Below are 72,089 nucleotides of genomic sequence, written 5' to 3' on the forward strand. Positions count from 1 at the left end.
GAGCAGCCTGTAGGGCCGCTCGCTATATGTTTCCTGGCCTTTGCAGCCGCAGCCAAGTTGCAGCCTAATTGGCCTCTACAGCTCCAGCCCAGCTGCTGCCAGATTAGTTGCAATCAGCCTATCGGGGCTGACTCTGCCTTATTTAAGGCCAGCCCTTAGAACATTCCTTGCTGGAGCATTACTTGGTTTCCCTAGTACTGCTGCAGTGCCCCTAACTAGGTTGTTCAAGCGCTTGCCCTTTTCCCCTGTTATTCCTCCGTGCCTTGGTCTGCCTGTCCTTGTCTATCTAGTCTTATCTTGCTTTACTCTATCTTGTTTCTTCCCATCCTAGACATTGATCTGACCCTTGCCTTGCCTGTTCTCATTTCCTATTCAACCTTGTACCTTTCCCTGACTTCACCTTGTACCAACCTTGCCTTGCCTTGCCTGTTCCTGTACTTTTCTGCCTTGAACCCTGTCTTATAGCTTCCCTAGTCTCTCTCTCTCTCTCTCTCTCTCTCTCTCTCTCTCTCTCTCCACTGCTCCAGTCTACTCTCGCTATCCAGTCCTCCCCTGCTATCTTGCTATCCAGTCTCCTTCTGCTCCAGTGTCCTTCTGTATCTTGTCCTCCCACTGTCCTGTCCCCCAAATCTCCTGCACCGTCCAGTCTCATCCTCTTGGTCTGCCCCCGATCTACATCCTCATTGTCCTGTCCAGTCTGGTCCTGACCTTCACCCGCTCCGTCCTGCTTCACTCTGCACCTGTTCCAGTTTGACTACGCCCTCGTCTCCCTGTTCCTGCCTTTCCCTTTGTGTTCTGTGGACACAGCCAGTCCCTGCCTAAAGGACTCGCAGCGCCCCCTAATCCTGGACAGACAGGAACATTAAAACTTAAGTTTTGGAAAACTGGATATGGAAACAATTAGAAAAAAGTATTTCTACTGAACAATCTTTAAACAACTGAACTGAAAAAAAATGTTTGGAAGGTGAACAACTTGGGTTGAAGTGGTGTTGATTTCAGAACTTAGTCAAATCTGTTCCACCCCCTTTGTTCTGTTCAGTCCCCATACACTTTCGTGCACACACACCAGGTGTGTCTGCTGCCCCCAACCTGCCCTTCATCTTTAGCTTCTGGTTTTTGCCTCCTGACCTTCAGCCAAAAAGAAGACAAAGAAGACTACATTGAACTCTTCAACTCCTCACCTTCAGTGTCTAAGCATTTCTCATTGCTTACCTTGGGCTCTTTAGCCAGTTGGGACTTGGAAGTCCTAGCCCAAGGCAAAGCACCTGATTCCTTGCAGTTCTATCTATATGTTAGGGCTCAACACAAAGGAAAAGATGGCTGTTATAAATAAAGGAACATGGGAGTAACGTGAAGGTAAGAAACAGTGGAGTAAATTGTGATCCTGGGTGCAGGATGTGTACCCAGTGCACTCCGTACATACAATTACCTTCGGGTCATGAATTTACCTTTATAGTGATATTTCTTCTTAGCTGTAGTCTTATGCAGTTCTAAGGACAATACCCATTAAGCTCGAAGGAATCTGTTTTGGAGTTGCCTTGGAATCAAACCCAATTCAAAACAAGTCCTTGTAGTATCTATTATTCCTCTTGTGCAATAAATAGCAGCATTATATTACAGGCATGCGGTCTGTTATCTGGAATGTTTGGGACCTGGAGATTTCCGAATAAGGGATCTTGTCATAGGATTGCTATAACTTGGATTTATGCTAGCTTAGTTAACATTAATTACAAGTTATTGTGTTACAGAGATAAAGTAAATCAGTTACAAATTAAGAATTGTTTGTTTAAATGGGACCCTATGGCGTATTCCAGTATTGTGGAAATTTCTGAAATAAAGGGTTTTGTAAGAACAAATCCTGTACGTTTGCTAATAAGTCCTGTTGTATTGCAATCTTTCGTTGTAAGGTGCTTCTCATCTCTCTTCTTCGTGGAATGCACTTTTTGTATTTTTGATTCAGTACATTTTCGTCTTTACATTACATTTGTCTAAATCTGAATATTTACATGGGTTGCTTATTTTTAGATGAAAGTGAAGTACACATGAGTTCTGTGTTCATTCTAGGGAAAGCACACATGGGCCAAGATGAAACATATGTCATGCAAGCACTATGGCAATATGGCATTCCCAAAAGTCCCTGCATACCATATTGTTCCTCTTGCTTCGTACATACTGTTCCAGCTGAAAGAAATATTGACTTGTTTCTTTGCTACTAGTGCATACTGTCACCTCTTGCTGGCCTTGTGTCCTTTCTGTGTCTAATGCCCAATGATTCTTATGTTAATGGGCAGTTGACAATTACCGTGCTTTGAAGACCAACCACCATATATAATAAAAGGCACTAAGTTTGCCGAGGAGCAGCAACCCACTGCAGCCTATGCGATGTTTGCTGTAAGGCAGATGACTAGTAAATGCTACCTGCATTTGTTGCCATAGGTTACTGCTCCAGGGCAAACCTATTGTCGTTTATTACATAACCCCCTATGGCTCCTCTGGCAGGGTTCCGGCCCCACACTATTAGCTGCATGGGTCCCCTGTAGCACTGCACTGTTGCCTTGCAATTTTTTCTTCTTCTGTTTAGTGTCAAACCATCAGGTAGAAGATAGTGTTTTGCTTAAAATAAATTGTATGGGAGATATTCTTCCTAGGATTTGGAGGTATCTGGATAATGGGTTTCCAGATAAAGTATACTATACTAGTCATGGCAAGATTACTTTATTAGCAGTGAACACATAAAGAGAAAGAAACATTAGGTCAGGTGTATACCTACCAAGTAGAATTCTGGATAGAAGTTTTATTTGCTTTTTGAATTCATATCTGATGTTGCTGAACAACCGTTGCCACCTGCCAGGATGCTTTAAGGGGTTGGTCACCTTTAAATTAACTTTTAGTGTGATGTAGAGAGTGATATTCTGAGACAATTTGCAATCGATTTTCTTTTTTTTTTTATTTGCGTTTGTTGAGTTATTTAGCTTTTTGTTCAGCAGTTGCAATTTCAACAATCTGGCTGCTAGGGTTCAAGTTACCCAAGCAACCATGCATTGATTTGAATAAGACACTGGACTATGAATAGGAGAGAGCCAGAATAGTAAGACGAGTAATAAAAAGTAGCAACAACGATAAATTTGTAGCCTTACACAGTATTCATTTTTAGATGGGTTCAGTGACCCCCATTTTAAAGATGGAAAGAGTCAGAACAAGAAGGCAAATAATTAAAAAAAAAATGATAAAAAAATTAAGGCAAATAGAAACATTGCTTAGCAGTAGCGTAACTAGAAGTCACAGGGCCCCCCTGCAAAAATACATTTGGGCCCACCCCTCAACTCATCCTATTTAATGCTCCTTCTACACAGCTTTGCTACATCACAAGTATACTGTATAATGTGTAGAAGGAGCACATCCACACAGGTTTAAATTGCAAAATGTACTTAATATATTTTAAAACGGTCTGTCTACCATGCTCACATTCTGCGCATCCTTCTTCTGTGCTGATAGGGTCTGCTAAAAAGTGGTACATTGTATTCATGCTCTGATGCCCCATGTTGTGTGACTTTCTGGCCTTGCTTTGCCAGATCAATTTCAGCTACATAACATTCTCTTCATTCACCATTCTATACATCATACTAAAAATGATTTTAATAATAAGATAAAGGATGAATACTATGAATACTTAACAAAGCAAAACAGTTCTTCCCTGATGCTGTTGCCTTGCCTATCAACCTGTAATCCTGTAGCCCTGCTATACAAATAGCTAAGATGATCTCAGCCCTAAAGCAGGACAGGACTGCTGCTTACAATGGGGATCAGATATGACCTGTGCAGTCACTGTGACAGAATGCTCTATTATACAGATAGCTAGAATCTCAGCCATAAAGCAGGACAGGACTGTTATACAAATCGCTAGAATATCAGCTGCCATAAAGCAGGACAAGACTGCTGCTTACAATGGGGATCAGATAGGATCTGTGCAGTCACTGGGACAGAATGCTCTGTTATACAGTTAGCTAGAATCTCAGTCCTAAAGTAGGGCAGGACTGCTGCTTACAATGGGGCCAGCACCAACATGTCCCCAATACCGGAATAGGGATCTATGAAACAAATATAACTCGGGGGGGCTTCTAGCTGCACCGAGCAAACAGCTTTATTTGCCAGGAGGTTAATGTGCTTGCTGACACTCCCTTTAACATAAAAGAAATCATTGCGTTTCACGTCCTACTCCTTGCTAGAATGTGTGGCAAAAGTGCATCAGTAAAGCCGGCAAGGAATGAGGGCTATGGTACGGCCAACTATTCCCTTGGTTGTCAGCAGGAAGAATAGAAAAAATAGTGGCGCTAGTTACCTACCCTCCATTGTCACACCGGGCCGTTGTGGTGACTGGCGCGGATCGCGCCGGCGATGACGTCACACGCAGCACGCTGTGGAGATCCTGTGATAATTTGCGATCTAAATGTAATATTACTCTGATCTTGGGTTGCGGGCCCCATCGGGTAGTTCCGCTACTGCTGACATGGTCCCTGCCGGTTGCGCATACTGCTTCCTCAGTAGTTACGCCACTGTTGTTTAGCCATTCTATAACAAACTAAAAGTAAAGATTTTTAAATTTAAATCTAGATTTAGGTTGGAATATTCTTGGAGGTGTAGTCCAGGAACATTTAAATGGAGCAACACTACCATAGAAGGTTTATTCCTCATAAATAGTGCAATCACTTGATGGTTATGGCCCCTGATGCAAAATTTGCACCTGCCCCCATGCCATAAACTTGCCGCTGAAGCACTGCAGGACTTGTGGGGCTTGGACAGGCTTCCTGCTACAATGGATCCCAGTAGGTGGGAGGCAACACCTATGTAGTGAAACACTGGTAGTTACACCACTGCCCAATTACAGGAAAGAATACATTATTTTAATATATACATTTGGGCTGTTCATATATGCCTAATGTGATTTTAATTTCAACATATATGTTTAAATCACATTAAGAACTGCAAGTTGAACATTCAACTATATCCCAATGGGTATGGTATTTAGTCTCTCCCCTCTTCCATATGCCCCCCTTATGTTGGTTTGTTAGTTGTTCATGTCCAACTGCCATGTACTGCTGCCCCCCCATCCCATTTGCTCTGGAATTAAATATTTATGAATGTTATGGATATATATTTATGATCACTGATATACAATTAGAAACATGTTTTGCTGCAAGGGAAATGATCTGCCCAGTTAACCCTTTTCCTCCAATTCGTGTTTGAACTGCACAGAGTTGGAAAGGATTAACTGTAACCTATGCAGGTATTTTCCCCCTAAAGCAAAGGATTTTTCTAATGACATTCTAAAATACCATACAGAAAATATATTCACACTTGAATCTTACCCCAGGCGCATGTGTCTTTATGTTTCCTATCCATTGCCTAATAAGTGTAAAAGTAAAATATACCTTTCACATTCTATTTCCATAAATACACTCAGGCTCACATTATTCTGCACCAGCTTGGATGTTTATACATTTATTAAATGGAATCTCCACTCAAAAACAGCATTTGATTATTGAAGGGAAATGGAGTTCTAAGCAATGCCCTAATATATGTTAATTTAAAACTTCCATTGCTCTAAGTCATTAGTAAGTATAATTGCAATTCAAAGCAGCATTTGTCCCTTATTGTTTTCTGCACTCACCAGGCCCGTATTCTGGGCCAAGATCCCCTCCCTCTGCCCGTGTGCACATGTGTTGGATCGCAGGGGGTTGCGGAAGTATGCATCCCCAGCGCTCTGTAGGTTTAGGCTGGGCGGCATGCCGCCCCTAAAATTTTCCCGGCCTGGGCCTTTGTGTCCTTGCCCCAAATCTGGGCCTGGCACTCACTCATGGTCCTGACTCTTGAAAAAATGTAGAAGAAGACAGTCTTTCTCTAAGCTTGGTTAATCATCTGCTTCTGTTACATTGTTTCAGGAATCCGAGCCTAATGGGCACACAGGCTGTTGTCAGTGGCTGTTGTTAGTCTGCGTAATTTTGCAGGCTGAGAGAAGCAGATTTGCTCAGTGCCCCTGCTCCATTGATTTGAATCCGGTCAGCGTGTGCGCTCACACACAGTGGAGGTCAACCGAAATACTGACTTCCGCTTCAGCTCCACTGTGTGTGATCGCACACAGGCTGACCGGATTCAAATCAATGGAGCAGGGGCACTGAGCAGATCTGCATCTCTCAGCCTGCAAAAATACGCATGCTGACATAGGCTATGTGTGCCCACAGCCTATGTACGGAGAATTTAAAAAGACAGATACTGCTGTCAGTAGCAGTTGCTGTATCTAAAGGGACGGTAGACCATGGACCGTGGGGGCTAAGAACCCCCACTGCAATCTGGTTTCTAACCACACACATACATCTAGCACTGGATTGAGGGGAGTTAACCAGTGTTAGCTTTTAGATCAAGTTTTTAGAGCATTTTGTGGTATATGTTTCTTTTTCTTGCTTTTGTTGTAGTTTTCCATTTGATGACACCTTGCACCAGGCTTAAAAACCAGGTCTTTTAGTCTTGTGTATCTTTCTCCTAGTGTCCTTTGTTTCCATTTAATATTTATCCCTACTATAGAAGTTGTGTTGTTACCTCTTAGTAAGCAGAAAAATAATTAGCCACACACCCCTTAGATTTTCTGAACCTCATTTGGATCTTGTGGGACTCTTGTTATTTATTTGTTAAATGTGGAGCTGAATATAGAAGGTTGCCTGTACTAGGAATTGTTTCAGAGATGTGATGACAAAGAATGTCAACTGTCAACCTGCATGACAATATGTATCCAGCCTGCTCACTCCCACATTGGGACTAGTATTTATCAATTCAAATGAGCACAGTCTGATCCTGACTACTCTGATGTTCAGCCCAACCCTGTCCTCCTCTGTCTTTCTCTGAAGGGACTTGTCTCTGTGGGACAAGTGATAAAAGGATTCAGATTCATAGTTGTCATTTACTGTACTATAAAGGCAGCTTGTGGTAGCTAGAAATGCTTGCTAGGTGTTATAGGTAATCATAGGCACAGAAAAGCTATTAAAATTACTTTTCATCTATACAATATTCATACACACAACATAGGACAGCAACTAGTCCAAAAGCGTTCATATTTTTGCCCAAAATGAGTTTAAATGTGCATCTTAATAGCAGGAACTGCTATTACTCACCTTGTGAGTATTTCCCAACGTACTTATGATTATGAATTTTTTTGATGTGTTATGAATGTGTAACTCTTCCCAAACTCATTAAAAGAGCCCTGGTGTACACTGACTCACAAATAAACTTGAATACATTACAGTAACATCCTTCAATCAAAACTTTGCAATTAAACCAATTAAAAAAAGATCACTAGTAGACTTAGTAACATAGTTGCACAATTACATTTCTAAGTGGTGGTTGGATTTTACATCGGAAAATATATCAGGAGAAGAAAGTATTAAGGAGAAGTAACATTATATCAAAGTCACATTCAAGACCCAAAGATTTACATGCCTGTATCCCGATTGTAAACCAATTTTTTTTTTTTTATTCTTTTTTCTTTTTCAAAAACATTTTGAGAATTAGGGTACAGAAAATAAAAAGGTTGGGGAAGGGGGGGAGAAGAATTTTTTTAAAATATGAATGTTTTTATATAATAAGGTATTTGTAACCTTGTTTTATATTCAGAAACAATTATACAATTTTACTAGTGTGTCCAATGTTTTTTCTAATATAGCCCTTTTTATTCAGATGCCTTTTTATTACTCCCACCATACTAGAGAATCCATTTTTAATGTTCTTGGCTCTATATATTCTTAGCCTAAAGATCTACCTTTTAAGAAAAGATAGCCAGGGTTCCTATATCTTCCAGTATGTTTTACTTGTATTGTAATATATGTGTTATCGCTTCCATTTTTCTAGTTTCTTCTAGCAGCTGCTGTCACTCATTATATTGCGGAGGAGATATTTCCCTCCAATGTCTCGGGCTTAGAGATTTTGCTGCATTTAACAGGTGCTTAGTAAGTGTGTCTAACACTACTTTGCTCTCTTCAGTTTTTATATTCAGCAGAATTAATGTGTTTGAAATATTTTATTTGGTTTTCACAATAAACAATAAAAACAATATGACAACAAAAGCAGAATTAATGGTGTATCACTCTATTTGATATCAAGAATGGTAAACCAATTCTTGACTATTTTTATTCATTAATATCTTGACAAGTTGTAAACTTTTGGTAATTTCTTTTTTTCCCCCATTTTCTTTTTTACTTTATCTTGTAAATGCAAAATGTTTGCTAAATATAATTGTTAGAAAAAAATCCATTTAATCTACAACTTTAATTTGGACACCAGTTCTGCACCCCTAATTTCTGCTTTATCTGTTCTTGGTACTGAAACTTTACTGGCAGACACTTCATTACCTATAAAAAAACGTTTTCATACATTGAAGTCTTTGCATTTTATATCTAAGACATGTTTCTTTATTCCCTCTTCTCATGGATGGGATGGTTGCCCAACATATTGTTCTCCGGGCTATAATAAAAAGTAGTAGAATTAAATAAAATCCATATATACTTCCTAGCAGAATTAAACAACAGTTTCTCATAAGCAAATAGTTCAGATAATTATCCCTGGGCCTCATTCCTATCATCCTCATAGTTCAGGACAACCATTCTCCCATCCTTATCCACAGAACAAATAACAATATATTTGTTCCATTAATAATGTTAAAGGAATTGTTCAGTCTAAATATAAAAACTGGGTAAATAGGTTGTACAAAATGTACAAAAAATGTTTCTAAAATAGTTAGGCAAAAATGTAATGTACAGTACAAAGGCTGGAGTGACTGGACACTACTTCCTGCTTTGCAACTCTCTTGGTTCCCAGTGATTGGTTATCAGATAGTAACCAATCAGTAACATGAGGGGGGGTATGGGTTATAACTTTTTGCTTTGGAATCTGACCTACATGCTAAGGATCAATTGCAAGCTCACTAAACAGTTATTCCGCATGTGGCCCCCTTTAAGCCACAAGTTAGAGAGCTGAAAACCAGGAAGTTGGGTTCTCTTATATGTGAGACATTTAGTCACTCGAGCCTTTACATATTACGTTTGGCTAACTAACTATATTGAAAACATTTTTTTTTATTTTGAAAAATCTATCTATTTACTCAATTTACAGTTGTACACTAAACTGTTCCTTTAAGGCCTTTCTATGTGGTTAATGTTATTTTTAGTTCTTGCATCTTTGGCCCTTGGATCGAGATCTGTTAGCTCCTTTTCTGAAAAATGTCTACCATAAAGCACCTTTTGGTGAAGTTGGTAAAAAATGGGGTTTCTAACCAGAAAACAATACAGTAATGTCGGAGGAACTGGAATATCCACAAACTTTTATATATTTTGCTCTCACTGCAAATCTTTCCTTTTCCTTAATGTGAAAACATCAGCATATACACCCACATTATTATCTATCCTGGTAATCTTTCTATCCATGAACAAAATGTTTTGATAGCAATTTATATACAAAAGAGTTATAACACAGCTTGAATTGCAAATTACATCATTCTCCGAGGGTGTTAAAGAGTTGCACTGGAAGCCTTTCCAGTAGTTTTCTGGATTTCGACACTTGTCAAGACCCACCTTAACTTCCGCTGCTCTAAGACACCTTCATTCTCTTTCCTTCCACCCTACAGAAGATATGAAAAGAAATGAGCTTTCAGGCATGATTAACTGTTTGTTAATATTTTGACACTATCAATATTTATAGCTAATTAACTGTATGTTAATAAAATACTCTGTTTAGTATCAATGTCTATTGGTATTATACATGTTTATTAAATATGAAGGTAGTACATGAGGAATTTTAAAGCCTGTCAGGCTGTAACAGCCAGCTGTACCTAATGGCAATCTCTAACCAGCAAAACGGTCAATGGTCCTTAATTATCCAGACTTGCATTGTGTACCATTGCTTTTAAAAGGGTCATCCACCAAAAAACTGTTGTTTTTTTTGTAGTATGTTTTGTTTTGCATAATGGAAGAAAATGTAACTCTTAAGGTGGCCATAGACGCAAAGATCCGCTCGTTTGGCAACATCGCCAAACGAGGGGATCTTTCCCCGATATGCCATTAACAGGCATGGCTATATCGGGGGTAAACTGATTGTTCGGCCGTACAGCCGAACAATCAGATTACGATGTGCCATGGGCTCTGGCGGGATCGGTCGGGTCAAAATCAAACCTGACCAATCGACCAAACGACCGATCTCCGCCGGACAAAAGATGTCGGCACACGATCCGAAAATCATACGAATCCTCGATTCGAACGATAGGATCTGTGTGTCTATGGCCACCTTAAGCAACCTTCCAATATACATTCATTAAACATTTTCAAAGGTTTTGAGAACTTTTTTAAAAATAATCATAGTTGAAAGCAGTGTGCAACTACAATGCAGCACCCGGCCATGGTAGGACCGAGGACAGGGGGGCTTGGACTGCGGTGTCTGCTGTACTGAAGTCCCCTTAACTAGAGAAATAAAGTTTGCTAAGGGTAATTTTTGGATCCCCTGAAATTTTTTTTGAAGGGGGGCCTGGTCAGCCTGGTCAGGAGAAGTTACACTACTGCTTGCAACATTGTTTCATGAGTCATAGCCACTATGTAATGTAAACAGCCTTAGATAATGCTTTCAATATCAATGAAATGAACAAGTTACTTTGAAGTCACCAAAAACGGTCATGAATTTAGCTACTTCCCAGCACTGTTTGCAGGATTGGGCAACATCTTTGCTCCCCAGCCAAGACAAAGTAAAAACATTAATCTCATTTGTATTTCAAAGCACCGTGACTTTTTTTTCACAGATTATGCAAATTGTTTTCGATTTTTGTTGAGATCTTAATAGTCAAATTAGGGTTTGGGTTGAGTTTAGTATTTGGTCAGATCTTTTGCTGAGGATTCAGGCTAAATCCCAAAATTATGAAATTGGTGCATCCTTAATAATCGCTATAAACAAGGATGTAAATATTTGGAAGCAATTAACACATTGAGCAGATTCACTAACCTGTGAAAAGTCGCCAGCACCCATCGCTACACTTCGCCAGGCTAAAATTCGCTCAGACAACGCAAATTCACTAAAATGCAGAGTTTTGTCGTGGGCGCCAGAGTTTTCGCTAGAGTTACTTCATTAATGCGAGCACTTCAAAGCGAAGATGCGCTAGCGTTCATTTCTGCATATCGCAAATTTGCTAGAAGTCTTGCTCTCAGGTTAATTTGCATACAGCGGGAAATTTAAAGTTGAATGTTACATGTTGCATCTAATACATTACATTTACACTGATAACTAGACATGTCCAGGGGACCTTAATAAAGTCAATAGAGTTGTTTTAATGCCTACACATGAGCCCACTGTAAAATAATGTTCCATATGTTAGAAAATGTATGGGGGAAACCGGTTACACAAAAATATTTTTTTAGGACTTTTGCAGCCTATCACCCTGAAAAAAGGAAAAGACGCCAGTGTTTTTGGAATTTTTTTCCACTCACAAAATATGATGCAAATAACTTATTATTGAGGAAGTTCTATGCACTCCATTGCACTTCGCCTGGTCTGAGCTGGCAAAGGCAAGTCTGGCGAAAGAGGTAACGTTCAGTAAAATCCGCATTTTATAGTGCATTTGTGGAGTATCGTCCATTCGCCAGGGTGAATTGTCGTCTGGCGAAAGAGTGCGAATGAGCGCTAGCGTCTATTTCTTTCGCTAGTAAATCTGCGATGTCCCTGTGGGTGGTAGCACTGGCGAATTGTCGCCAGCGTTTGCCACTTCACACTTTAGAAAATCTGCCTCATGGACATGCTATGTAGAGAAGTGAAGGGAACATTGCTAGGTACTGTGCAACAGAGGAGGAATATGATAGTATATTCTTGTACCATGGGATTTTGCATTGATTTCTTGTGAGCAAGAGTGAAGAAGAAATGGCACTGAGGGCATGGTCTTTGCACCGCAGTTCCATGTAATCTAACAGGAATATAATAATGCACAAGCTGATGTTATAATTCTGCAATGCAGAATGTTTCGGGTTTACCAGACTCCAACAGGTCATCTCCATAAAGAGAGAGTGTTCCCAAGTATTATGTGTTTTCATTCTGCCTCTGACCTGATTTGCATAATTATAGATTGCAGTGAGGGCACGGACTTGCTCTTTCTGAAACAACATTGTTACACCCTGTCTGTGAATCAAACATGTACTTTAATTAATTGTGGTATGAAAGATTGTGTCATTATAAATAACTGAGATTTAGATGCAAAGTTGCAGGTGTAGGGATGTGTCAAAGGGAAAAAAAAACCATGCCATGGATTAAACGCCTGTCATGTTTCATCATGTGAATATCATGAAAGAGTAAGGGTGTTGAACTGTATTTGAACAAGGCAATAATAAAAAAAAATTGTGTGAAACATATTTCTATTTGTGTAATTTTAATCAGAATGTGTGAAATTATTTTACTGACAAAATAATTCATCAGGAGATATAAGTGTATGTGAGAAAAGCTAATAAATCAGGGAGGAGATGATACTGTCCCCATAAAAAAACATACTGATAAATAAACATACATGTGAGATAAACCGGGGAAATGTCAATTATCATGCATCTCTCAAACTCTGTCAATGTCACCTAAACAAATGCTATTGTTACTTTTGATTACTCATCTTTCTATTCAGGTCCTCTCCTATTTATATTCCACCTCTTATTCAAATCAATTCATGGTTGCTAAGGTAATTTGGACCCCAGCAACCAGATTGCTGAAACTGCAAACTGGAGAGCTGGCGAATAGAAAGCTAAATAGCTAAATAACCACAAATATTAAAATAATGAAAAACAATAAAATGTGGTTGCACATTCCTGTCCAACCTCTTCCATTGAGTGTGAAGATTATGAAACATCCCATATCAATTGGAGGGCCATATTTGGCTTTATGGATAAAGATCCACTCCATGTACAAGAGTAGTGGATAGCAGTCTATAAATTAGGGAGTATGGTGTGGGACAAATGATAACTTTTTCCAGCCTGCTGAAAGCTATTATAGACATTATAGTCAGTATCACGAATCTCAAGTGCTGTCACCATATTGCAAATGTGCCCATTTATCTGTAGCTCTTACAACTTGTTCCTGTACACAGAATGAACAGTGCTTCTAATTGGACTGCCCAAAGGATCTCAAGGCTGAGTAGTGTTGAAAGAGTGTAGGGAGAGGCTGAAACGAGCTAGGACTTGTACATAGAGAAAATATATAGATCTTTTCTTTAATTATATAACTTATAGACTATAAAGCTGATAATGACAATAGCAATAAATAGGTAAATATCATCTGATTGTACACCAGGGGTGTTAAACCAGTATCCTCTGTGTTCATGACTTTATACAGCGCATGAGGGAACATAACAACTTCTGTCTATATGACAGCTCCTTGGGTGAAGGTCATCATATGATTCCTTTGGATAGCCCTTTACTTCCCTGCCCTTCAATTCTGTTTCAAAGCTCACTTACCATATAGATGTTTGTATCTATTGCTCCAATACCATTGCCTACCTTTCAGCTTGACCTTACCTAGGGATTTCTATATCATGGTGTGGGGGCACTGTGGAAGGAAGGTAAGAAAGTTAACCCTCTGTTGGTGTCAGTCCCATACTGACAATCTGTGGGTTCTGGCAAATGCCAGAGGGGCTGCTGTAAGATGACATAGAAGTTCACTATTTATTGGGCTGGTGGGGGCTGTTTTGTGCTTCTTTGTACTTGGAATGTCAGGGCCTATTTTGACTCCCATTCCAGACCTGGTTTGGGGAGTTTTACAGCTATACAGAGGTGGCTGTATAACTGTAAAATTCCATAACCCAAAGCAAATAATTCAAAAACAATAAAAAATAATAAAAAATAAAGGCCAATTGAACTTAGAATTGGTATGTTCTATAACATACTAAAATTTTACTTGAAGGTGAAGCACCCCTTTAAGCCAATGTCATGCCAGGAGATTTGTTTTAACTACTTTCATACATTTGTTTACAACTACTTTCATCAACAAAAGTAGGGCACTGGTAAAGTCCCTGTCTCAACAAGCAATGAATAAAGGTGAATGGAACACAGGATGGTTTCTGTTCTGATTTATCACAGCTAAGCCTGACCTATGTTAGACATGCAAAGCTGTTACTTAAAAATGTGTCTGTCCATGTTTTCATAAGTCTATTAATTTTTAAAACAATACATTTTCTGAATTCAAGAACAGGGAACAGTAACAGATTTTTACAAAACAATCATGTAAGATGACAAGGAAGCTAATATACAGACAGTTACACTTGTAGACACAATTACAAAGGTATCTGTATAAATTATTGTGTAATAGAAAAATCTGAATTGTATGTCATAATAGTCCAGCCAATAGAAAACTATAAAGGAACGTGAACCTTTATTATGAGTTATAAATATTTAATGTACTTGTCTGTTACAAAATTATTCTAAATCTGTGTGACATCATGTTCAGTTAAATGCTCTGTGATTGGCCAAAAATCACCTGCTTTTGACGAAAAATTATGATTTAGATAAAGCAGATGATTCTTAAGAAATAATGTGAAAGACTTTCCAGTATCACAACTCCATTGAATAAATGATTAACTAGCAAAGCAATACAGAAGCTAATGTAATCCTGTAAAAGCAATATGTGGTCATACAGTAAATGCCTCTCTATATACTGCATGAGCTAGAGAGAAAAAAAAATCCCTTCTTGGCAATATATATAATATTCATAAACATTCCACAAATTTATGGCGTGGTGTGTAACATCAGATTCATTGCTGGGAGGCAAAAAAAGAACTATATCGCCTAGAGTTTCATGTTAGCACCTAAACAGATGACTTACCATCTAAAAATATACAGATATTTGATCACAGTTGCTTCTGGCTGAGAAAGTCATGTTGGAATTGAAGATAAGAAAAAGAACAATTCATTCAATTTAATGGATGTCCTTGACACTTGGCCACAAAATCTTCGAAAATAAAAGCTTTCCTACACCTTGACACATGGCTCAAGGAGCAACAGTAGCCTTAGTCCATTACATTACAGGTATGCAATCCATTATCTGGGAATCCATCAAGCTCCGAATTACAAGAAGGCAATTTCCCATATTTTAAGCCAATAATTCAGATTTTTTTCTGTAATGATTTCCTTTTCTCTGTAATAATAAAACAGTACCTTGTACTTGATGCTAATTAAGCTGCATGCAGTGGTGTAACTATAAAGGAAGCAGACCCCGCAGTCGCAGGGGGGCATGGGGAAAAGGGGAGCCCGGACTGCAGGGTCTAACAAGAAACAACCCCTTACCTGCGGCAGGGAAGCAGAGCGCAAGTCGGTACAGGGTGGAGTCTGGTGGGGAGTGGGTGGAGTCGGGATGGAGCGTGGGTGGAGTCATTGTGGGGAGTGGGTGGAGTCCCGACGGAGACTGGTGGGTGGAAGTGGGAGGGAGGATGGGGATCGGAGTGCGCTGGGCCCCTTTGAAGTTTTTTTTTGCAGGGGGGCCCAGTGCACTCTAGTTACGCCACTGCTGCATGAATCCACATAGGCAGCAAAGCAATCCTATTGGGATTATTTTATGTAAATTAACTTTTTGCCTGATGTCTTAATTAGAAAATCATTTTTATTTTTTGCACACAAGGCAAAATCTAATGATGAAAGCTAAATCACATTCTACATCCTGGTCCTAGCAAGTAAGTAAAACAAATCAGCACTTCACTAAAAATTATAAAGAACTGCTCTCATTATCTCACAGGTTAATAGATAAAGGGAATCTCAGCAGGCTACTGATTTGTTTTGACTTTGATCATCAGAATGTGACATTACTTTCAATTTCAGATTTTGCCCTGTTTAGTGCAAAAAAATACATATTTCCACATTAAAGCAATGTGTTCAATATGTTCAGTACAACCCCAATTAACTTAACTAATGATAAAAAGGGGATATACTGTACTTTTAAATGGCTCCTGACTAGTCAAAAAAATAATTTTGAATATTCTTTTTCATACAGACATTATATAATAGTAGAATTTGCAGACACCTTTTATGCTGACTGCTATTACACTTGAGATTTATCAGATGGGTGAGTCCTGTTTGTTGACAATAGAAAAAGCTTGCAAGCCCATCATGGTGAGAAAAACAACTCTCCTGTGAACAAAAGAAATCATTGTTGTGTTAAAGGATGATATAGTCATTTCTTTATTGAGATACATCGAGACTGACACGTATTTTATTAGAAAAGGGATTAATGCTATAAACTGTAACCACACGTTTTTTAAAGGCTGACTCAGACTCACATGAAGAGAAGAAATTAAGCAAAGATATAAAAAGCATTAGCAACTCTCCGCAAGTGTACGCCATACATTTGATTTTGCTCCTTTAACTACAAAGGTGCCATCTCAAAACCATATTCAATTTTCCTTTTATAAAAAGGGGATCTCTTATTATTAAAAAAAACCACTATCTTTTTGTCTTTTATTTTTCTTCCTATTTAAATATCTAACAATTTATTTGTGAATTTCTCTACCTAACATTTTTGCCCAGTTAAAACCAACACACTCATGCTGTGAGTCACTGACAGATTTCCCCTCCTCTAACTGAGCATAAGAATTGCAATGCGCTTCTGAAGCACAGCATGGTTGGGTTGTATGAAAAATTAAAAAGATTAGATTGAAGAAGCACACTAATGAATTAAAATGTATTGGGGTAAGAGAATTATTAAAGGAGAATTCAACCATAAAGTTAAAAAAACCCTACCCCCCCATAGACCCCCCTAACCCTGGCTAATGCCCCTAATGTCTTACTTACCCCTCGGTGCAGATTCAGGCATCAGAGTTCACGGGCATCATCTTCTTCTCTTTGGAAATCTTCGGAATGAGACTGGCGCGTCGGCGCATGCGTAGTTGGAGCAATTTCCTGTTTTACGACAACAGCGCATGCACCGAAACTCACAAAAATTGCCAAAGCCCCGGTCTCATTCTGAAGATTACCAAAACGGCTGAAGATGGCGCCCGTGAACTCCAATGCCTGAATCTGCACCGAGGGGTAAGTAAGAAGTATGGGGCATTTGCCCGGGTAACACTTAGGCTGGGGGGAGTTTTTTTTAACTTTAGGGTTTAGTTCTCCTTTAAGCATAAAAGATAATAACAGGCAGTTCCCCTCAAATTTTGCTCATTTATGACTTGACATGTATTGCCTTTACAAAAGAAGTAATTCTAGGCATTCAAGGTATTTTACATTCTAGGATATCCAGTTTATTTACTGACATGGCGCAGTAACATAAAGCTACTATTTACATTTCCTTTGATTATTACAGCCCTAGACCCATTCATGCTAATTAGATTAGTTGCATGTTATTTTGGGTTTTATTATGATTCCCTTTACCACTTTCTGGGAATATTTTTGCTGTAAACATGGTTCTGTAACCTCTCAGATTCACATATGTGCACATGAATACAGCTGGCAGATGTACAAGCTATAACCTAATAAAATATCAGCCTCAGTTCTTTTACAGCATCTGAAACAGGTTTCCCTGGAACTGAAATACCATACTCCAGCTCAGTTTGAAGCTGCTAATGGTGAGGCTGCATCTTCCAACTGGACTGAACTCTGGCAGCCATTTGAATTTCTTGGTGGTTGCTTTAAACACCTGGACCCAAAACCATAAGTATATAAGCAAATCGTTCTCTAGAGATGTGTTGTTTAAATCCTATGCAAAAAAACAGCGCTGCCAGCTACTCTGTTTGTGATCCTTGTATGACCTATGCTTCTAAAAATTAAATTCCACCAAAGCAATATTTCTGCTTCCATTGACAGCTATGTGCATGGATCTGCTCCATGGAACACAGAACTCGTGGAATGTATCTGACTGACTGTAACAAACTTCATAGAAGTGATTGCTTATACTCATTAAACCCTCATGATTTTCTAAATAAAAGGCAAAGAGTCCCGTTATACATAATACAGTGGGATATTTGACAGACATTGTATTTTGTAGCTACTTTTCCAGATTGAATTTAAAAATGATAGCTATTGTACAGGCACGTAGGGGAGGAATAAGAGGGGACTATCATCTTATGTCTAGAACAGGGAGCTGATTTACTAACTTAGGTGCACATGTGCAGTTACTAATATCAACTGTTCAGTCTACTACTACAAGTTAGCAATTGAAAGAAAATATCTGCTTGGTTGCTATGGGTAACTGCACTGGTGAAAAGTAGCACCTATGTTATTAATTCGCCTTCAGCAGAACTGATTTGCTAACATAAGGGAAAAATAGTTCTCCAGCCATCTATCAACTAGTCAAATATATGCTTTAATTTTCTATTTTTTTTTTTTTTTTTAAAGTTTGCTCATTGTTAGTATTAATACACCAGTATAATTTATCACTAGTGATTAACCTTTGAATAGGTCCCATCAGGTCCACCATCAGGGGGGCACAGGTGGGATAGTTGTCCTGGGCCCCGTAGGGTTTTGTGTCCATGTTTGACTGCAGTGTTTTGTACCCTTCCCAGTGATATGATTCTGCAGTAGTACACTTCCAATGCAAGTAGCTGTAATGCAAAGGATTGGAATTTGAAATGATCGGAAATGTTTTATCAATTCAAGTTCTGTAACTGCATCATTCTACTTGCATAACACCAATGGTTTATCTATGCTACATGCTGGAGAAAAACCCTGGTGGGCCCTGGGGCCAAGCGATTCATGGAATATTATCCTTGCAAATCAACAATATTTAAATGAGTCATTGTTTAACATGACAGCCAAAATAAACAGAGGGAGGGAGCCAGCCCCTGCTCTCTGTCCTTGGCCTGAACACATGTGAAATAGGAATTTAATTGCTCTTTCCATGAAAGGGGAACACATAGGGGAGGTTTCCCCTGCGTCACACCCATGGAACATGCAGCCATAGTATACAATATACACACAGCAGGCTGTTCCCATAATACTGATGGAAATAGTAAGGCAGCAATGCTCTAGATGCTTGTTGTAGAAATACACACTAAAAAGATATTATTTTATGTGATGATAAAAAAAACACTGCTACTGAAACAAGTTCAGCTTTTCTCATTTTCCACGGACCTACTCCCAAATTCTAATCTTCCATTAGTTTTCTCAATAGGGATACAACCACAGGTGGCACTCCTCTTTTTTTGGTATACCCCCTCTAATGGAGCAAAGCTCTGCCTGTGACTCTCATCTCTGCATTTTCCATACATGATGGTATGGCCCTAAATACAGCTTTGTTAATAAAAGAAAACAAATGTCATTTATATACAGGGATGGGAATACAGAATGCTCAGGACTAGGCGTTTAAGGGGTCTTTTCATAATTTGGATTTCCATACATTCTAAAAATAATTTAAACATTAAATAAACCCAATAGGATCTACTACCAATATTGATTAATTATATCTTAGTTGGGATGAAAAACAAAGTAGTGTTTTATTATTTCAGAGAAAAAGGAAATATTTTTCTGAAATAGTAATTCTGAACTTTCTGAATAAAAGGGTTTCTGGATAACGGATATATATATAAGAGAGGGGGACGGAGAGAGCGAGACAGAGTGAGAGAACTGTATGTTTTGGGGGATGCAGATGTATGTTTTATTAAAAGGAATGTTGTACATAAAAACACAAAAATAAAAATAAATCAGTCATGAAAGGAGACTGGTCCATTCACCACAAACCCACAGACTGACCTAGCTACCTCACAAATTGAAGTTTTCCGTCGAAACATATCAAACAACCAACCATTTGCAGCCAAGCAATATGGCGGTATCTAATCCAACACTGCAGACCAACACAGACTCTTGGTAAAACTAAAGAAAGACTTTATCAAACAAGAATACAATCCCTAAACAGTAGACATTTACAGTAAATTAGAAGAGAACCCTCTATATTCTCACACCCCCAGTGGTCCCATACAACCAACATCTTGATGCCCTACAGAAAAAAATAGAAGAATGCTAACCTATAATACACAAAGATGAGTGAGTATAAAAATAATTTCCTGGAACACATCATCTCAGCATTGTGAAAGTCACCCCATATAAAACACTATGGAACTATGGCCTGCACAAAAGTTTCATATAAAATCCGTTGGAGCCTTGAAATCTGTATACATAAGTTCCAACAGTTAACATGGACCCTGCTACAACTGTGTATGATAATAATAATTAAAGGGATCTGACACAGTATAAAGCTTTTAACCAAAGTTGGTATTGTTATAATAATGCTACAGGCTTTCCTTAATTTTTCCATTTAAGTAGTGGCTTTTTATTTAATGGTGGCCTTTTATTTTAACATGCCAAGCCTCTATATTCTTCATTAAACTTTGAGGGATAACCATTACTCCATTGTCTGTACAGGGCCTACAATCCCCAACTCGATTGCAAATAATTTGACAGATTCACAGATCACTTAAAGACTGTCCATCCATATATGTGCAATAGTTTATATATCAAGAAAGCTAAAATGATAAATAACACTGTGGCAGTTTATGTGAAAAATATAATGTTTGAGTCATATAAAAAAAAACATAATTCTAAGCAACGCTGCAATATACATTCATTACAAATTTCAATGGTTTTTAAGTTATTTGTGTATGTATTGCTATTGAAAGGGGTGTCTGTGTCTTTCTACTCTCTGTCCTGATGGCTAAGACTGTTGATACAATGTAAGACAAGGCAGCTGATTAACAGACCTGTCTTTGCTGGGGAACTAAGAATTTTGCAACATTTTTTCAAAAGTAACAAGAACGAGTTAAGCAAATGCCGTTTTCAATAACAATTGTTTTTACAAATAACTTTAAAAGCCATTTTTTATTTTGGGGTTGACTTGCCCTTTAAAGAAGACAACTACACAATCAGATTTTTTTAATTGTAACATTTTGTATGATTTGTGAGATTTTTTTTTACATTGCAAACTTGCAGCTTAGACCCCTAGCTCAGTTCATTTGCTTTTATTACAGCGACTGCATATTCCAGACTATTCAAAGCCAATACCTATATATATTGTGAGCTTTAGGAGAGATTTTTCTTTGTACATCTGGAGCTCCTTGGAAGACTCTTGTATAAGTATTGTTGTAAATTTACATTACTATATGAAGATCATTTCTTTTTCTGCAGAGACGCCAGGTGATTCACTGCAAAAAACAAAAACAATGTTCTGTCCCTTAAGCACAGAAACATTTGCAATAGAGAACAGTTGAGCATATGATAGAAAAGCCCTTAAATGATATCATCAGTGCTGAGACACAGTCAGTCTCTTATACAGCCGCACCTATATCAGTGTTCGACTGCGAATAGACCTCTGCACTGGATAATGATGTCAGTAGAATGCCCAGGACTATTAGGGCTGTGCTAAAGGCATTAGGGATGCAATGCTACAAATGTTCTCACAGTATTAACTCTCAAATATAAATCATAGCTGAAAGTGGCCTAGTGGAATTCTTCTACAGGTGTGGGACCAGTTATCTAGGATGCTCGGGACCTGGAGTTTTCCGTAATATGTATCTTCGTGCTTTAAGCCTACTAAAATCATTTAAATGTTAAATAAACCCAATAGTCTTGGTTTGCCTCCTGTAACATTAATTATATCTTAGTTTGGATCAAGTACAAGGTCCTGTGTTCTTATTAAAGCGAAAAAGAAAATCATATTTAAAAGTTTGAATTTATTTTGTAGGGATATTATCAAGGCAGGGTCTATCACCTCGTGTGTAACAATACTATGGAACATATAACCACATTAAGAATAATTAGATTATGTTGTATTCAAATGAACAGCACCCACTTCTGAATCAAATAACTTTAGGTTTGAACCAGGTCCGGACTGAGAATTAAAATAGGCCCTGGCTTTTCATGTACACAGAGGCCCAATCAGCCCACAGAGAGGTCCAAACAGCCCCCACCAGCCCACTAAATACTGACTTTCTATGGCACTATATAGCAGCCCCTCTGGCATTTGCCAGAACCCACAAATTGCCAGTCCGGGCCTGGTTTGAACACTTGAAAGTGCCCAGTAGGGTGACCTAATGGAATTGTCTGCTATGAGTCTGTAGGCCATCCTCACACATCCTTTCCATTGGTCCTAGCTTTAAAAGGTGACAGTGACTAAATTAATTTCTATACCCCTGGATTAGCACAATTCTAAATTTGGAAAATAGTCCATATCCAGATTTAATTAATGTTCCTTGGTCATCATAAGCCACTGCCTTTTGCAATTTTTCCTTTTTTGCATTTTCAGAATAATACATAATACTTTGCCATTATATGTGATATATACGGTAAATAATATGTTTTTTGTTAGCTAATGACATTATTATGCTATCTTTTGTTATTGGGGTGGGGGCGACTGGGAAGGGAATAGGATGGAACTAGGGAAAGAAGTACTGGGCTACTTGTTTCCAAGCCCAGCATTAGCTTTGCTTTAGCTGTCTTTAAAATCATTCTGGATATGTGCTGCTATCCAAGATTGAGATTTTTACATCCCTTTCCATTTTTATCATTATGACAAAGGCAGATTTTCCTGATGATCTGCATTCCCTGAACTGAATTTTTATTTCTCCTGTTCATATATCCATGCTTACCTTATTTGTACAGTGATGCAAAATACAGATATGGGATCTGTTATCTGGCAACTCATTATCCAGAAAGATCTGAATTATGGGAAGGCCATCTCCCATAGACTCTATGTTAAGCAAATAATTATATTTTTTGAAACAATGTCCTTTTTCTCTGTAATAATAGAACAGTACCTTGTACTATATCTGAAGATATAATTAATTTTTATTATTGGAGACAATACAATCCTATTGGATTTATTTTGTGTTATTAAGTAGATTTAAGGTATGGAGATCCAAGTTATGGAAAGATCCCTTATCCGGAAGGTCTGGCAATTGTGCTGACCAGTCCATTACAGATAGCAACCAGATTCCTAGCAACCATGAAGCAGTTTTGAAGTCAGAATAAGTAGTAGTAGAGGCCCTGAAAATAAAAATATGAGCCATCTCAGAAACAGGGTAACTTGCAAAAATCAAGGGTCTTTGTACCTCCCTTCCCATGTGTTAGTCCATTATGTTTAGCTTTACAAGCACCCTGTACAGTACCTCTACTACACAAACCATAGGAAGTTGGATTAATGACCCTGCCAACAATTTTGCAAACATTAACTCACAATTCACAGCACATTCATAATGGGGGGGGGGGGTACAGCTGTCCTGAAGCCCAAAGTACAATTTTTTATTTAGAAATGAGCCCAACTTTCCCCCTACTTCAAAGAACCTACTAGAGGTATGAGATCCATTATTTGGAAATCAGTTATTCAGAAACCTCCAAATTACGGGAAGGCCATCTTCCACAGACTCCATTTTATTTTATCCAAATAATGCAGTTATTTTAAAATGATTTTTAAAAAATCATTTCAGTTGTTTTAAAGGTACAGGTATGGGATCCATAACCTGGAAACCCATTATTCAGGTTATTTAGAAACCTGCGAATTACGGGAAGGCCATTATCCAAATAATCCATAGTTTTAAAAATGATTTCCTTTTTCTCTGTTATAATAAAACAGTAGTTTTTACTTGATCCAAACCAAGATATAATTAATCCTTATTGGAGGCAAAACCAGCCTATTGTTATATTTAACATTTAAAATGATTTTCTAGTAGACTTAAAGGTATGAAGATCCAAATTATGGAAAGACCTTTTATCTGGAAAACCCATGAGCATTCTGGATAATAGGTCCCATACATGTATCAAATGACATTTCTGCAGCACCTCCCACGAGTTAATGTATTTGTGGTAATTGTATTAACAGTATAACTTTGTCTGTATAATGTAGTGTTACCACCTTTAAAGAATGACAAAATGCTTTGTACACTAAAAAGGAAACACCTCCCAGACATGGCAAAACAGATATAGTATCTTACTCTGTGAAAAGCACACAGAATCCAAATATCATAAATTCCCTTTATGCTGTGAAACGGCAACTTTATCTTCCTGGTTTCTGAAAACAATAGCAGCACTAGCATGTGAAGGAAAATATTAGTAGCAGAGAAAATATATATCCCCCTCAAACCAGTATTTTCTCAATTTTGGAAAGCTATGCCCTGCGATATCCCTATCCCTTAGATACTGATTATATACAGGATTAGAGAGCAGGGACCCCTGTCAACAATGAAGAAAGGCTGAGCCCTATCTAAGGAGTGAGGGGGTTAACAAAGACACCCCTGGTGAATATATTACACTGCTTTATAATATAATATGTCCTTTGTTTTTTTATACCTCCGCCTAAGGAGCCTCAGTGTTGCTGGGGGGCCAGAGCTAATGCCCTTAGTACCCTGCAATCATCCTACTTATCAGCCCACCTACAGAAGGTTGAGCAAGAGACATCTGCCAGGGAAAGAGATGAGGTGAATTCTGTAGAAGTGATGGACAGAGAGGGGAGTGGAGAAGTAACCACAGGGAGTGGCTGTGGCGTGCACTGACTAGAGCAACTTTAGAGAGGAGCCAATCTGCCAGAGAAACAGCCCCATATCCCAAACAGGAGCTGCTCAGACTGTGTCACAGGCACAGAACTACCAGGGCTGCAAACACAACCACAGGGAGAGCCAGTGCTACAGGGAACAGCAGTGGGAAGCTTGGTGGGACCACAGAGCAACAGCATCCAGGAGACATGAAGCACCCACTGAGATCACAAGGGAGCATCTGTAGCCCATAGCCAGGCACAGGAGAGCAAGGTATGGCAACTGGGCATGGGGAGGGGAATGGAAACTACCTGATGTGACTGATGCCACTCAGCTCAGCAAATCCTGGACAACAAAACATCATGCAACACAAAGACAAACTCAGGGCTGCTTAAAGAAAACTATATATGTACTATATGAGCATCCAGGGCCCCTTTTGTACAGTATATGGATTACGTTTTGTTTTAGAGACTCGGCAATGCTGGGACCCTTTATAGTTGTACCACCAGAGCACCTGGGTGCATTGTGTGCTCTGGATGCAATGGGAATACACAAAATCCCCTCTCCTTTTGTACTCTGCAAGGTTTCCTTTTCTACAAGTGAGTGTGGTGGTTGCACAGCTTTCCAGCTTGTTGTTAAATTGCAACTCTCTGCATTCAACTGAATGTCAAAGTTCAAATACAAAAAGAGAGAGTTGCAGGTTGGACACCCCTGAATTAGCTAATGCCAGCCAGGGCACAGGGCAGTGCGATAATAAAAATTGCTGCATTTAGATTTTTGAATTTGAACAGCTGAATTTGTGACTGACATATACACGTGTAGTCACTGTAAATGAATAGTAGGTGTTAAACAAACCCATGCGCTCACATAAGAACAGAGCTAGACAATGGGCAAGATTCTAGCATTTGTGAGAATAAAAGCCCTAGCGTCACAGACGCGACTGTCCAGCATTGTCAGTCCTTGCGTTTAATGAGCTGGGACTTTTCCCAAAATCACACATCTATAAGAATGTATAATTATGTCAGCTGTAACCAAGGTTTCCCCTTCCACATCGCAACGGAACAAAGTGCAGCCCTTAAAGTCTAAAGAGAAATGACCACAGGTACAATATATGTAGATAACTGGAACACAGAGATTAAGCTGGCCATAGATGCAAAGATCCGATCGTACAAATCATCGTACGATCGGACTTTCCCATCTCCCGACCCGCCACTAACCATTCAGATCAAAGTCTTACCAGTCAGATTAGTTAAAGAAGAGATCAGCAATGTTCTGCCCCTGACAGCAATCGTACGATATCTACAGTATGTCCAACCAAAGCTAGTGACAGTCTCCCACTGAAAATCGTACGATCAGCAATACACGCAGAGATATTATCGGCAGCCGACATAAATTTTCTAACCTGTCCGATCGACCAAACGACCGATCTCCGCCGGACGAAAAATGTCGGGACTCTCCACACAGGTTCTGAAAATCGTACGAATCCTCGATTCGTACGATCAGATCTTTGCATCTATAGCCAGCTTTAGGAGAGACTTTAACTGGCAACTCCTTGCCATCCAACTGATCCAAGAAACATCATGTTTCTCAAGGGGGGAAATCTATATGCCTGAACAGCAAAATATGTAATAATGCAATATATAATGCTGAAAAAACGGTATCATTTATTTTATAATGCCAACTTATTTGGCAGAAAAATAGAAAAAATTGGGGAAGGTATTGGTACTGGCCTCTTCCACCGCCAGCAATAATATAATGCAAAAAATGAAATAACCAATACCTTGTTCAGATGCGGGGTGATCCCAAATTTATTGTAGTGCTCTTGAAATGTGAGTCATGTTGGCAGAGCTTTTACAGAGATTATACATCATTCACATCAGTCCCAGCACCAGTGGAGTTTACAATCTAAGGTCCCTATCACATTCAAACACTATGAGGATCTTTTTTCCGGGGGCCAATAAATCTGCATGTTCAGGGGCCAATAAATCTGCATGTAAATATTATAATATCTATCATTTGTCTGTATCTATTTGTATATCTTGTTTAATTATGAATATATTTATCTGCAGCTCTCAATTTATACATCCACTTGTCTAATTATTTAACTACCTAATTATCTGTTTGTTGTTCTCTATTTATATAGCCAGTTGTTCTCTGTTATATATTTATCTGAGCTATATAGGAATATAGGCCTTTGTATTAATCTAGTAAATATCTATCTATCTATCTATCTATCTATCTATCTATCTATCTATCTATCTATCTATCTATCTATCTATCTATCTATCTATCTATCTATCCATCTATCTATTAGTCTATCTTCTTTTGTATATCTCTGTCTATGAAAGGAAATATTTTCCCATGCATTTTGTCTTCTAATCCCAAACGCGTGATTGCAGGTAAATGAGTTGTTAGTAGTGCAGTCATTGGCAAGAGTGATGGATGAGGTGGTAGACGCCTTATCCTGACACAAACCTGTAATTTGAAAGATGCCATTATAAGCACACACCTAAACGTTTGTAACCCCTGCCCACCATATGAGCTGGCACACAAAGAAAAGGTGTGAAAGGATTGTTGTACTATTACTAAGGAATTAATTCATTATAGGCAATTTCTCTCCGGCTGGTGCTCTAGAGGTAAAATAGTAGCCCTCATACAAAAAGCAAAAAAAAAGAACAATTTAACTAAACCATAAAAAGAAAAGAGTAATATGTACTGAAGAAGCATATTTCACACTGATGGGATTATTCATCAGGAATTTAATGTATTCATCAAATGCATGATGCATCTTGTGTAAAAACGTTGCCCCTTAAAATTATTACATTGTGCAATAGATTAATGAGTAGTAAATTACAAACTTGCGTAATGTTTTCATTATAGTAGTTCCTGCCTCTGTTAATGCTGTATTGTTCCTATTCTGAGAAAGTCTGCTGACATATATATATATATATATATTGAAATTTATCAATATAGAGAATTCTTTTTGTTTTTACTCTGACATTTTGCATAATAAAGACCATGTAATAACCACCAGCCCCTTAACACTATTAATCAGTCTTGCTGCCCATCTGCAATGGGAATGAGATTATTTGTGGGTTGTATTGTATAATGCAATGAAGTGAAGCTGCTCCTGAGGTCACAACTGTGCAGACCTAGGCTAACATTTGCAAATGAATTTATCAGCCCTATGTAGTTGGGGGTGAGCATTATAATGGTATAATCGTGTTGCAAGACCTAGTAGACAATTTAGTCACTAGGGTGCAATACAGCTGACCCAAAAATAAAAGTTTGCCTATTGATATTAAATGTAATTCTAAGCAACTTTCCAATATTCATTATTTCTTATAATCATTTCAGTTGTTTCAGGTACAGGTATAGGATCCGTTATCTGCAAACCCATTATTCAGATAGCTCCGAATTATGGAAAGGCCGTCTCCTATAGAGTCCATTTTATCCATACAATCCATTTTTTTTAAAGGATTTCCTTTTTCTCTGTAATAATAAAACAGTACCTTGTTCTTGATCCAAACTAATATATAATTATTCCTTATTGGAAGCAAAACCAGCCAATTGGTTTTATTTAATGTTTACTTGATTTTTTAGTAGACTTAAGGTATGAAGATTCAAATTATGGAAAAATTGATTATCTGGAAAACCCCACTCAGGTCCAGAACATTCGGGATAACAGGTCCTAAACCTAAATGAAATGTAGTTGCAAAACAACTGGACTCCTAGTTCTGACTTTTTAAACAATGTAGGCCAGATTCAATTCAGTGAGAAAAAGGTTTATCACATTAAGGGGGTTATTTACTAAACTCTGAATGCAAAAGTCCCAAAAAATGTGTTTATTTTTTTTTTTGTAAAACCGGACTTTATTAAACTCCGATCAGATCAGATCCGGCATCTCAGACCTGTCGAGGTTGAATATAAGTCAATGGGACAAGTCCCAATGATTTTTTTGATGTGCGCCGGGTTTCGGGCAAAAAAGCATAAAACATTTTTACCGCAAAGAAAATTTCCATGAATGGAATTCAATTTGAGATGCAATTCAATTCAGACTGAATCTGGCCCATTGTATGAAAAGTCAGTGCTGCCAGGGCAGAGAAAAGAAAGATACTGATTCCAATAACAATTTTAAAGTAGCTTTAAAAGCACTGGAGATTTGTAATGATTGTATATTGGAAGGTTGCTTAGCATTCAATTTCCATTCAGTAGCCAACATTTTATGTTTGGGTTGACTTCTCCTTTGATACCTCTGGTACATATGTTGTTTCATGTTAACCACTCAATGCTCTGACTAGCAGGCAAAGATTTTTGGGAGAAAAATAGAGGAAATAAGTTAGGGCAAAACAGTAACAGTACTAAGGCAATATATGAAGAATTGAAAACAAATAAAGTCCACATTTTCTTTCTTAAACAATACCAATGATCTTACATTTGTCTTGTAAAAATTTACTTATTCTGTCAGGGGTTAGTTTTATCTAAAATTTAGTTTTTTATCATCCATACAAATCAGACATTAGTCAATGGCAGTGGTAATCCTTTATGGACATAAAACCTACACACCAGGGGGCCTAAACATCAGAAAGAGAAAGAGAGAAATTATATTTCTGCAAAATATGTGACATAAAAAAGATCCCACTTCCATTAAAAAACACCTACCTCCCATCATTTGCCCTTTTCAAGATACATGAACTGCACAGTCTTCAGACTATATATATATATATATATTATTTTGCAAATACACCGCACAAGATGCAGCAATCAAAAATACCCAGGGGCTCAACAACAAATTATTTTTAGTCAGCCTTCGGAGATTATTTTTTTTGTAGCTTGACCCTTTTTAGTCGCTCAGAACACTTTTAGGGAAAAATGTAGGTGTTAAGATCCTTCCTGGGGCTAAAACACCTATCAACATAAGTAACAACTGGATATGCACACAGCTGGTGCAGCAGTGATACCTGAGGATGATTCCATGGAGCACACTGCTTTTTACTTATCATATTACATTCACAGTCATTGTCTATAGCAAATCAAATAATACAGATACCATGGACCACAGTTGACTGGTGTGTGCACAATGCTGATGAACAAATAATGGGGGAAGCAATGCAGTTGTGATGAATATTGTCCTGTTGCTTTAGCTATGGGATTAGTGCTTGGCATTTTGTAGGGAGCACCTAGAGGCTGTTATTTAGGGTTACCAGTTCAATTGAAAATTTATGGACCCGTCTTATAAATGCATGCTGCATTTATATTACATTTGAGATGTGCCCCTGAATTCTCAAGTGATCTGGTAACCCTAATCTAACTCCTAACTTGAACTAGAAGTCTCTCGGAAGTGTATATATATATATATATATATATATATATATATATATATATATATATATATATATATATATATATGTATATTTTTTATTTTTTTTTAATTATTTTTTTTCCCTTTTATATATATATATATAGAGAGAGAGAGAGAGAGAGAGAGAGAGAGAGAGAGAGAGAGAGAGAGAGAGAGAGAGAGAGAGCGCATATAGGACAAATAGTTTTTTGATTAATAAGAATTAGTAAGGAGCTATTGCCATCATCAATCCTATTCCTTATTAGTCAACATATGCCCTTCTTTTTCTTTAACCTTTAAGTTATATACTACTACAAAACATCCCTGTTATGAAAATAAAAAAAACACACAGACTCCACTTCACTTTATTTATATAAGTTTTTGGAAAACCATAAAGGAAAGTAAAAAAAACCCCTAGTCAGCTGAAGGATAGCTATGGAGTGGGACAGCTGGTATTGGATGGTACTTCCACTTTCAGGCAATATTTGGGCCTTAGTGGCACTTATAGAGGCATCGTATAATATACAAGTTTAAATAAAGTACAAATTCAAGGGATTCAATTTTTTTTTCACAATTTTATTCAATCAAATTTTTATATTCATGATTTATAATAAATCAGCAAACATTCGAGGTTGATAAAAATGAGAGTTTATGTAAAGTAGAAAAAGAACTCTAACAATATACAAGTTAGAATTTTGATAAATAGGCCTGTAGTGCAGGAAGGCAACAGGCATGTAATTAAATAAGCAATGCATAGAATACTGTTCAGTGACAGCACGATGGGTAGCAGGAGCCACTGCTGTCACCGGGCAAAGCAACTCCTTCAGTTTCCCATTGTCTTTTATAGACATATTAACTGAGTAGTTACGCAAATGTAACCCCCTGTTGTGTCCTGTTTGTTCCTAAAAGAAAGAGGCCCAAGTTATTGTTCTGTTAAAGCAGGGCTACATTTTTCTTTTCTTTTATGCCACCGTCGAACGGCCTGTGAAGACTCAGTACAAACATTCAGAAGAGCCGCACTCCAGGCATCAGGGTGATGGCCTCAATGTCCTAAAGTCATTTTGAAGTTGCAATAAATTGGCATCTCTTGTTCTTATCTAAAGCTATACTATCATTTAAAAAAATACATCACATTTCTATACCTGAAATCAATATGGAAGGGTTAGCAATCTAGATTAATTTTGAAAAAATTCCAGTGTATAAGGGATTCTATTTCATTCCACCTTCACCCAGTCGTCAATCTGTCTGTATAGCAGACAACTAAGGATGAACAGTTGTTCTGATCTAAATTTCTTGTGATAAAAAGGAAAGATAAATGGACTTTAAAATCATATGCTTCTGTTTATTGTATTAACTCTTTTATGGACAAATCATTGGGTTGAGGAAAGTGATATTAGAGATCAAATCCCCACTGACTCTTAGGCTTACGGCACATGGGGCATTTTTACTGCCGTTGTGCCCCGGCAGAAAATAGTGGTGCACAAAACACCCCTGTCCACCTGTCACCTTTCCTGATGTTAAGAATGGAAAGCTCCATGGCTGAACAACTCAAGCAAGTGTTTTTGTGCCAAGGTTTCCCTGTCACTGTGCCGGGTGCATCAGCCAGTCTTTCTATTTCTAAATATCTGAAGCATTGATGTTGGGCTGGGGTGTTTCGTTCACCACTGTTTTCCCCTGGACAGGAGCGGCAAATAACCCCTCCCCCTTTTGGCACTGGCCTTGGGGGATTAGATCTTTACTATTACAGTCACTTTTACTTGTAGAAGATGGATGCTGATTGGTTGTCATGAGCAACAAAAATGCAATTTATCACCCATGCTAGTAAAAAAAGAAAAAAAATTTCTTGGGTCGAGGCTGAGCTAAAATCACATAACTGAAAAATACTAGATAGACCCATGTTTACCAGAAAAATTGCAGTCTTTGTCAGTCCCATTCTTTGCTTTGTCCTATACAGACCTGCTGTAAAACCATTACATTAAACTTTTAGCATTTTATTCATTAAACTCCTTAACATTTCTGTTAGACTAGCACTTTATATCTTGAACAGAAGGTACCACAACTTTATATGTTGAACAGAAGGTACCACAGTGAACTTTCTCACATTCTCACATCACATACAACAGTCTCCCAAATTCATCACTCAGAGACCATGGGCACAGGTGCAAAACCTGCAGTTTCCCCCCCCCTTCAGGTTGCCAACCTGCCGAAACACATGCGCTGTGCACATAACACCTTTGGGCCTCCCTGTAGCAAATTGCAGTGACTCTAGCAGGCCCTACTTGGGGGACAGGCCTGGGTGCTCCCCAGGTAGTTACACCACTACCCAAACCACCACCATATTTTTGCTACTCAGTTATAAATATACCTGTCTATCTATTATGCTAGTATCTGTCTATCTAAAATATATTTCTAGAAGTGCTGAGATACTGAGATTCAGATGATTACCCCCCACCCACAAAACACTGTCCAGTCATCTCTGTGTGCTTCCTGTTAGCACTATGGTCTCAGACAGTGAATCAGACTTTACAAACTTGTGGTGCCCATCTCTCATGTTATTGATACTGCAATTTCATTGTAATTCACTGTACAGAAACGTGTGGCTAGTTCTGTGGGCTTGCACAACAACCTACAGTAGGTCATTCATCAGATATGATTGTTGTGTCTGAGGGCTTTTAGTGTTCTTTAGGAGTCTTCTTCAGCTATGGCTAGGGATACCAAGATTATACGACTGTAGTGCTGTTACGGAGCCATACATTGCATTAAAGTGCAAGGGTCACAGAAAATAAAAGAAGTTCTACAACATAACAGGCCAGATTACATTTTCTACAGTGTTATTTTATGACCAGAGATAGCTGGTTGACATGATGAAATGTTTCTTCATATAGTGTGCAAAGGTTTGAAATCTATAACTGTTTGTTTTAACCCACCACTCCATTAAATACAGTATAATATGTTGAGGTGCTTCTGCCATGAGCCTTCCTTTAAAATGCATTATTCTTTGGGGGGCTGCTGCTAAACTTTGCAGTTTTTTTTACCATATCATTTGTGGTTCTTCAACGGCTGGTGTATTTACATCTGGCTCTGCCTGGTGGGATTCTTTCTGTTCCAAGACAGTATGTCTATACAAATGGTGCTTAGTGATTTCATCTGTTATAATCAGTGGTTAGCGATGTCACGTATGTTAGATGACTCCATAAAATGTGTCTATAGTAAAAGATAATGTACTTATATATATTATATAAATAAATATAATAATATAGGAAGTTCCATGACCTGTACAAATGCAGCCTTGTGTCATTATATGACAGTGGGACTCTATACTTGTGTATATGTCCCTGGTTTAGACATGATCATTCCAAATAATAGGTGCCCAAAGATTATATTTTGGTGGATAAGGAGGTAAATGGTTGTTTACCAATTAGACTCATACCATCCTTCTACTGTACATTGGCCATTGTCCTACCTGCCCTAAAGGTACAGTTCATCTACACAAACCCTATCATTACCAATAGTACACTGCAAATAATATTTTTTTTCAGTTGCTGTGTATTTCTGTACAGATGGGCAGAAAAATTAGTGTATGCAGCTGGTCCAGGTCAGGTGCAGTTAAGTGTGTGCACAAAGGACAAGGAATGTGCACCGCAGCACAAATTAAATCTCATTCATGTGCTGCAGGTGGGCTCCGCCCTCTTTAATCTTTTTTTGGTATGATAGTGTTGCTGGCATAATCAGTCCCCTTCTGGCATCATATCTGATGTCATCAGAGTGGGTGGGCATCGGTTGGGCCATGACGTTCCCTCTCTAACTTTGAAATAAATATCATATTACTAAACATGCTGCCCAAACTTTACAAATGGATAATTTAGCTTTTATTACATAATGTCTCTAAGGATGCAGTGAAGTATATCAAAATATGTACCCAATCTCAACACTTGACAGTTTATAAAGTTGGTGACCACTGTCCAGGCTTGCAGAGTTTATATGGCAGGGAGGAAAGATAACCTTTATTTTGGGAAAACCATAAAAAATTAAAAAGAGAAAAAAATACCAAAAAATCATTTGTGAAATACTATTTAGAGGGGTTAAAGAAACTAAGGGTATATAGGGGTATAAGGAAACTCACCCTTGAATCATTTCCCCTGTTGTCATTGCCTGTTATATTGTAGTGCCTAGTGTAACTCTTCTTCAGAGTGTAGAACAAAATATATTCAACAATGAAAATAGCCAATACCTTCTTATGCATCGCTTGGGATCACCCCGTTTGATGCATAAGAAGGTATCGGCTATTTTCATTGTTGGATTCATTGCTGGCGTGTGGCTAGGCCAGTGCCAATACCTGCATCCCCTTCTGCCTTTCGTTATTGCATATACTGAACAAAATATATTTCCATTTGATAATCCATCATACTTTATTCTAAGGCTCAAGCTCAAGGGGCATAAGAGCTTAAGGATTCTGAATGTAACCCATGCTTTACCATATGGGGATTCATATTAAGAGACTCTTGTTAGTGATACAAATAACATATTTGGTTGTGTAGTTTTGTTGTTTGGAGAATCTGTTTTTATTGAGCTGCTCTTGGCCTCCTATGGTACAGTAATTGCAAAATGCAGGACAGCATTACAATAAGAGACAATGACGTTACTAGAGTAACAGCACATACTGTACATGAAAGCAGGAAGACATACTTTTCATTTCAACAATATTTTTATTTCTGTACATGTCAACTGTATTATGTTATACTAGACTAACATTTCTGGAACAGAAATGAGATGAATACTTTAGCTTGATGTAGTTCTACCCCATAACTTTGATAGTCCTATTGTGAAAATTTGGATACGAATGATCCCTGTTATACGGCAGGTGGAGGAGGTTAATATTTGTTTATTGCTATATTATTCAGCATTAATTAGGCAAACACAACATCAAAGGCAGGGTGGTACAATCTGGCAGCCTGCTAAAACTTGTCTCATTTTATTTCATGAAAGGAAACAAGGATTTCTCATGTGAGAGGGATTAAGATCAGTGCAGGTGCCATAGTGAAAAGCCAAACAAGAATACCCGCTTTTCCTTATGTGGATGATTGTAACTAAGTAAACAACAGATTTTTTTTCTTGCCTGGGTACTCTCATATCGAATAAAATAGATGCGTGGATGAATGAAGCAGAGCCAATTCCAGGTTACCCTACTCAGCCAACTGAGGGGCACACCATGAAAAAGTCCTCCAGGTCAAACTTAACATTGCGCCACATATGGATCAAAAAAGTTACACATTTTGCCCCTCTAGACATCAAAACAATGCATACAGCTTCAACAATTATGGAGAAAAAGAAAGGTCTGTAGCTTAAAACAAAATCAGCAGGGACATTTAAATAATAGTTAAACCTCAATTCCTCAATCAGTCTTCTTGGTTTATATACTTCTAAAAACCCCATTCCAGTATATTTTTCCCTTTTGATTTTAACTCTGCCTGTTCTGCCATCTGCCACTGTAGCTAAAACTTCCCAATTCTGCTGCCACTTAAATGTTTATTCTTCGTTTCTTTATCTGTTTTATCTCTTTAGCAGTAAAGCAGTGACGTGTGTAGTTACTGGGCCCCATAGCAAAAACATCACTTTGCAAAATAACACAGAAACATACTGTAAATGAAAGCTAGCGGTATTCATAAGTGTATTGTATTTTTCCTTTAACTGCCCGTAGGAAAAAGGAATTATGGAAAATATATTTAGATTGTGTTTGCATCACATGCACTTTAATACCATCGAAAAGGTGAAATGCTACAGTTTTTAGAACAGCCATAAATATTGGGCGCCAGTTATGAGAGGTTGATAAACCTTAGAAGTTTCAGGTTTCCCCTCATCTGCCTTTCCAACAGTAGAAAAGAAAACTTGTCAGTGGCTAGCCTCCAGGCTTACTGGCAGAGGGGAGAAATGTGACCCTACAATAGATACTCACAGCTGTAAGGTGCACTTTTGACTTGCTTAGTGCCAGCAATAGAGAATAAAAGGCAGAATCACTTAACTACACATTTTTATTATGCTGGTTAATTTTATGTCAAATTATTCACCTTTTATGTATTGTCAGCATTCAGTAGTTTTGTTTGCTCTGCCTTAGCTAAGCTTTATCTATTTTACCCTCAAAGCATTTACATTAGCAATACTTATTTCCATGTAGCAATCGTAAAGATAAATTTCCCTTTAAGAAAAGGGGATGTTATTACTATCATTTGAGTATTCTGTATATTTAGAATCTATACTATAAATTAAGATTGGTTTGTTTTTAAGAGACTGAAGGATACATTTCTTTCCTGTCTCCTGTTATCAGTCTCTTTACCTTATCTTTATGTAATAAATTAAGATAGGTCTGTTTTTTTTATAAAAGAGAGTCACACATTCCAGTATATACTCTTTCCTATGGAATCATAAATAGAGACAAATAGGTTCATTCACAACATAGGTTTACGGTTAAATCTGGAGTAACAGTAACCCATAGCAACTAATCAGAATCTTGTTTTCAGTCAAAAAACAGGGAAAATGGGCTGCTATGGCATACTATTCCATAAAGTTTAAAAAAATGACAATGTCTCTTTAAGAGGTAAATCAGATAATGCTACAATATCACTAATGGTTTCCATGTAAACTATTTTATTTTATGACAGTTCCTCTGTAGGTCACAAAAATAAGGAAAGCAAAATATTGTATCTTCCAGTTGAACTGATTCAGGAAGAGAATTCCACAACTTCAAAGCTCTTACTGTAACAAATCCTTTCCAAATATTAAGATGGAACCACCTTCCTTTTAATAAGAATGAATGGCCTTGGGTCTCATGGAAGGATCTACTGGTGGTTTTCATGGTTTAGAGTAATTAGTTTAATCTACGATCTACTTTTAGCACTAAAAAAATATGATTCGGGTAATGAAAAAAATACATTAGTAAATCAGTCAGATAGTGACTGTAATCGTTTCATTTCTTCTCATGTTTTTTTCTTCGCCCCCACACTTTTCCCCTACTCTCAATCTACAATTATTATGACTAATAGTTCACTGCCAACTAATTCACAGACTTAAATTAAACCTGCTGTTAAGTCCTGATATTATCCATCTAGGGTTTTTTTTTAATTAAAAGACAAGGCCAGTAATGCATAGCTTTTATTAGAGATACATATTTTGCTAAATACATTGTTAGTGTCTCAACATTGTTTTGTTTCAAACATCATCCTAATTATACACACGAATTGAAGTTTCACAGGCTTCATTACATATAGGCCATGCAATGTCCATGAGCTTCAAGCTAACCAGTTCAGATCAAAGGGATGTATTATTAAATTAATACTTAACTGTTAATAAATAAAAAAAAATCTAAACTGTACTGTAATAAGCAGTACTGCTTATTAGCAAAAGTAATAAATCAGTGGGTTTGTTGGAATGTGTGAATGAATAAGAAATTCCTCTTACAACTCATGTACATTTTATTATAAGTAAACCTTTTAGGGCCTGTATATTTCTTTTAATATAAGAAAAAAATATTAAAATTGAGGTCATTTCTGACCACAAGTGGTGTGAGTAAAATGCAATTTTGAACATGATCGCAATGTTTTCCCCCCCCACAATGCAGTGGTTTTCATGAATTCCAGTGTTGTTGAGATGGCCAATGCATCCAAATGTATGCAATTGTGCTCACACTTCGATATAATTCAGACTCAATTTCGCTAAATGTTTTCAAAGTCCAGTTGAGAAACAGTAATTCCCAATATTCAGAGTGTAATTGATGTGTGTGTCCAATTCTTTAGACATAAGTGTACTTCTCCTATGGGACCAGAGAGCTAAGAGAACCCTGAAGCTATCACCTGGTCTGGTGGTAGCTCTGGGGTTTCCCTCCATCAATTGAAGCTGAAGGTCTCAGTTCAGAACAGAAGGAATGCAGCGGCAGCAAACAAAACTATATGGAAGTGCAAATACTTTAATGAACGGTTTTACACGCAACTGACTGCGGAGGAGAAATTTGCGTGACCACAACTGTGCTTGTGATCGTAAATGACATTTATACTGAGAACCCGTTCTAAAAGGACAATACAAATGAATTTTAATCTCTATTTACTGTTCTTCCTAATCAGCATCATATGTGGAATATTCTGAAAAATAATGATCAGCTTCTTGTCATTCCAAGGTATTACTATATATATATATTTTATATGCTATTCAAACTTTCAAAATATAATAGGTGGTCGCCTTAAAGTTTTTGTATAAATTCATACATGGGAATGTTTTGGTTGGTTTATTTAGCCTTTTGATAATGCAGAAGATCAGATTAATTAAGTATCTTTTACTTTAACAGGGCAGGTTGGACTGACATAGATAGAAGCCCCCCGGGCCAGGAGATGAAGGAAGAGCCTCACCATCTGACACAGCTGTCCAATGAAATGTCAGAGGATGGCCTGGGACAACCGTACAGAAACATGGCCCTGGATTCTTGCCATTGCCATCTGGCTGTCCAGCCGGTAAATGTGTGTTCATGTTTATGTGTGAATGTGATACATTTTCATAGTCTGGCATGGCCATTATCTAAAAGGGGATTCTTAGATGTCACTCTTTGAAACCACAAAATGTTTAATTCTGGTCAAGATATCAGGTAGTAATATCTCTTTGTGTATATATTAGATTTAAAATTTTAAATGTTTCCGTTGTATGCTTCAATTTTCATAGAATAGTGCAAATGGATTAGCTGATTAGATATTATTAATAAGATTTAACAATTTTACTAATAATAATATGCAATCATTTAAATATTCAAAAATGTATTTAATGAAATACTACCTTTACATGGAATCCTTCATAGTATCCCATGATCAATTTCATATACAAGAACAAAGGGTAAGCTCAACATAGTGCCAATATCATGTGAACACATAAAATGCATAGACAACTGTATAAAAGCAGTGCTTATTCCATGTCTCATGCTCCCAGAACACATGGCAAGTACAGAGACAGTTCCATGTATAATAAATCTATGGCAACATTGCAGAAAGTCATCCAGCCTTCTGTAAAGGTATTGCTTGAAAAATTATTTGTATGACTGCCTATATGAAAGTCTTGTTCAGCACAGATTATGTTTCGTGCACTTTTGCACTGGAATAAATTGTTAGCATTAATTGTCCATGGTGACATCACAATAAATATGTAAAGACATGCCAACTCATTTTTGGATTTTTTATTTTTAGTAGTAGGACTAACTGTTCATATTACATATGTAATAAGTTTCAAAAGGATGAGTTGGAATGCTGTGGGCAGTATAAGGTTCAGATGTCTGGTATAACCTAGGGTTGCCAGATCATTCAGCAGACTTGGTTAATTGCTTTTTTTTTTTTTGTGCATTCCTCTTATGGCTTTGGCATATCGTTTTTTATACTGTTTTGTGGCAATACTTTTAGTTGCTTTTGTCTTTGTAAATCCTTGAAGTGGTTTGAGATATAATTGTTATGTATTTGGAGACAGTGCCAAAATGAACATTCTCTTATTTTAATATCTGTCATTGTAAACCTCATTTTTTCTTATCACGAAACGGGGATATGATGACCTATGGAGCTTTAAACTATGCAAAAAGCACTCAATGCTCAGCCTGACTAACAGAGGGATGTGAGACTGAGTCGTAGTTATATACTAGCGCAGTTCTTCAACCTTTTTTTCAACTGTGAGCCACATTCCATTGTATAAGTAGTTGGGGAGCAACACAAGCATGAAAAAAGTTCTTGAGGTGCCAAACAAGGGCTGTGATTGGCTATTTGGTAGCCCCTATGTAGACTGGCAGTGTAAAGGAGGCTCTGTTTGGCATTACTCCTGTTTTTACACAACCAAAACTTGCTTCCAAGCCAGGAATTCTAAAATATGCAGCTGCTTTTAGAGCAAAGTCCACGGGGTTGGTGAGCAACTGATTTGGGTCACTGTACTAGTGTGTCCAGGCCCAGACTGGGTTTCTGGCAAATGTCAGAGGGGCTGCTGTAAGTTGCCATATTTATTGGGCTGGTGGGGGTTGTTTGGGCCTCTTTGTTTGCTGTTTGGACCACTGTACACCTGAATGCCAGGGCCTATTTTGATTCCCAGTCCAGACCTGAGTCAGTGTCAAATGATCCTATAGAGATTGCCTAATTTAAGTGTAACCAGGATGTATAAAGGGATTTGTCATCTCATGGAATTAATGTTAAATTACCTGTGCTTAGCCCAAAGCTAAATAATTGATTAAGTCTGATCTTGTCAGCAACATCTTGTAAATATATGGCAGCACACAAGTCTAAAACTGTGGAAATGAGTCTGATTTAACTCAAGTCAGTCAGGCTTATGTATCAACATAGTGCATGCTAATCCATGGTAGCAAATTGGCAAATTGCCTAGTGTAATTAGAACAGTGGAAGCAATAGTTTCATTACTTTTCATGGGTTACTAGATCAGGATATATTTTGAATTACTACATTAGGGCTCATTTACAAAGCTCAACTGCAATTAAGGTTGTGTAAAGATGGCTGCAATCGTAGCACAAATTCTCTTAAACATACTTGTGTCCAAAGTGGCTCCTTGGACTTCAGAAAAGTTATGCTCAGCACCATTTCATCTGACCCACGTCCCTGTTTCAAACTGTTCTCAAGTGTCCCTGTTGACTCTGGGGAACCATGGAGCTACCCCAGGCTTGCAGAGCAGCATACTTACTCCTTAAGAATCACATCCAATCACACAGCAGCAGAAATCTACATCTGATTCATGCTGAAGCACAAGCACAATTATATGCACTGATGCATTGGACGAATCTTCCCTTTGTGTCCTCAATTATGCTGTAATTTTGGGCAAATGCTGCATTGTTAGTAAACAAACAAGGCGATTTGCTCCCAAAATTAAGCTTTGGGCTCTGCACTTGCCCTCATAAATGAGCCTTATTGCCTTTAAGCTTCCCCTAGTTTACTTTACTGATGCCTTATAAAAATATGGCTAGAAATGTTGTATTTACATACTGCACTTAGTAGTATGTGCAGGTCAAGAAAAGCTCAACCTGCACCCAACCTGGACCGGCACCCGACCGACCTGCTCCAGCTTCAGCTTCCCCCTTCCATTGATAGGCCCGCGCTGACCCAACCCACTGATGACATAACAAAAGGGGCAGGGAAGGCTGCACCTATAAAACTGGAAGTCGGAAGCCAGTAGTCTAAGGTCACGGGCAGGGAGAGCCGGCAGAAGATATTGACCCAAACACACCCACGACCCGCAAATGGCACAGCAAGGTCGGCCTGAACAGGTCCAACCTACCTGGCCCACCCACATCACTAGCACTTAGGGGTGCTTTTGCCATCGGCTGTGAAACTATTGCACTCTCTGCACTACAAGAGACACATTTCTAGTTGTGCTCTACAAGTTACCAGGGTTGGCTACCCCCAGTAAAGTGCCACCTCAGGCAAGGTTCTTAGCTTTATAATCAAAGCAGAATGATGTGGGTTTTCCCAAAAATCAAACAAAAAAGTAGTTAAAAGTACAAAAACATTTATTATGGCATAAGTGACCAAAGAGCTTGATGCGTTTTGTGCCTATTGGGTTCTCAGCTTGGCAAAAATGCGATATACTGTATTAAAGGGGTAGTTCACCTTTCACTTAACCTTTGGTATGTTATAGAATGACTAATTCTAAGCAACTTTTCAACTTTTTTTTATTATTTACCTTTTCTAGTTTTCGAATTATTTGCATTCTTCTGACCCTTTTAAAGTTGCCCACCACAGATCCTCATCTTGGATCCTGTTAGGCCATCTGGTTGGCCTTGATTTTTTTGCAGTTAGAATAAATATTAGGTTGTGTGAGCACACTAATTGACCATTTATATGATAAAACCTATTTGTAGTACATAATCAACTACAGCTAGAAGCTATGACAGTCCCCTTTCAACTTTTTGTTATGCATATTGAGCCCTACAGGCATAAGATACCCCACTGCTTCAAAGGAGTGTATTTAATTGTGGTTTTGGAAGTTCTTTTCATCAATGGGAAATCTCTTCTGAAGCGCCCCTGACAATACCTGCCTCTTCACTTTGGTGTAACTCAATGTAGCGATGAGTGGGCCGGCCTAAATCACTATGTAGAGTTAAAAAACGTCCAATGTCAAACTCAATGAAGCCTTTAAAGAATGCATGTTAAAGGGGCAGTAAACTACCTTGTTCAACATAAGTGCAATAAATAGGGCTTGTGCCTATTGTTTTAATCACAAAAAAATCTATGGTTTTGCAATTTCTTGGGGCAACAGGGCAAACATATTTGATCCTTGCAAGGTTGATAATTAGATTACCAGTATACAACCCTTCCCCTCCCACTTTGGTGACTGTTTTGTTAGCAGGTGGCTATTAAGTAGGGGATTATCTACCTAATTATCTACCTCACAAGTAGTTTCAATGTTCCTGTTTAACTACACAAATCATAGATGTTTTGTGATGAAAAGAATAGGCAAGAAGTACTTTTAGCCTAAGTCCTGTACATTGCACTCATGTTGAACAAGGGGGTACACTGTCCCTTTAATGCTTGGAAATCAAAGCCATTTCATAGTATGAAAATACTTTTGTAAGAATTGGTTTAATATATATGCAAATATGGCTTTATTGCATTTTACTTCCTGTTTTGCAAAAAGTTTTCCTTTATTACCAAGGTTATAAAACACAAATTATTTTCCCTTCAGCATGGACATGTTTTGATCTGTCGCTGGGTCCCTTGGCTCATAGCTCTATTTTTCTGCCCCTCCTTCAGCAAGAGTGAAACTGCTGAGGTTCAGATCTGAAGTGAAGACAAATATATTCCCACCCTGCAGGGAGCGTTTCACAGAGTTTCTGAGGAAGGCCAAGGCTTCTGTCCCCACCCAGGGAAAGAAAGGGGACCAGAATTAACCTTATCCTGAAAGCAAACAGGGCAAGCAGCTTTTACTGACTAAACATTTCGAAATATTTAAAAGAAGTCCATCTATCTCTAGCAATTAAAATGAAAGATAGCTTATTCAGGTATATGAGTGTTTGGCTGTTACCTTCAACCAAAAAGCAAACATTAATTTAGCCAAATTCTTGTTAGTACGGTACCTCCGCCGTGGGTACAACTGCAATATCCAAAAAAATACAATTAACAAGAAAAGGACCAATTATGCTTTAGTTCACATATTTGAAGAAAAGCTTATTATAAAGCATTAGGGATGCACCAAATCCAGGATTCGGTTCGTGATTCAGCCTTTTTCAGCAGGATTCGGCCAAATGATTCTACCTGGCCGAACCGAATCCAAATCCTAATCGCGTGACTTTTAGTCACAAAACAAGGAAGTAAAGAATGTTTTCCCCTTCCCACCCCTAATTTGCATATGCAAATTGGATTCAGATTCGGTTCTTTATTCGGCCGAATCTTTTGCAAAGGATTCGGGGGTTTGGCCGAATCCAAAATAGTGGATTTTGTGCATCCCTATAAAGCAGTGATCCCCAACCAGTAGCTCGTGAGCAACATGTTGCTCCCCAACCCCTTGGATGTTGCTCTCAGTGGCCTGAAAGCAAGTGCTCATTTTTCAATTCCTTGCTTGGAGGCAAGATTTGGTTGCATAAAAAACAGGTGTACTACTAAACAGAACCTCCTGTATGCTGCCAGTCAACATAGGAGCTACCAATAGCCAATCACATCCCTTATATGGCACCACCTAGGAACATTTTTCATGCTTGCGTTGCTCCCCAACTCTTTTTACATCTGGATGTTGCTCACGGGTAAAAAAGGTTGGGGACCCCTGCTATAAAGCATTAATGTTGTTTGTAGAGGTCCATGGACAAGATGGTAGAGAATGAAAACAATACGCATACCTCCCAACTGTCCCGCTTTTAGAGGGACAGTCCCCCTTTTGACAGCTCAACCCGCAGTCCCTCGTTTGTCCTGGAAAGTCACGTTTTTCTCTACACTGAACAGCCAGAAAAAGAAACAAAGTTTCTATCTTAATTGGTTTTAGCAGAGAGCCCGGAACAGCCACAGCAGCAGATAAGATACTTTTGTAACAATTTTGAGATAAGCAAATAAGTAATTGTAACAATATAAGACAAAAGGTCCATTTGGAGAAGTTAGACCCACAGCTTTAAGGACAATTTACCTTCATTAGCAAAACTGTTATAACTGAAAAAAACCACAGAAATATGTTCAAACTTTCATAACCTGCCAGATTTTGTAAAATTAACATGGTAATTAGGGGGTGTGGTAACAAAATGGGTGTGGTCAAAACATTTTCGCTGAGCTACGCCTGACAACTTATTTGTCCCTCTTTTTATTTCCAAAATGTTGGGAGGTATGCAATAGCACTTCAGCATGACTAGAACAAGGGCTAGGTAGGCAGTAGGTTACTAGTCCTGGAGTTAACCTGTAGTTACATTACCCAGTTAGAAGCATATAAACCAGCTTCATTATGGCTTGAATGCACAAATGACATAAAACCCTGTGTAAAATATCCTAAAACGCTGCCTAGTGAAATTATCAATTACAGTTGATGGTAATTGTGTCAAATGACTCACAGAAATACGGGTACCACCTTGCAGTTCCAATACCTTTATATGGTCATTAAACATTTCATTGTAGAATTTTATATTGGGGTTATTACCTATATCAGTGCTGTCCAACTGGCCCTCCCACATCAGTGGCGTAACTAGTTGTTACTGGGCCCCACAGAAACTTAGGTTTAGGGTCCCCAACATATCCAGAGGTTGTGCTTTTTTACCAATATATGTGGAAATAGCTTATTAATTAGGGCCTTGTGGAGCCCTCTTTATCTCCTGGCCCCCCTGCAGCCGCAAGGTCTGCTTCCCCAGTCGTTATGCTCCTGCCCCCACATGAAAGCCTGCCTATGTGTAAACATAAAGGGCTCTTACTGACGAGCGGTTGAAGCTGCACTCCCCTGCGTTCCGTTTTTCTGCGTTCAGCCACAGGGGAGCGCAGGAATAGACGCATTTATGACGTCTATAGACGTTTTTTTCAATGGGGCTGTACTCACACAGGCGCATGTAGGCGCCGAACGCAGGAAAAATGCAGCATGTTGCGTCTCAACCTGCGTTCAGCGCCTACATGCGCCTGTGTGAGTACAGCCCCATTGAAAAAAGCTAAATGTGTCTATTCCTGCGCTCCCATGCGGCTGAACACAGAAAAACAGAACGCAGGGGAGCGCAGCTTCAACCGCTCGTCAGTAAGAGCCCTAAAAGGTATCAATACTGAGATTAACTGGTCCCTGCATTGTTTACACCTGATCCTGCATTGTTCACACCTGTGACACCTCTATTGTTCACACCCATAAAGCCTTGTACTGTTCACACTCAGACACAGAATAAAACTGCCCACATTGTTCATCTGTTCACACTCATATAAACTGTTCAGCAAAATAATTTTAGGGCCCAATAGTAATGAGCCATTTTTCAGAAATAAATATATATATATATATATATATACTGTATATCTATATTGAAACTGCTTATAAATCAGTATCCCACTGGGGGGTCCTTATAGTTCTTTGTTTCTGCTGTACACTGCCGTCGAAGGGATGATTCTCACCTTGTCATGGCAAGAGCAGTCCTTGCACACATAAGTTTAAAGGGGTAGTTCACCTTTAAGTTAACTTTTAGTATGTTATAGAATGGACCATTCTAAGCAACATTTCACTTGGTCTTCATTATATATTTTAGTTTTTGAATTATTTGCCTCTTCTTCTCTTTCCATCTTTCAAATGGGGAGCACTGACCCCATCAAAAAAAATGCTTTATAAGGCTACAAATGTATTGTTATTTCTGCTTTTTATTACTTGTCTTTTTGTTCAGGTCCTGACCAGATCAGTTAAATTGCAAACTAGAGAGCTGCTGAATAAAAAGCCAAATAATTCAAAAACCACAAATAATAAAAAAGGAAAACATACTGCAAATTGTATCAGAATATCGCTATCTGCATCATACTAATGGTTAACTCAATGGTAAATAACCCCTGTAATGTGAGTAGAGCTAAATGTTGACCAAATAACTGCAAATAAAACACAGTCAAATGCATCTTAGAAAATCTTTTAAAATAAGCAAGAAAGTGGTGGGAAAGAGACATGTCACTTATATGTGCTTGCAGCTGAGGTCTTGAGTTTATTAGCGCAGCTACAGCTAGATACTGTATGTAGAGCTATAAATCTAACTTGCAGGAAGGGTCTTAAATCTTGTAGGTGCTTGGTGGTACATTTGCAGAGGTAAAGCCCTTTCATGCCTCTTTAAAATACTTTTCACGTTTAGTGCCTAAAGTCTGACGTTTTTCATGTTCCTTTCATACATAAAATAAATTGAATTTAATAGCACACGTGCTTCCAGTTGCGTTTTTACTGATACCGGAGGCTCCTCTTGCAATACAAAGAGCAGTCACTGGAATGTCATATTCTTCAGAGTTTTATTTTTATTTATTGCCTGTGTATGCAACAGGTCCTGTCCTGCATTTCAAGACTAATGAAACTAGGATCTAAATGAATTTTTGTGGCTCAGCAGAAGAAGCAGCATATATCTGAAATGCTTATTTTGCCTAGATTAGAGAACGGCAGCAGGGATTGGCCAGTGTGCATATACAGTAGTTCCCAGCATCTTTAGCAAGTTTATGACATATACAGACCCACCAGGACACATTCCTAAATGCATTCCTATATTTTGTTCATTTGCAATTCTACATTTATCTTTTCCCAAACATACCGCTGTGAGCAACCAGATGAAACAAGTGTTTTGTGTACTTCTTCTTGATGGTGGAACTAAAGCTGTATTGTGTGATTCACAGAGGTACATGCTGTCTTAATGGCACTGCTCCATCCAAACTGTGCGCCTCAGGTGGGAAAGCAGCACAAGTATAGTTCAGTTGGCAGGTTCAGATTCATTTTACTTGTTCAGCTGCAACTTCAGGGATTGTGGAGGCAACAGTAGGGGCACGTCTTGGCACTCATGCATATCCCACTGAGGTTCCAAAAATCCCCACTTAAGAAAATACAAACATAGTGATTAATTGTGCTGCAGTGACATTTGCATCACAACAAAGTTGGACATTATACATATACAGATAATAGATAGACAGACAGATAGCTGATAGAGAGACAGATATGCAAATAGACAGATAGATGATAGACATATAGACAAATAGGTAGATTGATAGATGATAGATACATACATACATACATAGATACATACATAGATACATACATAGATACATACATAGATACATACATAGATACATAGAAATATAGATGATAGACAGACAGATAGATAAATAGGTAGATAGATGATAGATAGACAGACAGACTGCTAGATTAATAGATAGATAGACAGATAGATGATAGACACATAGATAAATAAGTAGATAGATGATAGACAGACAGACAGACTGATAGAAAAATAGATAGATAGATGATAGACAAATAGACAAATAGATAGATAGATAGATAGATAGATAGAAGATAGCCAGACAGATAGATAAATAGGTAGATAGATGATAGACAGACAGACTGATAGATTAATAGATAGATAGATAGACAGATAGATGATAGACACATAGATAAATAAGTAGATAGATGATAGACAGACAGACAAACAGACTGACAGATAAATAGATAGATAGACAGACAGACAGACAGATAGATGATAGACACATAGATAAATAGGTAGATAGATACAGTAGATAGACATATAGATGATAGACAGACAGATAAATAAGTAGATAGATGATAGACATACAGTATTTTTTCTTTATATGGCCCGGGAACCCTCTGTGACTTCCAGAAGGAAAGTTATTGATACTTACTTATATTTTACACTACAAGGTATTTTATACTATACCAACATATATTATGTATTTGTATCTATAATTGTCCTTGTAAATAGGTTTACTAGCCTCAGCCTTCAAATGTAGAAAGGACACTGTACCCACTATCCCCCACCTACTGCAATAATTTTGCAGGTCCTGGATTAGTTATATGACATTCTTCAGAATTCTAAACAAAAACACAGCAGGGGCATTTACTACCAGTCCTGGAAGCAAAGTGCAATTTTGAGTGCAATTGCCATGCCTTTTCCCTTCAATGCAGCATTTCCCCCCAGAATTGCAGCATTGTTATGGTTGCCAGGAGGAGCTGTACCTGACATGTATGCGGATGCATTAAAAGTCCACTAACATTTTCACGAGACTCATACAAAATTGCACTGAAAGGCTTTTAAGTGCGGTTGGCATCATTTTTAGCTTTCGGCATGAGAGTGGTGTGTGTGTGTACCCAATTCTTTTGGAGCATCTGCACTGTGGAAAGCCTGGAGCTATTGCCTGGTCCAGATGTGGTGGTAGCTCCAGGGTTTCCCATCGTCAATAGGCAGAGCAGAGCAGAGCTTGATTCAGAATGGGAGGATGACAACTGAGTAAAAGTACGGAAGCACACGATGATGCAAGTACCTTTGATTAATGTGGATTTTACACGTAGCTGGCTGATTTAGTAGGCCTGCAACTGCACTAAATGACATCTTTTATGTATCCAGCCATAAGCTGAATGTGATAAACTACTTAATTAACTAAAATACATATAACCTAATTGATTTGAGCTAAAGTTTGCCTGTCATGTTGTACAACACCAACAGGTGGGTAATCTGACATTTGCCTGTGCAGGGTCCTTTAAGACATGTGAGGCATGCTTTCATACATATTTAATGCCACATTAAATGAACTTTTTGGGTTAACTAAAGGGTAGAAAAACATAGCACACAATAAAATATTTCCCAAGCACTGGGTTTTTCATAATAAAGTCGTTTTTATTATCTGCAGAGGCTGATTTTGGCATCACTTTGCTGATGCTTTTAAAAAAATGCTTACTAAATATATCTGACTATGTTGTAACCTGTTTCCAATGAGAATTCGATGTTCTTTAAGGACACAGGTCATTCACCACACCCAGACCAAACTCACAGGTCAAAAAAATTTGTCATCATTCGCTCTAATACATTTTTGTTTCCTTGTGGGATTTGAGCTTTTCACATGAATCTATTTGTACTTTGCTCATATATTTTGTAATGCAAGCCACAACTGTAGAGTAGCTGGAAAGAGGTAAAAGACAAAGTGCTCCTTATAATGTATTTGCATTCTGCGTATCACACACATCAGGTCACTTGTAAGAGAATAAACACTTTGGGCCAGATTCAATACAGTGAGAAAAAGGTTTATCACGTGAAAAGTCATGGAAGAGATTCAGTTTGAGATGCAATTCAATTCAGAAAAACTTATCTCAAGGTTTGACACATGAAAACTCTATTGAAGTCCTTTGGGCCGGAATCAATTCAGTGAGAAAAAGTTATCTCCTGGTTTATCATGTGAAAACTCATGGATGAGATTTAATTTCTTCAAATTTAGTGCCAGTTTTTACCCATAGACTTCAATAGCGTTTTCATGTGATATACAGTGAGATAAGTTTTTCTGAATTAAATTGAATCTCATGCATGAGTTTTCACGTGATAAACCTTTTTCTAACTGAATTGAATCAAGCCCAATGTCTTGTGGAAAAGTTTCTACAAGAATAATTGGGAATATGTCTTAGTTAAACACAACCAGACTTACATTACATTTATTAACCACTGGGATGAAGTAGGACATGTTATAGGACATGTCACACACTAGCTAGTCATTGTCTATACTACACTAACAGTTGTTTTAAAGGAGAAGTAAACCCTAAATATGAATATTGTAGTAATTGTAATATAGTAATGATCCAAGCCTTCAAAGTTGTCACAGAATTTTCCAATCTTGGAGTTGTTAGAAGTGTTTGTGACACGCACACACACGGTTTACTTTGAGCAGCTGCTGAGAAGCTAAACTTGGGGGTCGTCACAAATCATCAAGCAGAAAATGAGAGTCATAGAAGCCACAAGGCTGATTAATATATTCTGATGCTAATTGTGCTGGTTTCTGAGTCGTCATGTATCTATAAGCTGAATTATTTACTAATCAGCATTTTATTGTGTCTTTTATATTCTATATATTCAGTATATTGTCTCTATTCAGTATAGAGTCAGTCCATAAGCTCAGTAAGTGACAGCAGCACAGAGCATGTGCAGTGAATCAGCAGAAAAGAAGATGGGGAGCTACTGGGGCATCTTTGGAGACACAGATCTTTATTGCTTAAGGACTGTGGTTGACTTGGGCAGGTACTGAAGCCCAAAACATAATTTACAACATTTCTGTCTGACTTCTTTAGTTAAGCTTTAGTTCTCCTTTAAGTGAAAGTTCCCTGTTGAGTTAATATTCTTCCTTACAAGTTAACTATCTTTACCTTGGTGACATTATTTTTTACCGATGAATAATATAACATGAGGAGTTTCATGAGCATTTAATGGCACGAAGTTGAAGGCCAAGTTCATTCATATAGGTTATGGAATTTCAAGATAACCTCTGACATCCTCATATTTTCCAACAGAGGGTACATCATTTTTAAAAATAATCCTGTATTTTTTTCAAATTTCATGAGACGCAAGTGACATTACTAAGCACCAATTTAAAAATTACGACGTCAGCAAGCACCATGGATATAGGTAATAATGTACCCCTATTCTAAAAGAAGTGACCACTGAGTTCCATAACCATTTAAAGTGATTTTATACAGGTCATGGATCATGGAACCATTTTTAACAACAGGGGGTGCATTATTTATTAAAATACATACATGTTTGTATAAATATTTTAGAGAGTAATTAACCCTCGATATTCGACTGTCGAAGTTAAATCCTTCGACTTCGAATATCAAAGTCGAAGGATTTAGCGCTATTCGTTCGATCAAATGAAAAATCGTTTGATCGAACGATTAAATCCTTCGAATCTTTCGATTCGAAGGATTTTAATCCATCGATTGAACGATTTTTCTTCGACCAAAAAAACATTAGAAAGCCTATGGGGACCTTCCCCATAGGCTAACATTGTACTTCGGTAGGTTTTAGGTGGCGAACTAGGGGGTCGAAGTTTTTTTTAAAGAGACAGTACTTTGACTATCGAATGGTCGAATAGTCGAACAACTAAGTTGTAGTTTAAGTTGTAGTCGAAGGTCGAAGTAGCCAATTCGATGGTCGAAGTAGCCAAAAAAAAACATTCGAAATTCGAAGTTTTTTTATTCTATTCCTTCACTCGAGCTAAGTAAATGGGCCCCTGTATGCCCTCATATTTTACAACAAAGGGTGCTTTATTAATTTCACAAGTGACATCAATGACATCACTAACCACATATTATAACTGATGACTTTACTAAGCACCGATTATAGAGATATAATTTACAGGATATTAGTGGCTCTTGTGTATTGTAAGGAAATATTTTACAAGTTACTAATATATTGTAACTGTAGAATTTGGTGTGTTTTTGTTTGATTCTTTCCTCTGCTTACTGTATTTTTCTCTCACCAGAGTTCTGTGCAACAATATATTGGGTCTAAAACTACCAAATGACCCTATACTGACTCCCAACACTGTCTGCCTGACATTACCTGGCTTGAGCAAACGCCAGATGGGTCTGTGTGTGCGTAACCCGGATGTCACAGCCTCAGCTCTGCAGGGAATCCAGATCGCTATCCACGAATGCCAACACCAGCTGAAAGGGCAACGGTGGAATTGCTCCACATTGGAGACCACAGGCAAAATGCCCCATGACAGTGCCATCCTCAAAAGAGGTACAGTCTAGAGAAGTCATTAATGGTTATGTTAAATCAAATGTTTGTGTATATACATAAAGGGACGGAAGACTTAAATTATGAGGGTAGACTGTCAAGGTTGGGGTTGTTTTCTCTGGAAAAAAGGTGCTTGCGAGGGGACATGATTACAATTTACAAGTACATTAGAGGACATTATAGACAAATAGCAGGGGACCTTTTTACCCATAAAGAGGATCACCGTACCAGAGGCCACCCCTTTAGACTAGAAGAAAAGAACTTTCATTTGAAGCAACGTAGGGGGTTCTTCACAGTCAGGACAGTGAGGTTGTGGAATGCACTGCCGGGTGATGTTGTGATGGCTGATTCAGTTAATGCCTTTAAGAATGGCTTGGATGATTTTTTGGACAGACATAATATCAAAGGCTATTGTGATACTAAACTCTATAGTTAGTATAGGTATGGGTATATAGAATTTTAATTAAAAGTAGGGAGGGGTGTGTGTATGGATGCTGGGTTTTCATTTGGAGGGGTTGAACTTGATGGACTTTGTCTTTTTTCAACCCAATTTAACTAACTATGTAACTAACTAACTAACTAACTATATACCGCCATGTTGCTAAAATAGAATATGTCAGTATAGGTATGGGATTCATTATCCAGAAACCAGTTATCTAGAAAGCTCCATCTCCATAGACTTAGTTGTAATCAAATAATTAAAACATTTTGAACATATTTTCTTGTTCTTTGTAATATTAAAGTAGAACCTTGTATTTGATCCCAACTAATGTATAAATAATCCTTATTGGAGGATTATTTATAAAAACAGTTCTGATCTTAAAGTATGTAGATCAGATTACGGAAAGACTCCTTATCCGGAAAACCCCAGGTGCTGAGGATTCTGGACCCATTCTTGTATTACTTGGTAAGAATAGTCAGGACCTTCTGTGCTGTTGAAGCTAATCCCAGCCCAGACTGTGGTATTTACACTGACACTCTGGCTAAAGTCTAGATTGTAGGGAGGGCAGGATACTTAGTATAACTCACTCTGGGCTGGAAGTGGTACCATCCTTCAGTAGGTTGGATCACTGTTAGGGTTGCCACCTGGACAGTTTTGAACTAACAGACCATTTTTCCAAGGGGCTGTCTGGTTTAAAACCTCTTGGGTTTTAGGGTTGCAGAACCTGGACAAAATTCCATCCAATCCATCACAATGGAAAGTGTCTTTCTCTGTTTGGGCTTCGGGCTGGAGGCAGTTTGGGAGCACTCTTTTTTTGGCCATACTTTGCACTAATGTGTTAGCATCACCTTAAGACATAATTAAATAAGAGGTACAAAATCTGCTCAGGTTCAGAAACCAGTAAAGCAGGCTCTGTTTTTTTGATTGGTTACCAGGGGTCACTAGATCTGGAGAAAACCTATCCCCAAGTTATAGCTTTCTGAGCATGGAATAATCTAGCAGCAAATTAAGTTGCCGTTTAATATACCGTGATTATCAACCATAAATAATAGATCAGCTGTTGTTAGACTTTTTTAGTTCCGGCCTATTTGAAGTTCCAACCTCTCATTAAAAGAGTGCAGATAAAGAAAAATATCTGTGCATTAGTCATAGCTTTAGGAATGTCTAGTACAGCAAATACATATTCATCCCAAATCTCTCTCTAATTGACCATCATGGTGGGCTTTAAGGTGTATATAGTAGAACAAATGTCTATTCTCCCCAATTCTCAATTTAACTGACCTTCTGGGTTATCACTGTTCCACTGTTCCAAGCCATCTTTTAGCCCCACAGTTTTGGAACCACAGAATAGTGGCAGGCTTGTTAGATAGTAGAGGGCTACTTTAATACGTTCTTGTAACCATCTTAAATAATTACAATTAGGTGAATTTTGCTTTGTTATATAATTTGATAAAGAGTTCTGTTATTGGGCTTGGCCTGAATTTTGGGCAGCCATTAAGAGGGAATTACAGTTGGTTGTTCATGTCTGTGGCAGAACACAAGTAAAAAGAGGAATAAACTTTTATGCTGCTCTTTGGACTTACGTTCTTATACTCAAGGCACATAGCTCAGATAAATTTGGCACACAACACTTGGCACAGCACAGTAAAGCTGAATGCAAATGGATTTCCAGCCAAAAGAATTTCTGCCACCCAGAAACCAGAAGCAGGTTTAATGTGAGTCATAGCGCATCCTCTGGAAAACCAAGCTTCTGTTTGAAGTGATTTATAGGTTTCATAGCTTAGAGGCTGTGGCACACATGATTTTTCATCTGTGCACAAGTTCTTGGAAGTTTTTTTCCACCGATTCTGAGGCATATGTCAAAACTGTCAGCGAAAAAAGTGCCATGTAAGGGCTTTTTTTTATCATCGCATAGAGTTATATCTATGTTAAGAAAACATTAAATTACAATTTAAATCGCCACTTAAATGCCACCCCACACTGGGTCTGTTTTGATAACATGGGTGCAGTTGCCTATAGCATCCAATCAGATATTTGCCTTGATTTTTAAACTGATCGTAGACTGATCACAACTGCAATGTAATCATCATTTATTTGGGCCACCATTATAAATATGCTACATAGTGCCAGCTACCTATGTAAATAGGTAGACGTTCCAGAAGTACCAGTCAATGTATGATGAACCCAGTTTGCAGTAGGTATGTATATGTTTATATAATACACAAAAGCCATGAATATCCTGTAAATTATATCCTTATAAACGGTGAGTAGTGATGTCATCAGTTATAAACGGTGAGTAGTGATGTCATTTCTGTCACATGACTCACTAAAATTTGTGTATTATAATAAATAAAGTACCCCCAGTTGTAAAATATAAGGATATTAGAAGTTACCTCGGAGTTCCATGACCTGTATAAAAACACTCGGCCTTCGGCCTCGTGTTTTTATATGGTCATGAAACTCCTCAGTAACTAATAATATCCTTATATTTTACAAGAGGGGGTACTTTATTCACTATATAATGCACAGAATAGAGCATATAGTATATATATAGAACTGTACATTCTTTCAATATAGTATTAGTTCAAGCAGGGGGGCAAATAGATAAAGGAGAAGGAAAGGCAACAATCTTTCAGGGTGCTAAAAATTAGGCACCGTCCAGTGATTTTATTCACTTATCTGATACCCCGAGGTTCCTGTGGTTCGAGCATCACATAGCGATCCTCTTCCTACTTCTTTCTTCATGTGGATTCGTATTCACAGTTGAGTGAAAAGCTGAACAAAAAAAGCCAACATTTTCACTCTACTGCACATGTGGCGGCCTTGGGATTTTAAAAAAAGTTGAAGTGGAAGAAGAGGATCGCTCTGTGGTGCTTGCTAACAAGAACTCCAACCAGGGCATAGGCCTAGGGTATCAGGTGAATTATTACAATCGCTTGGGGTGCCTAACTTATGGCACCCCCTAGTGATTTAAACTTCCCTTCTCCTTTAAATAAATTAAAATACACAGTAACAAAAAAGGGCAGAGCTCTGTAATATGTTCCTACCTTGGCCTTTTTACAAATCAGGGATTGATTTACAGTAAGGTATAAGGGTGTTGCTTACCTGATGCACTGAACATATAGATGAATAAGAGATGCCATAAGCCTAATGCCTGACGGGGGCTGAAATCAACAGACAAAATACAGATAACAGATGGAAAGGCACAGCATATATATTATTATTATTATTATTATTATTATTATTATTAACATGTATTTATATAGCGCCAACATATTTCACAGTGCTGTGCTGTTAGATCATTGAAAATTATTTATGGTCAATAAAAAAGGAAATTACAGATAGATAGACTAGTTTGTATTTTTATTGTTAGCCAATATAGGTATCACTTCTACAATACTTTGTAGAAAATTGGTCTCTGCAAGTGCAGAGATCGCAATTGCTCTTTCTGTACTAGTGATGTGGACCCCCTGGACCCCCTAGAAAGGTGAGTGTGGATAGGGTGGTGACAGCATAAAAGGGCAGCAGGGTGGTGAGAATCACCCCTGTGTGTACTGTATATCAGCAGGCTGATTTCCGCCCCCCACGTGGCAGTAGCCTATGGATGGATGGATGTAGTTCAGGATAGTGACAGAGAAGACTCTGAATTCCATTTACTGAGAGGAAGATCTTTCCCAAGCAATAGGACACAGCCTCACAGCATATTGAACTAGGGCCAAAGAAACAGGGAAAAAAAGCTTAGAGCAGGGAACTACAGCTAAAGGTGTCAAAGGCATTGGGGAAAAGATTGATCACAGCTGCTTCAGGTGGGAAATTCCCAACTACAAGTAGCAACTTCATCGAGCCTTAGCCTCCTGCTTGCTGGCTGGAGGCAAATGTGTTTTAGTTCAAAAAGCAGAGCTCATCTTTAATTGTAGGCCTTTGTTTGTTGATAGACATTTTAAAAAGGGCTTGATAATCCAATTTCACGACTGCTACAATAGGAGATATCTAATTGTTGAAGCGCAGCTTAAGCTTTTGGAAAATAATAGTTAGCTTTAGATAGTTTACTGGTGTTTTGTTGCATGGCTGCTGTACACATTTCTAGGGACAGCATTCAGAATTAAATTAAATTCATTATGCCACATTCTCCCCTTCCACATACCGTTCAGTCTCAAATAAAGCACCAAGACCTGACTCTGTTGAGTTGTATGGCCATAGATACCAACTCGCCCAATGTCATATGGGTTATAATGATCTGGTTCAGGTATTTTAGAGACTTTTTTTTTCATATTACCATGTGTGATGGCACACAGTGTGGCGATTTACCAGCTAGAATCTGCACCAGTCAGTTGGGAGAAAAAGGTACTTCTGGTGATTTGTTTCCCGTGGGTGCCTTCATCCATCCATCTCTGCATTAGGTTTGCCATCTGGCCAGTTTTTTACCAGCCTGGCCGGTAAAAATGATGGCTAATCCCAATGTTATTAATAGGGAAAAAAGATAAATATATAGGAAGGCCGGTATTTTTTTCCAGAAAAGGTGGCAACCCTACTCTGCATAGCCTGTTAGTTTTTATAATAGTTTTTCACCCAACTCCTTGCCTTCTGAGTATAGACATTCTCAATTTTTTCCACCAAGGCTTCACTCATTTCAGTTTGGTTACAGGTACCTGCAAATATTCTTGTTATATTGTCTGCGTGCAGTGGTGCAACAACCAGACTCCGAGACTGTGTGGGGCCCGTAGCCACTGCTCCAATAACGCACTCTTTTGTAGCAAAATTTGGCCAGGGGCCCTGGCAAGTTCTACAACACTGCCTACATAGAAAAATGTGCTAACAGAACAACCAGAATACATGTTTTAATCACACCTATACAGATAAAAATGTTTGGGACTTGCTATAGTATAAAATTGTAATATTGAGTTTCAGAACGCTAGCCTCACAGTTTGAGAAACAATGGTCTAGATTTACAGTATGAAGTAATGATAAGTCTAAAGCAAGTAATCTCAAAAACATTTCATCTCTCCTCAAAGTGGCTTCTTTAGTTCAGTGATAGGTGATTCCCCACCATTAGAACACCTTAAGGTTAATAGAGTTACCAACATGCAATCACAATGGTTTTATTGACCTGATTTCAGTAGGTATTAGCTTAAAGGAGAAGGAAAGGTTAAAACTAAGTAAGCCTTATCAGAAAGGTCCATCTAAATATACCAGTAAACCCCAAAAGTTGCGCTGCTCTGAGTCCCCTGTCAAAAGAAACACTGCATTTCTTTCCTTCTATTGTGTACACATGGGCTTCTGTATCAGACTTCCTGCCTTCAGTTTAAACCTCATTGCCCTGGGCAAGAGCATGCTCAGTTTGCTCCTCTTCCCCCGCCTCCCTCCCTTCTCTACTGTAATCTGAGCCCAGAGCAGGGAGAGACTCAGGCAGGAAGTGATTTCACACCATGTTAATACTGCAGCTCCTATCCTAAACAAACAGAGAGTTTCTAGAGCTATTTACTCAGGTATGGTAAAACATTCTACAGAATAAATATAGCATTCTAGCTTGCACTATTGCAGCTAATCTATTGGCAATAAAATACCTCTGTAGCTTTCCTTCTCCTTTAAATCACTAAGGTATGAAATTATGAACAGTCATGATGGTACCAAAACTCTCATCGATGCAGGTATTATTTTTTAAAGTTATATAACCGGGGATGTAAATTGTGCATTGTATGTTGCTGACTTGTGGTGTCACAGTTTAGGGGTGGTTGTTCCAGACTGACATTGTTGGTCTACTTTAGCCTTTTTTAAGCCATCTCTGTGTTCCAAAAATTAACATTGCTACCTGCAAAGGTGAGTCCATTTTCCATAGAGATGTAGATAGACTGTTGAACTTGTCTCATGTATTTAACCATTTGCTTACTGACTGAGTGGTTATTTAGTCTCCACAATATAACGATTGTTGCACTCTTCACTACACTGTATACCTCATAACTTTGTTTGCACTTAGGGGTTTGGTCTTTGTTGAGAAGGTCGCACAAAAGGGACATTTTTATTTATAAAACAATATAAATGTTGCTACAGTGGTAATATTGATGGACAGCAACTTGTGCATGGCTATCTAAGTATTCTTTCATTTAAGGATTCTCTAATTTCTTTTTATTAGGATTTCGGGAGAGCGCCTTTGCCTTCTCTCTACTGGCAGCTGGTGTAATGCATTCAGTTGCTACAGCTTGTAGCCTAGGCAAGCTTCAGGGCTGTGGTTGTGAGTGGAAAAGACGGGGTACTGAAGAGAAGATACGACTGAAGCTGAATCAGCTGCAACTCCAAGCTCTGTCTAAAGTCAAGGGTCTTCCCAGGGACTTGACCCCACTTCTTCGAGAGACACCAGAGCCCAGCCCACAGGATACCTGGGAATGGGGAGGCTGCAAGCATGAGCTGGAGTTTGGGGAGAAATTCTCCAGAGACTTTCTAGACTCCAGGGAGTCTCCAAGGGATATTCATGCAAGAATGAGAATTCATAACAACCGTGTGGGACGTCAGGTAGGATATACTACTGAGAACAACATTTCATTGCCCAATAGCAGATGGGAAACTTATCAAAACTATTATTTAGTAGAAATTATCTTCCATAAAATACTGTATATGCAGCTATTAATACTTCTGATCAAAGAACCTTTCTCTGCTTATTTGCATTTATATTAGTGACTGAGATCTGCCATATGATGTCAAATGTTTTGCTTTAGGCTAATAGAAAAGTCTTTCACAAATATGAATCGCAGCAGTAAATATATTTAAAACCACTAGATAAGCTATTATTTTCTACAGGGGATGGTCTCAGGGAAACTTCGACTCTCACACTTTCACTCACAGGAAGGAAGCAGAGGAATTGGGAAACGGGATAGCTTACAATGTTTGAACATTAATTTGTAGACATGATAATGAAAGAATAAGAATCCATACAATAGAAGAAATACAGTTAATATATAACCAGCTATCTTTCTTCAATGTCAGAACTAGTGATTAGTACATTAGAAAGTAAAGGAAAATACTTTATGTAGAGAACTATATACCCCCCTATGCAAAATATAAGGAAATTATAAGTTCCATGACTATGGCACAGGGCCAAAGTGGTTTTATACACACAGTCAAGTGCAGATAATAATTGATCTCATTAAAAATGACATCACTAAGCTCCATTTATAACTGATGACATCACTAAGAGCCATTTATAAGGATATAACTTACAGGATATTCATTATAAGGATATTATAAGTTACCGAGGAGTTTCATGACCATATAAAAACACGAGGCCGAAGGCCGAGTGCTTTCATACAGGTCATGGAACTCCGAGGTTACTTCTAATATCCTTATAATTTACAAGAGGGGGTATTTTATTCACAGGCTCTGTCCTCATCGGATGCCATATGGCAGGTGTTAAGGACAGAGTTGGCCTGTGCCATCTGATACTGTTGTTTGCAACTCACAACATCATTTACACCAGATGGGGAAAGAAGTGCACTAAGGCTAATGCCAGATGGGGCTGATCTCAGGTTGTGGAAAATGCAGGAAGATAATCAGACCCTACTCTGCAATTTGTCACTTACCTTGCCTGAACACAGAACCATTGAGTTGGCCCGGGGGCAGGCACATGCAACATACTTTGGTACCAAAAACCATCATGTGTGTCTGCACCTGGGTCAACACAGAGGTTTTTGGTGCAGACAAGTGGCACATTGCAGCGTAGGGGCTGATTTCTTAGCAGGCGGAGTTTCAGCCCCTTGTGGCAGTACTCTAAGAGCACACCCTCAGTCATTCAGCAACAATATCCTCCTCCTGTCTGTTATAAATATTACCCTTCATGTAGAGCTGGATCCTTAATATAAGTAGTAGAATGTAGATTTCATAGCTGACACTGCTTTAATCAGTGAACTCTGTTATTGCTGTTTTTGCCAGGCTGTGACAGAGAACATGAAACGTAGATGCAAGTGCCACGGGACATCTGGCAGTTGCCAGTTCAAGACTTGCTGGCATGTGACTCCTGATTTTCGAGCTGTTGGTACCCTAATGCGGGACAAGTTTCAGCGGGCTGTATTTGTTAACTCAAGAAACAAGAATAGTGGGGCCTTTCACCCACGACTGAACAAGAAGCGCTTGGCAAAGGAGCTGGTGTACTTTGAGAAATCTCCAGATTTCTGTGAAAAGGATCCCAGAGTGGATTCCCCAGGCACTCAAGGGCGAGTGTGCAACAAAACAAGCCAGCAGATGGACAACTGTGCCAGCCTTTGCTGCGGCCGAGGACACAATATACTGATGCAGACCCGGAGAGAACGTTGCAACTGCCGTTTCCACTGGTGCTGTTACGTGATGTGCGAAGAATGCCGTGTCACACAGTTGGTCAATGTTTGCAAGTGAATCAGTCAGAGTCATGGTTCTTGAACATGGGGGGGGCTTTATTTATCAAAGTCTGAATTTATATGACTATTTTAATAAAAAAGTCTGACCAAACTAGAATCCACGATTGGACCTTAGTCTTATTTATTATTACAAAATCACAATTTTATCAGATTGGGGACAAACACAAAAAAATTAAGCAAAAATCCAAATCGTTTTTTTTTTCAGGAATATTTTCCTGAATGCCTCAATTTTTTTCTGTCTTTTTCTCGAAAAAACCCAAATCTTTCCAATTTTTTTCCCGAAAGCCTAAAATACTAGAGCAGACCACAGAAATGTCCAAATAGGATAGGGACCTCTCCCATTGACTTATATACAACCTTGGTAGGTCTGAGATGCTGGATTTTCGGATTCAGACTTTTTCCATCCTCAGGTATAATATATCTCGAAAATGCAAGTTTTTTTTCCACAAAAATGTCAAATTTATAGTTAAAAAAACTAACATTTTTCAATGATTTTGGCATTCAGACTTTAATAAATACAGTAAACCACTTAATGTCTCAGTATAGAAATTAATTTATTTTCTTATATTGCTAATGGATATTAGCTTTTTGCAGAGTATTCATGAATTGCAACTCACTAAAAGAGCTGGAGGTTCTGATCTCAGACATATGCGACAAGCACTTTCCATCTGAAACACAAAAGCTTCTTCCTTTCCACCAAAAGAATCTGTCAGCCTTTCTACAAAAAGTGGGGCACATTCTAGAAGTCTGCAGATCAGAAGCACAGAGAGGAACAAAGAACATATTTATTGCCTTATTGGTCCATTATTTAATGGAACTATTGCTTGGATATTGGGATGGTGATTGAACCCAGTGACTTCTTTTGAATCATGACTTAATCAAAGCATCATGTTGTCTACTTATATAGTCTTTTCTATATTAAGACAGTGCCATTTGTAAAGGAATGGCAGTATATGGCATAAAGGATGCTAGTGTTGCAGTATTTATGATCAGTATTTGCAAACTGCTATCTGCTATAAAAGAAAATATTCAAAGAATATATTATAGATCCATATCATAGTGTTTATACCCTCACTCATTGCATATAGCTGAACTAATTGAAGATGCCGGATTACTGTGTTTTTCGGACTCCTATCCTTCTATTGTCCACCCTGACAACTCATTTGCAGACACAACTTTCATGCAACACCTTCTGCAGGGATGTAAAGGGTTTAATCTATTGAAGCAAGGGTGGTGCTTTTTGAAAAAAAAATCTTAAATTCCATGTTCCTGCTTAAACTCAGTTTATCCGGAAAACATTATGGGAATGTTCAAATTATAATACCATTTCCATGAGCAATAGAAGGAGAACAACAGAAATTTATACAGTTATAAATACAAACCCAAACACCAAACATCAAATCTGATATTCAGCATCAGCACAATCAATTCATGTGAATGCTTCAACTTTAAGATTCTTGACCTTGATGAAGTTAAATGCAACAAAACCTTTGAGCATCTTGAAATCGGCAATGTTTGCTGTTGTAAAAATCCTGTCCCCCTTCAGGGACAGCAAATACACATAATGACACACAAGTGAAAGTTAGTTGTGTGAAGCAGCATTTTGGTTCCTATATGAAAAGTTTTTTAAAAAAGGAACTAAAAAAATGTCTTCATATTGTGTGTAAGAGATGCATAGCATGATGGGGATTGTCTGTATATATGTATATATTGTCTATATAAACTGTATATATTAAAGTGCGGCGGGGACATTTGTTACTGCACAACTTTTTTTGAATATTAAGCTGTCATATATTCTTTAATGTTCTATCAGATATTTTACATTATATACAAATAGACAATAGCTGGGGTTTAGGCATAATGTGACAGCTGAGAGGCATGGTCACGTATGAGAAAGTCATGGGCCCTGCTAATATAGGGTACTATGTCCTTGGCAGGGCCATGTGACACAGGAAGACTTTTATTGCAGTGATTTATGAAATCTGAAGACGAAAAAATGAACATCAGATTTCATGCCACCTGGGGTAATTGCATAATATAACTGACATTTACTCTTGATCCTAGCCAACTGAGTCTTCTGTGGTATAGCTAAAGGAATGAGAGCCCCCAGTGTATGATTTAGCTCATGATACCCTATTTGTCACCTCAACACCCTGCAAGTTTCATAATCTCAACCCCTCAATCCATCATTGTTACTATCCCATACATTTCAAACTACGCACTGGACACACACGCTGTACTGCTTTTACAAGGACCAGTAAAATAAATTTCAAGTGAAAGATATTCATGAACTGCCCCATCATAATTCGGAAAAATAATTCTAACGTTTTCAGAGTCAGCGGAATATCTTTGGTGGAGCAACAGGAATCTAGCTGAATATGTTAAAAGTCACTTTTATTTACTTTTTAAAAGCATGAAAAGGCATGGAGCATTTACTTACACATATATACCAGTTTGGTAAGATTCTTTAATATGCCACTTCATTTTATAGAAACTATCTGTTGATTAAGTATTCATTTTGGTGGTATAGTTTTCCTTTAAGAAGGCTATGTTTAATTGTAAATAGGGATAGGTGAATTTGACCCGTTTTGCCAAAAATTCACTGCCGGCGAAATGTCGCTGACGCCCATTAAAGTCTATGGGCGTCAAAAAAATTTTGTCACGCGGCCCAGGGTACTTCTATAGAAGCACAGTTTGGCCCCAGACTGGACGCATATGCGCCTTAGAGTGAAAAGCCTTTTTTTGCTTCTCAGTTCAGCTTTTTACTCTTCTGCACATGTGTGACCGGATGTAAAAGATGATATACCCACAGAATATAGAAGCGACAGAAAAAAACAGAAGATGGCAGCCTACAATTGAACCCCAGGTTGTTGCAGATTTCAGTGGGGTATCAGGTAAGTGATTATAATTACTGGAGGTGCCTAAGACTTTGGCAGCCCCTAGTGATTACACCTTTCTCCTTTCCATCCTCTGTACTATATGTAGTTATACCTACTCCACTCTGTGACATTTTTACCTATACTCACATAGTACTTCTGTTCTATAGAAGTACTATGTTAGTGAGATCTGATTAGTTACTATATTAGTGAGATCTGATTGATAGCAGACTCCCTTCCTTAAAATCATTTACTTGATCTTGTAAGTGGTGAATGCTAGCAGTAATTGCTTTTTCTATCTTACATGCAGGTGTATGGAACTGCCAATCTTTTTGTTTAATGATAAGTTGTTGATTTTAAGGCTAATGCCTCATGGGGCTGATTGTCGGCCTGCATAATATCACAGGTCAGGAATCAGTCATTCTGCAGACATCAGCTCAGTGGTTGCTTCGGGTTCAGACACAAAATACTGCAGCTTTGTGCAGAAGGGACTTTTTCTTGGCCTGCACTTATACACAGACCAAGAAACATTCCCATCTGGCACTAGCCCCAACCTTTTCACAATACAGCCAACTTGACAATCATAATTGACCTCCTGAGGTTTCAGCAACTACATAACAACAAAAACCAAGGTCATGTGCACACACACTGTATATTTAAATTATAAATATCCAACATTGGGCCAGATTGAATTCAGTGAGAAAAAGTTATCTCATGGTTTATCACATGAAAACTCGTGGTTGAGATTCAATTCGAGAAGAAAAAACTTTTTCCAGTTTTTTACCATAGACTTCAATAGAGTTTTCATGTGATAAACAGTGATATACATTTTTTTCTGAAATGAATTGAAATCTCAAATTGAATCTCTTCCGTGACTTTTCACATGATAAACCTTTTTCTCACTGAGTAAAATCTGGCCCATTGTTTATTCTTGAGTACATTTCATGAAATTAATGTGATCTAAAGTGTCAGATTAAGAACAAAGCACCTCTGCTTTCTTTAGCAAGCACTACATGATGCCAGGGGCCAGGCATATAGATATAGAGATAGTCCCTGACTACAAGAATGTGACAGTGGTGAAGCAAGAATGTAGAGGGCTTAGCAAACACTGATGGCTACCCTCAACTTTATATGCTTAAATATAACTGTAATGATAAAGGGGAAATCATTTAGTTGCATTCTAATTATTGATCAAAATTACTACAAATAGCTTATTAGATCAGCTTTGCTGGGCTTGGTTGCACTGCTCTCTCTTGATATTAAAAATCTCTTGCAAAATGTATGGCCGTCATTTATTTAATCACCAAATTTCATTAATGAGACTTTGGGCTACAAGATGATTTTATGTTTGTGGGACGCTTCTTAAAGGGGACCTGTCACCTGAAAAAAATACTCTAAATCCAATTTTATCACGTTAGTCACGCAAAATTAACTTTAATTACACTATATAAATTATTTGAATCTTGTTTCCTTTGGTCTGGGAATTCATAATTATAGCAAGCAGGCAGGAGCCATTTTGTGGACACTGTTATTAAGACAAGCCTTGCATCATCTCAGAATCTTGTTTGTGCACCAGAATGGGGACCTGATGTCCAACCCCATGCCCTGACTACACAATTAAATGGTGAAGACAACGGGGGAATGTGGGGAGAGCAGTGACATCTAGGAAGTGCTGAATAGAAAGTGAAAGAAATTGCCTGCCCCACCTCTATGCCTAAGGTATAGAGGTGGGGCAGGAAATATTTGATTGACAGCTGAGATTTTGAAATGAATTTACAACAGCTATGAATGCTTTAATAAAAAAAAAAGAATTTGGATTTTATGTTTAATTTGAAAAGGACTTTTATTATACAGCTTTTTATGTCTGGGTGACAGGTCCACTTTAACACAAATGATAAAGAAAATTCAAATCTTTTGCAAGGCACATACTACCATTTTCAGCAGAAATACAATTTCCAAGAGAAACCAAAATTTTATTGTTACCCACTTAAACGTTTTTCTGTGAAATGTTAGAAAATGGCAATATGGTTCTTCATTTGTGCTATTATTTGAGCAATTATTATATTGGTACAAAAATACAAGTTTTTATCCAAGTAAGGTAACTTGGGATGCATGTGCATACGTTGTTGTCGCCTGCCAATCACCATTTTGTATTGCAATAGAATATTTGTTTGTTTATCCGCTGTAGACTTTGCAGAATGTGAAAATGTCATACGCACTGCATATTCAGTAAAAAGACATATTCCATTTCCGCACATTTGCAAAAGCTTCAGTTAAAATTGCTGGTTACAAGTACTGTCCCTAGATTTGGACATTGTCTATTGGCTAGGAGTCATGAGTTCTAGTTATAGGACTGTCCTCCTTATGAAGAGAGCTCTGATTGATCCATGGAAATTTCTTTTTATAAGTCTATGGGGCAGATTTACTAAGGGTCGAATATCGAGGGTTAATTAACCCTCGATATTCGACTGTCGAAGTTAAATCCTTCGACTTCGAATAGTGAGCTGAAGGAGCAGCACTGCTTTCTTACATCATGCTGGATTAAATTAAATCCTTCGAATCGTTCGATTCGAAGGATTTTAAACTTAGGAAGCCTATGAGGACCTTCCCCATAGGCTAACATTAACTTCGGTAGCTTTTAGGTGGCAAAGTAGGGGGTCAAAGTTTTTTCTTAAAGAGACAGTACTTCGACTATTGAATGGTCGAATAGTCAAACGATTTTTTGTTCGATTCCAAGTCGAAGTCATAGTCGAAGGTCGAAGTAGCCCATTCGATGGTCGAAGTAGCCAAAAAAAGCATTCGAAATTTGAATTTTTTTTTCTTCTATTCCTTCACTCGAGCTAAGTAAATGGGCCCCATATGTCTCAATAACTACTGCATGCTTGTTTGGCACAATAACTACTATAGCTTGTTTCTGGCTACTTCTTGTAGTCCTTAATGCTTTCATTAATAGTCCAGCTCCAGCCTATAGAAGAATCCATCCATCACACCACCCCCAGTCCTCCATGATGGAAGAAAGCAGTGCTGCTCCTTCAGCTCACTATCCCCACTATAACTGCCGGTGTTGCTAGGCTGGGGTTGACAGTTTCTAGAAGTTTTTTACTTCCCCTTTCATTATTGCATTTCAGTGTCATCATTGTCAATGACATTGTAGAAATGGTGATGACAATGGCATCTACATCACTGATACTCAAGCACCAAAGCAATACAGAAGCAGTGTTGTTTAGTAAATCATATACAAGTTGTGATACATGCAGTTACCCTGCATGAATGTTACATGATGTTAACGGAGGTGCACACCAACAATTACAACACTATTATTGTCAGATTTACTTAGCGCAAGTAAGTTAGTGCAATTAAGTAAGGCCCAGATAATCCAAGGGTTTCCTTGCTTCAATCGGTGTGCATAGCTAAAAAGAGCAGGCTGAATATACATTCAACACAGTCCTCTATTCATTTGTACTTTTTTCATTGATGTAGCCTTAAAGCACAGAAGACATGTTTTTATTCTAAAAATAACTCTGTAAAATCAGATTTTTTTGTGGTTTGGTAGAACATTATCGCAACTGTAAGACACAACTCTGGTGAGGAGGGCAGCATATGCTTACCATGTGTGGTTGAATAATCCCAGTTATGGGATATCTATGAAAAAATGAGATGAAATATGTGCTTCTATTTACTATCTGAAAGTGACAGTTTCCTATTCAGTATATCAAGGCAGGACATGGAACTGTGGTATAGCTTATTTATGTCTACAGGCCATTTGGTAATAACTACTTCTACTTCACACTGATGAAAAGCATCAAGAGATGACAGTGTACCATTAACAAACAGGTGATACCACACCCATTTTCCCATTGAAATGAGTGGTGCACCAAATGTACCATTCCTCAGATGCAGCAAGTCAAATTTGCACCATTACATTAATCCACAGAAACAAAAAACTCCCTTTCATTAGTTTACTACAAGTAGAACTATGAAATCAAATGTCGGATAGGTTGCTATGGATTTCAGCACTATGCACATTTATACCCGAGATAGAAATTAAAGGCTAATGAATAAAATCCTTCCAATTTCTTGTTATATCGAAACAATCTCAGGTTAAACTGGGTCTTTCCTAGGTACAAGGTTTGAATAATTTGCTGAAAGACTTTTGAACATCACATATTTTCTTTACTCATTAGAGTCTGTGCAGCAGATGGAGTGGGCAGGCTTGTGGCAGGCATTGCCACTCAGACAACATGTATGACCTGCTTGCTCTGTCTGCCACCCACACACTGTCCACGGAGCTCAGTACGTGTCAGTTCTAATAGGAGGGGGCTGCACCTGAGAGCCTTAGTACCAAAAACACTCAGTTTTTCATGCTGCTGAATTTACCATATCAGTTATTTCAAAAGAATATATATTAAAGCTATTGCATTTTTTCTATTGTCATAGAAAAAACTTGCAAATCATGGAATAGACATAACTGGACAGTAACTAAAAATAATGATAAAAGCTCAGTTTTAGGGGCAAATTTATCAAAGGTCGAAGTGAATTTTCAAAGTAAAAAACTTCAGATTTCAAAGTAATTTTTGGGTACTTCGACCATCAAATAGTCCAACTTCGATTTGAATTTGAAAAAACTTCCAAATTCTAAGTATTGGCTCTTTAAAACTTTGACTTCGACCATTCGCCACCTAAAAGCTGCCGAAGTGCTGTTTTAGCCTATGGGGGACCTCCTACAACCTGTAAGGAGGCAATTCGATCGTACGTTTCGAAGTAGGCCGAATTCGGCCCACTTCGACCCCAAAAAACTTCGACCTCCATTCGATTAGTCTTTTTGAATTCGAATTTCAAAGTTTTTTTAACGTCGAACTTCGACCTTTGATAAATCTGCCCCTTAATATTATTCTATATTTATATAGTTGGAAGTCAATGGGCTTGATGCAGCACACACATTTTCAAGGCATAAATGACTTCTTTGTATATCACCATTTTAGTCTGATGCTTTAACTAAGTTTAAGAGTTGGAGGGCACGGTAGAAAACAAATAAATTGTATTAGTTTCTTTTAGTAACTGTCAACCATGTCCCATGTTTATCACTGATAAGCCGATGTTATTACTAATAATTATTTTTCCAGATCGTATTTAACAGCATGTGTCAAGATTACTGGGAAGCAGGTCCGGACTGAGAAGTAAAATAGGCCCTGGCATTTCAGGTACACAGAGGCCCAATCAGCCCCCACCAGCCCACTAAATAGTGACTTTCTATGGCACCTTATAGCAGCCCCTCTGGCATTTGCCAGAACCCACAGATTGCCAGTCCGGGCCTGCTGGGAAGGATTAAACAAAGTGCACAACACAAAGCTTGCACAAAAAAGATTCAGGTAGCCAGTGCTGCAGTAGTAGTCAACAAGCCAACAGAGAGGTGTCAGGGGTAGAGCAAATTCAAAGTCACATGTATCCTAGTCAAGTCAGCAAATCAGGCTGACATTAGGCTGACTTTAGGGGGCATATTTATCAAGGGTCGAATTTCGATTAGAAAAAACTTCAAACTTTGAATTCAAAACGACCAACCGAAATTAAGTCGAAAGTTTTTTTTGGTCAAATAGGTCAGTTTTTGATCGAATAGGTCCGTATTCAGACGAATCCGAATCGTACCAATCGAAGGAATAGCACATTCGATCAAATTCGATTTGAAGTTTTTCCCAAAAAAAACTTAGATTTTCCACCAATTGACTCCAAATAGGTTCTAGGAGTTCCCCCATAGACTAAAACAGTAATTCAGCAGGTTTTAGATGGCGAATGATCGAAGTCGAATTTATAAAGAGACAGTATATGATAAATTTCGATATTCACATTTTTTTCAAATTCAAATCGAATTTGGACTATTTCTTAGTCGATGTACACAAAACATAACTCTAAATTCGAATTTTTTTCATTCTAAAATTCACCTCAACCTTTGATAAATCTGCCCCTAGGACAGGCAACAAGCAAGTGACAGTTGAATTTTGGCAGGAACACAACAGGAGATCAACACAGACCAAGACTATATTTTAAGCCTTGAGTGAGAATCAAAATGGGCCCTAGAATTTCAAGTACACCGAGACCTAAGAGCCCCCCACAGAACCAATAGTGACATTCTGTGACATTTTACAGCCCTCTGGCATGAATCTACAGATTGCCAGTCCAGACCTATTAGGTTTCAAGGAGAGACCAAGACAACAAGGCAATAAATGAGGACTGTTTGTCCTTACACAGGCCAGAAAAAGAAGGAGAAGCACATGAATACATTGAGAGTAGGAGCATGAATACACAGGAAGCCAGTGCACAAACCTGCAGACAATGATCCAATCACAACAAGCAGGGCCGGACTGGGAGTAAAAATCAGCCCTGGCAAAAAAAATCAAAGCAGCCCACGCATAAATGTGTGCTGGCCTTTTACTTATACACACACACATATTATATATATATATATATATATATATATATATATCGAATAAGATCCCCACTCTCAGGTCTTAAAAATAATAAAAATGTATTGTTCAATCACTTATTTTTATGATTTTTATTATTTTTGAGACCTGAGAGTACGGATCTTATTTGCTGGATATAGAGTTTATTTATTGATGCTGCACCCAGGGACATTATTTTCATTATTGTGAGTGCTGGCTCTTTGGCGGACTGTATATACACACACACACACACACACACACACACACACACACACACACACACACACACACACACACACACACACACACACACACACACACACACACCACACACACACACACACACACACACACACACACACACACACACACACACACACACACACACACACACACACACACACACACACACACACACACACACACACACACACACACACACACACACACTTCCAGATGAGTTAGAGTCCTGCGCGGGTCCATTTTTTCCGACCCGTACCCGCAACCTGCAATCCGCAACCCGCACCCGCAACCCGCATTCTTACCCGCTTGGACCCGCAACCCGCCCCGATCCGCAAGTACCTTCTCTGCAACCCGGACCCGCGACCCGCTGACCATCAAGAATCAGGAAGTGCTGTCATTATAAACCGGAAGTGACATCATCGGAAGTAGATATGATCAGAAAAAAGGGAGTAAAACCGGAAGTGCTGTCGTGTACCGGAAATGACATCATCGGAAGTGGGCGTGACCAGAAAAAAGGAGCAAATATTTATATTGAGAAGATCCGCAGCCCGACCCGCAACCCGCAAACCCACAGAACCGCCGACCCGCGGGTATACCCGCACCTTGAACTTCAACGAAAAACCCGCATGGTACTGCAGGTTTTTGCGGGTAACCCGCGGGTACCCGACCCGCTGCAGGACTCTAAGATGAGTATGCGCACTCCAAGGCAAATAATTTCAGTAAAGGGAGGAGTGCACGGTAATTATGTATACACCAATTATTCTCAGACCAGCACTCCCTGTTATAAAAGTCAATCGTTTTATTGTTACATCGTATCAATATCAATATCAAAGGATATTGAAAAAGGTCCCAATAGGGACCGAAACGTCGGGCATTGATACGATGTAACAATAAAACGATTGACTTTTATAACAGGGAGTGCTGGTCTGAGAATAATTGATAGAGATATATATATATATATATATATATATATATATATATATATATATATATATATATATATATATATATCACAAATTAAACGCTTGCACTCCAAACCAGTCTTCCATTAGTGAGGGTGCAGGGTCAAAGCATTATGTATAGTTAAAAAGGACCTGCACTCAATGGAAGATCAAGGTCCTTGATAAAGGCCCTAATGTGGACCAAAACGTTGGATGCACAAGTTTGAGAAATAAAATATTGATGGTTCACTAACCAAGGAGTGCGGGTCCTTTTGAACTATATATATATATATATATATATATATATATATATATATATATATATATATAAAAAACAAGGGAAAGTTGTGCTCACCACTAGTTTTTAAAATCATTAGGCGGGGGTGCAATGAGGGTGTGACCACAAAATACATATAGACAAATACAAGATTCCTCTGCACTTAACCCATTATCAATATATTTAAGACAGAGACATTTTGTGCATACTGCTACTGAAAAATGCCTTACCCTTTAAACAAAACAGGGATTGTTTGTCCATATATTGCAATATATTTAAGCTGGCCAACTACGTCAAAGTCATCCCATATCTGGCCAGTCCTATGCTCAATTTTCATCTGATTCATTAAGAATTCTATGGTTTAATTATACATTTTATAAAAGGGACGAATACATTTTACCTGCAACTTACTAGCTGCTTTCAAAGTAAAACTCCCAAACTTGGCTGCCCTTTTATTAGACACCAGTGGGATCACCTGACTATAGTTGGAGAGGGTGGGAGCTACAACATGGAGCTGGTCACTGCTCCTGTATAACTATAACAAACAAGGGAAAGTTGTGCTCACCACTAGTTTTTAAAATCATTAGGCGGGGGTGCAATGAGGGTGTGACCACAAAATACATATAGACAAATACAAGATTCCTCTGCACTCAACCCATTATCAATATATTTAAGACAGAGACCCTAATCAGCATACATTGGTAAAGAGGACAACCTGTGGATATATTGGGGGCCCTAAAATGAATTTGTTGTGGGGCCCAGTAACATCTAGTTACGCCACTGCTTTGGGTGCTTCAAAGTAAGACACAACCTGACCCACATTTTACTGGCTTGGACTTTGTACCTGATCCATAAAATTCACTTCTACTTCAGGATGCACGGAATCCAGGATTCGGTTCGGGATTCGGCCTTTTGCAGCAGGATTTGTATTCGGACAATTCCTTCTGCCTGGCCAAACGGAGTCCTA

The 72,089-nt window shown here is 38.3% G+C and overlaps 1 protein-coding gene across 2 annotated transcripts; it reads left to right on the forward strand.

Annotated features, from left to right (window-relative positions):
• The first annotated feature begins 24,525 nt into the window (after positions 1–24,525).
• wnt10b.L (Wnt family member 10B L homeolog) lies at positions 24,526–60,445 on the forward strand. 2 transcript variants are annotated; one of them, XM_041582487.1, is made up of 5 exons: positions 24,526–24,760; positions 38,161–38,329; positions 51,266–51,528; positions 58,098–58,474; positions 59,888–60,445. In XM_041582487.1, exons 3-5 carry the CDS (start codon positions 51,366–51,368, stop codon positions 60,344–60,346), a joined length of 999 nt encoding a protein of 332 aa, XP_041438421.1. In that variant the 5' UTR covers positions 24,526–24,760; positions 38,161–38,329; positions 51,266–51,365; the 3' UTR covers positions 60,347–60,445. The 2 variants fall into 2 exon arrangements, with proteins under 2 accessions (XP_041438421.1, XP_018102852.1); XM_018247363.2 differs by having other exon boundaries at positions 38,161–38,323.
• Positions 60,446–72,089: the final 11,644 nt, after the last annotated feature.

This window comes from Xenopus laevis, chromosome 2L (assembly GCF_017654675.1).
Source record: "Xenopus laevis strain J_2021 chromosome 2L, Xenopus_laevis_v10.1, whole genome shotgun sequence".
Lineage (NCBI taxonomy): Eukaryota > Metazoa > Chordata > Amphibia > Anura > Pipidae > Xenopus > Xenopus laevis.

Coding starts and splice junctions, on each gene's coding strand:
- wnt10b.L (XM_018247363.2), top strand. CDS start 38,241: ATGAAATGTCAGAGGATGGCCTGGGACAACCGTACAGAAACATGGCCC. Junction 38,324..51,265: donor GCCATCTGGCTGTCCAGCCG/GTAAATGTGTGT, acceptor TTCTCTCACCAG/AGTTCTGTGCAACAATATAT. Junction 51,529..58,097: donor CAGTGCCATCCTCAAAAGAG/GTACAGTCTAGA, acceptor TCTTTTTATTAG/GATTTCGGGAGAGCGCCTTT.